The sequence below is a fragment of the Bactrocera tryoni genome, chromosome 2 (genome assembly GCF_016617805.1).
Source record: "Bactrocera tryoni isolate S06 chromosome 2, CSIRO_BtryS06_freeze2, whole genome shotgun sequence".
Taxonomy (NCBI): Eukaryota; Metazoa; Arthropoda; class Insecta; order Diptera; family Tephritidae; genus Bactrocera; species Bactrocera tryoni.
The window spans coordinates 44,437,647-44,509,735 of record NC_052500.1 but is presented as its reverse complement, the minus strand read 5'-3'; the positions used below and the strand labels follow the sequence as shown (position 1 = coordinate 44,509,735).

The 72,089-nt window shown below is 36.6% G+C and overlaps 3 protein-coding genes across 3 annotated transcripts; 2 read left to right on the top strand and 1 right to left on the bottom strand.

Annotated features, from left to right (window-relative positions):
* Positions 1 to 20,809: 20,809 nt before the first annotated feature.
* Positions 20,810 to 21,913, top strand: LOC120768341. The gene is made up of 2 exons (XM_040094994.1): positions 20,810 to 21,083; positions 21,139 to 21,913. Exons 1-2 carry the CDS (start codon positions 20,949 to 20,951, stop codon positions 21,826 to 21,828), a joined length of 825 nt encoding a protein of 274 aa, XP_039950928.1. The 5' UTR covers positions 20,810 to 20,948; the 3' UTR covers positions 21,829 to 21,913.
* On the bottom strand, positions 21,902 to 23,265 carry LOC120768340 (putative nuclease HARBI1). The gene is made up of 3 exons (XM_040094993.1): positions 23,038 to 23,265; positions 22,554 to 22,980; positions 21,902 to 22,473 (listed from the first exon to the last, which is right to left on the bottom strand). Exons 1-3 carry the CDS (start codon positions 23,145 to 23,147, stop codon positions 21,958 to 21,960), a joined length of 1,053 nt encoding a protein of 350 aa, XP_039950927.1. The 5' UTR covers positions 23,148 to 23,265; the 3' UTR covers positions 21,902 to 21,957.
* A 3,182-nt stretch (positions 23,266 to 26,447) lies between these two features.
* On the top strand, positions 26,448 to 30,978 carry LOC120768716. Its single transcript, XM_040095487.1, has 2 exons — positions 26,448 to 27,492; positions 30,923 to 30,978. The coding sequence occupies exons 1-2, from the start codon at positions 26,448 to 26,450 to the stop codon at positions 30,976 to 30,978; spliced, it is 1,101 nt and encodes a 366-aa protein (XP_039951421.1).
* The last annotated feature ends 41,111 nt before the right edge of the window (positions 30,979 to 72,089 follow it).

The window sequence follows — 72,089 nt, the reverse complement described above, 5'->3', positions numbered from 1 at the left end:
GCCGACGTTTGCTTGCAACACCCAGACTTCACTTCCGCTCCCAAGCTTTTGCTAACGCAGCACACGCGCCAACGTTCTGACAGCGATCAGAAGGGAGTTCTAGGAATCCGATCACCAGGCAAGACAGGTGACCGGATCAGTTAAGGCTAGTTTAAGCTTACATTTAAGTTTGATAATTGTAATTATTTCAGTCCGTTTTTAGACTCGAATAAAGACGGCCAGAGCTCGTGCTCTGACCAAAATAAAAATAATTTTTTTTTGATATTTCCCGCGTAGGGGAAATTAACTCATGTAAATGCATGACTATGTTTATGTACATACATACATATGTATATGCATATGTATGTATGTATGTATGTTTGAAAATAGATATTTATTTTTAATTGTGTTTAATCTTGTATGTAGATAGCGCGCCAGATAACTTGCGGTCGAAGTTCAAACTGTAGCGCGAGTTAATTTATTTACTCGTTATGAATAAAATAAATATAATTTTAAGTCAACCAATGAGATTGGTACTGACTGATCCTTTATTCGTTTAATAATTCACAGTATACACATGTACTTAAGTATTGAATATATTAAACTTAAACTGTACCTTTACAAGTGGTATACAGAACTTGTTACTCGGCAGTCGATAATGATAAAGTGACTTCGAGGCTATTGTTCCAGTTGCTTATATAGGCTATGCTCTTCGCTGCTCATACTATTGAGATGCTAGTTGTTTACTAGTAAATAACTATTTGGGTTGTTATTGTTTGTTGTACTGATAGTGCGCTTCTATTGTTCTAAGATAAAGTTGTTTTGATGATTTTTCTTTAATGTTTACTGAAAGATAAGGTTGTGGTTAAAGGTTAAAGTATTAACTCTCCCCTCTCTTGTGAAGAATAGATCTCCTGATCTATACTTGAGTCTTGAGTAGATGAGTCATTCCTACACGTTCTATGGTAGCGTTGTAGTTTCTTAGATATACAGTTGTTTGATAAATTATATATAGTTTGAATATTACAAATATACTTAATCCTAGGACTACAAGTACTCCTATAGTTATGAACATATTCTTGATTGGGTGTTCTTCAAATGGTATTAAAATTTGTTTAATTTTTTAATGTTGTCAAATTGATATTCGTTTTCTGATTTCAATATTTCAAGAATGTGAATTCTTTCGTTTCCATTAGCTATAATATAATCTTTAATTTCTTGTTCCTGGTTGTGGAATACTTCTGAGTCAATAATAATTGTTTCATTAAATTGTATTAAATTCGATCCTTCAATTGATTTTCCGTTTAAAATATGTTTTCCTTGTAATACGACACTACCATGTCCTAAATCTATAATAGGTGCGTTATTTTCTTGGATAACATTACAAAGGGCTTCGTAACCTTTGATCATTGGTATTGTACAATTGTCATTAGGTTCTTGTTTACAAATATATTTCTTAAATTACTTTTGCATTTAGAGGCTAATATTATTTTATCTCCACATTTACTTACGATTTTATTCATATCCAAAATGCCTTGACGATAGGATAATGGAGTAACTTTGTATGTTGTGCACTTCTTTTCAATGACTGGATATTTATAAATTACAATGAAAGTGTCGTCTAATCTACCTACATGCGTGTCTGCATATTCGAGTATGTCAATAACCGGTATACTAGTTTGTCCCTTTCCTAATATCCTTTCAATCTCGTCCGTATTTATTGCTGCTGAATAAAAATTTCCGTTATTCGCGAAATTAATTGTCATAGTTAAGTCAAATAACTCCTTGTATAATTCCTGCAATACAACTTTTTGTTTAATTGTCTTAATATTAAATGTTTTCATCATTATTTCAAAGTTGGAATTAATTTGTCTTTGTTTGTTATTATTTTCAATTATGTCGTTGAGTATTGTTTTAATTTCAATCAGGTCGACGTGGTCTGGGACTCCTGTGATAAATTTCAAAATCGATCCTAAGAAATCAAGAGATCTTGGGCGTCTGGCTCGTCCATTATTCAGTAGTTGTTTTCTGAGGATTTCTATTCTGTTGAACAATGCTGTTTCTGTTGCGTCTTCACTAGGCATCTCTCCTTTATGTTCGGCGATTTTGTAGTATGGTTTAAGTATTTTGCTTAAGTTCGTCATATGGAATAGGTACTCATGTTCTTGATACAAAAATGATGGGTCAGTCTCGGTTAACACGTACTTGCGATCTTGTAAGTCGGTTATTTCCTGAGCTAAGGATGTTGCTAGGATTAATGTTAGCGTTATCATCATCATTGTTTCTGAGGTTGTCCTTGTGTACGATCTTCCCCTCCGTTGTTAAAATTGTGTCCTCACGATTCTCTTGTACGGTTTTCTTCAAATAGCGTGGATTTGTTTTATTTCGTCGGTTTTGTTTCACATAAACTGTTTGTCCTGTTTTATATTCCTTTTGTGTTCGTTTTTTATTGTGGTATGATAGCATATACTCCTGCTTATTTTCGATCAGTTCTTTTATTCCTTCAGTCTTGCTCCTTTCAAAAAATAATTCGATAGGTTTCCTTTTTGTGACGGAATGTATTGTCGTATTGTATTCCTTGATTGTCGTTGAATAGTTCTTCAGTCGCAGTTGATTTATTTTGTTTAATGCGCATTCTAGTAATTTCCAGAATGGTTGTATGCAGCCGTTCAACTTGAGCGTTCGATGTTGAATGGTTTGCTGCGGTCATTGAATGTTCAATATATAGCCGTTGGAATAGAGCTTTTGCTGCTATGCTATTAAATATAGTCTCGTTATCAGTCATTAGTTTATTACAAAATGGGAATATTTGTATGAGTACTTCCTCTAATATTTTGTAGAATTCTCTTTTGTCGTTTAATTTTCTCAAATATGCGTATTTTGAGAATCTATCTATACATGAGAGATACATTGTTTTATCGATTTCAAATATGTCCATTTTTTATATTTGGCCAATAGCAAGTTTCTAGTATCTCTAATGTATTATTTTTTGCGTTTCTATGTGCTCTTTCATGCGTATGTTTAATTATATTTTCTCTATCCTCTTCACTCGTAATGTCCTTTAATAGATTTTGACAAAAAACCGTTTTCTTTATATTAAATGAAGAGTTTATAATATCATGAATTTCATACCAGGTTTCTAGTGTAGTGTGAAATGCGGTCGTGATATTGGGTTTGATAATTTTCGTTAGTGTATCTATCAAGTCTTGTGATGTGATGTAATTAACATAAAATCTCTCGTGGTTTGCAAAAATTGTTGCTCTTTCTAATGCATTTTGTTCACATTTTTTTATCACAATTTGTGTTTTAAATTGGTTCAGTGGAGCGCTGACATCTTTAATTCTGATTGACGAGGATGATTCCTGCGAGTGTATTGAGTCGTTCGTTGTTACGTTTACTTGACGGCTGAGTGCGTCGGCTACTACATTTAAATCTCCTTTAATATATGTAATTTTTGCTCCGTATTCTTCTATACAATTTTTCCATCGTTTTAGTTTTGAATTTGGGTTGTCCTCTGATATTGAAAAAATTAGGGATTGATGATCGGTGTAAATAGTAGTATTACTAGTGAGACCATACAGATAATTCCTAAGTTTCTTCAGTGCCCAAACGATTGCCAACATTTCTTTTTCGTTTGTTGAGTAATTCTGTTCAGTTCGCGTTAATGTACGTGAAATGAATGCTATAGGTTTCTTGCCTTGTGACAATACAGCTCCAATTGCATGATTGCTTGCGTCTGTAGTCAAATAAAATCCTTTTCCAAAATCTGGTTGGGATAATTCTATTTGTTCTTTTAGTTTATTTTTTAGTGTTTCAACTGCTTTAAGTGCTTCGTCATCTAATTTTACATGTACTGAGCTACTTTTATTCTTTGAAATATTACCATTCTCTCCTCGTAGGTAGAGTGTTAATGGTTTCGTTATGGATGCAAATCCTTTTATAAATTTTCTATAATATGAGGTCATTCCCAAGAAAGATCTTAAGTCTTTCAAATTTGTAGGGGTTTTGTAACTATCTATAGCTTCTATTTTTCCTGGATCTACTGTAATTCTACCGTTTTTAATTATATGTCCTAAAAATTCTGTCTGTCTTTGAAAAAATTTTGACTTTTCATCCGAGATTTTCATATTGGCTGCGTGTAAAGTATTATATTGGTGATATCTTTCATATGTTGTTCAGGGTTAGCTGAATATATTAGGACATCATCTATATACACGTATGCGCATACTCCTATGAATGGTCTGAGGAAGTCGTCAACGCATCTTTGAAAGATCGACGGTGCGTTTTTCAGTCCAAATGGTAGTCGTAGAAATTCATATTTGGCATTATTTATTGAAAATGCTGTTTTTTTCCCTGTCTTCTTTTTTTATTTTAATTTGATGAAATCCTGATTCTAAATCTAGCGTCGTGAAGTATTGTGCTTCTCCTAGGTTTTGGAGCATCATGGTGATGTCCGGAATGGGATATCTATCAGCGATTGTTTACGCATTTAACTTCTGGAAGTCAATAACCATGCGTCTTTTTGGGTTGCCTTGCTCGTCATTCCCTTTTTTAGAAACTGTCCATATGGTTGAATTGTACGGGCTTTTGCTTGGCTGTATTATTTCATTATCTAATAATTTTTTTATTTCAGTTTCTACAAATGCTCTATCCGCTTGGGGGTATGGATACTGTCTGACCCAAATAGGATTATTGGTTTCTGTTCTGATTTCTGCCTCTACTGTAGTTACGTAGGGTAATGTTTTCACTCTGGTCATTTCTTTTCATTAATTCAGTTATTTCTTTTTTTATACATTTCTTCTCCTATCATATAATTTATTCTTGTTAATTTATTCTTTTTCACAATTAATACATTTCTTTCGGTATCTATCATTGCTTTCATTTGCTTTAAACCTCTAATTCCTATCAAGAAATCGAAATCTTGTAAGGTATCGAGTTCTAAAAATTCCATACTGAATCCTATTATATTCACTTTTAATTAATGATTTACCGTGTAAAGTAGCGGCTTGTTTTTTACCTTCTACTTCTATCCTTTTTGTGTGAGGGAATTTTGGATTAACATAATTTTCTTCTGCACCACTATCAATTAAAAATATACACTGAGTTACCTTCTTCTGTGGTCCTTACAAGCGTTGGTAACCCATGCCTTAGAATAAAAAATATTCTTCCTGTTCGTATTCTGTATTTGATTGTTGATCGTGTGTAATTTGGTTGATCCGTTGATTCTTCGGTTGTGTATTCGTTTGTATCCCAATGCACCTGCTACCTTCTTAAATGGATTTTGATAATCCTGTCGAGGCTGCGGATTTCGTGGTGGTTGTTGCTGATTCTTGTTGTAACCTTGTCTCGTTGGTCTACGGAATATGGTAGATGAATTGATATCCATTGGTTCAACTGGGGGTTGTTGTTGATAAGAATAATTATTCTGATGATGATTGCTGAAATTATGATTCTGATGATGGTTGTATCGTGGAATGTACTCGAGGTTCTGATGGCGTGAATCATGTTGCATTGTACGGGCGATACTGTAGGCATCTGCTAATGTTGTGCAGGCTCGTGCATAGATGGCATTCTTGATAGCTACACTTCTCAGTCCAGTGACGAATGTTCTGATTGCTTTAGCTTGGATTTCTTGTGTCAATACTTGGATTATTCGTTCTTCCTTGTGTGTCATCTCAATCTTGGATAGCACTACATTCAATGCGTGGTTCAGATTGTCATAATATACATGCAGTGGTAGTTCTTTTTGTTGTATTTTCATCATATCTTCCTCCAGAACGTGTATTGGTCGTTTGTCGGCATAGGAATCGTCTAGCCTATCGATGATGTCTTGGAAGTTTCTCTTTACGTTGTGGTTGATCAGGATCTGTGTTGCTTTGCCAGTAATTTTTCCTCTGATCATTATTAATGCTTGGGCATATATATTATGTCCTTCGAATTGTCGTATGTCTTCCATTAATGTGGTTGCTACTTTCCTCCAATTCCTGTATTCGTTGTAATCACCATTAAGTTGTGTTAGTGTTTTAAACATATTCAGATCCACTTCTTCTGGTCTGGTGTAAGAACATATTTGTTCTGTTCGTTGTGGAATGGTTGCACTTCTTCCTAATTGTAGTTCGGATAACTGTCGTTGCAGATCGGCGACTACGTGGGTTAATGCAATTAAATTTGCTTGTTCTGTCATCTTGCTGGTTTATTTGTTGATTTATTTTACTAAAAATCGGTCTCCAGTTGTATTAGGTTTTTTATGTGAATCCCTTTTGATTGACGTTGTTTGGGATGATGCACTGGTAAACTTCTTGGATGGTTTAAATGAATCCTTTTTTTGTTTCCAGGGACTAGGTTCTTCCCTTTCAGACAGACTGACTAAGGATATTATTGATGATCCTTTTTTGTTGCTGCCCCACGTTGGGCGCCTGTTAATTTATTTACTCGTTATGAATAAAATAAATATAATTTTAAGTCAGCCAATGAGATTGGTACTGACTGATCCTTTATTCGTTTAATAATTCACAGTATACACATGTACTTAAGTATTGAATATATTAAACTTAAACTGTACCTTTACAAGTGGTATACAGAACTTGTTACTCGGCAGTCGATAATGATAAAGTGACTTCGAGGCTATTGTTCCAGTTGCTTATATAGTTATGCTTATCGCTGCTCATACTATTGAGATGCTAGTTGTTTACTAGTAAATAACTATTTGGGTTGTTATTGTTTGTTGTACTGATAGTGCGCTTCTATTGTTCTAAGATAAAGTTGTTTTGATGATTTTTCTTTAATGTTTACTGAAAGATAAGGTTGTGGTTAAAGGTTAAAGTATTAACTCGCGCGAGATAGGTGTTGCAAACGGAAAAACTTGGTGATCGAAAAAAAGAGAATGTTGATGTGCGGCGCAGTATCGAATCGAAAAGTAAAAGTGCGGCTTGTATAGGTCGAATGTTGATAGCGAATGGTTTGTAACGAAGTGAGCCTGCTTTCCCGATGCCAATCCTTTTTGGATTGGCGTACAGATGTGTTGAGTTGTGCAGTAGTGTCATCAGCCGTGGTGAATTACACTGTATCATTAGGATGCGCCAGTTTTACCGGGTAGAGGAGGTGGATGCTTAACTCATTTAAACAAATTGTTTTTCGGCTTTGCTGATAAGTATGCATGTTCAATGATATTTGAACACACACATGTTGTTTGATTTGTAAGATCAAACGTTAAAACTTAAATAAGATTCTTTAGATCCTTACCACTGGTGGGGGGAAAATAAAGACCTTATTCAAGCTGAGAAATATTTCATTATAATTTTATTTTTAAACTAGCTGACCCCGCAGCCGTTGTCCTGCGTGAAATTATGTGTTTTGAAATGAAAAGAAAGTTAAATTTATCATTTCATTTTTTTTTTTCAATGTAACGCAGCCTGATAAACAACATTTTTTGGTTTCTGTTCCGGTGTACAGAAAAGATGGTTTTCCAACTCGTGAGCACGCCACGTATATCGTGTCGTGTGAAAAACATAGCATTTTCAAATGTATGCCACACACTATGCGACTATCCTTGTGTCTTGTTGATTGTCATCTCAAATGCAATTTTCTCTGGAAACGGAATACGTTTGAACTGAAATGGCAAATCGTTAGAACTTAAAGGAATTCGAAGAATCAAGCATTCTGCCCTCTTGTATTCGATAGCGCAGATTGCGAAGCATCATAACGACAGATCCAAGTTTGAGACGCAAATGATGCGGTGGCATACCAAGCCTCTCCAAAGAGTTTACAAATTCCACTGGATAATTCACGGTCTCCCGGAATTTAACTTTGAATCTTCCAGTTTAAGTCAACAACATCTTAAGGAATCGTAGTTACGATTTTTTGGCCAATGTTCGGATAAACATTCGTGATGAGTTCATCTTTCGTGAATTAATAAACGGCGGATGGAATTGATATCGAACTACCGGAAGTATCAACCGGAATTGACCCATTTCCAATTTTTTGCGAAGACGATGTAAAATGTCTTCGGCAATGTCATTTTTGTTCGTATCCCATAATTGATCATAGCGAAAAGTGTGCGAACTTCATTTGCATTTGAAGTAGCTATCGCATCGTCCATCGTTTGACTCCAGTGATTATCATGTTCCAGCAATTGTAATTGCTGGCTTACTACTTCTCCAAACACCGTACCTTTCACAGTACGCAATGACACAAATGAAGTTGAACCGCGTACATTAATCAATATCAACCGAAGGTAGAAGCAATCGTCTTTTGCGGGTGCATTGTGTAAATTTGCCCTAATGCATTAGTTGAGAACACACCTGGATGTCCATCTACTGGTTGGCCTTGCTTTCTGTGTAACTATTTCTCGACGATGCATTCCATATATAATGCCAAGGCATTTCCGAATAGAACAATATTCTCGCAAACGGATTACTGACGAAAGTTGGGAAAAACTCGTAAATGTTAATTTTGTTGCTGGCGGTGTTTTCACTGGCTGTACTGTATTCTCGGGGTTGAAAAACACTCTTTGGCCATTCCCCAAATTAACTGCAAGACGCACAGCAGTCGGAAAACGTGCATGAATTGCAAAAATAAATATCCTGCAAAGCGCTTTACTACAGTTCACCTATCGACCCTATCGTTCAAGACCAATAACCGCCATGTTGCTTCCTTTGGTGACGTACTTACAAACGTATTTTATCGATTACACCAAATTGCAATACTCAACATTGATATGAGAAATGATTTCATCAATTTGATCTGGTGTATCCACCATCCCTATCCAAAGAAGAATGTGTGCGTGCGGCAAACCTCTTTTTTGCTACTCAACAGAATACATCCAGCATCTAACAGCATCATATACTTATACCATACATTGCTTCAAGATAAAGTCCATTAAACATTGCAGCTGTGTTGCAAAAGTGACGAAAAGAGGGCCGACCTAGCGCGACCTCGTCGTGGCTTCGTAACAAATTTCAATATGCAATTGATCACATTATGTGAAACACACATAAGGTTTTCACTAAATAATTTTCAATAATTTTTCTTTCACAAATAATTCACAAATCAAAATATTGAAAAACAAAACAAACAAAAATTGAAAAAAAAAATTGTGTGGAAAAAAGTTACTTTTTGGAATTATCCAATTTTCCGACTTTTCCTCATGAAAAGTGTAATGTACATATGTATTTTCATTTCTAAACCTTTCTCAATCCACAGCGAACAACCTCTGAAATTTTCATTAAAATTGGTGTAGCCGTTCTCTTAGCGTTACTAACAAACAAACATTTATTCGTTTGTATGGGAAAAAGAAAAGGGCTGTCTTTAGGGGGTTTCCGGCAATTATTCGAATTTTTCTTGCCGTAAAAGCCATCCTTGAACTTCAACGAACATTTTAAAAAAATAATTGGCAAAATTGGTCGAGGCGTTGTTGAGTTATGCGCTTAACAACACATTTTGCGATTCATTTTTATATACTATGTATGTATATGTCCATGAGATTTTCATTGCTTATATACTATTTTAGAAAACTATCTTAAATAACTAAATATATGTGTAAGTGTGTACGTTTGTATGTATTGCGCACTACATGGGGTCCCTGCCGACCATGAGTGGGTAAAAACCAGTGAATCAGTAGGTAAACATTTTTTAATTCCTTCTTTTAAAATTTCAAACAAAACTTTTTAATTTTTCAATTTTTTATTTTATTTTATACATATTCACATAAAATTTATTACAATTTATATAAATAAAAATATATCGAATTTAAAAAAATAATTAATATCTGAAAAAAAAAATTATTAAAGAGAAACATTATTGATACCTGAAAATAAATAATAATAACATCTGAAAGAAAAGATAAATATTATTTGATCATTTAAAACATAAAACAAACATTTGTTTTCACATATTATATTGGATTGTGCAGGCCGCCTTAAAGGCATAAAATAAATACATACATATGTATATATATATGTATTTATTTTTGCGTATCATATTGGACTGCGCAGTCAAATTTCAAAGTACACACACTTATTTTCACATACTTCCTTAACAATTTATATTTGCTGCTTCTGATGATATTGCTACTGCTGCTATATAGAATTCAGTTCTGATTTCCAATGCTATAAAAACAAATTAAGTAATTACTTGCATATTATTTAAAAAAAATCACATAAAAATCATTCACTTACCTTCTTGTTGTACGAGCCTCCTTTACGATGGTACGATCACGAATGACATGCGTCTTTCAATCGTTTTTTATTACCCTTTTTGGGATTTTCTTTTGGCACTATTGACAATTACGTTTTCTCCTTCGCACTCATTCAAATAAATCAAGAAATGAAAGGAACTTTTTTTCATTGCAAAAAATAACCCGAAAATGTGCGTTGGTGTTAGTGCATAGAGAAAAAATGTGTAGTTGTATTGAAATATTTGACACGAGTGGGTAGCCGTGGTTGTTTTTAACTATATAATTTAATACATGTGTTCGTGTGTCTTTAATGTTATCTGATCTGTAACTTTATGACTTATCTTTACCCATGCATTTCTATTATTATTTGATGCGCATTGCATGTAAATGCATGATTATGTTTATGTACATATGTATGTATGTATATTAATATACATATAAATAGTTATTTATATTTAGTAGAATTTCGGCTACGCTGGCTAGGTCATGTTGTCCGAATGGACGAAAACACTCCAGCTCTGAAAGTATTCGACGCTGTACCCGCCGGGTGAAACAGAGGAAGAGAAAGACCTCCACTCCGTTGGAAGAACCAGGTGAAGAAGGACCTGGCTACGATTGGAATATCCAATTGGCACCACGTAGCGAAAAGAAGAAACGACTGGCGCGCTGTTGTTAACTCGGCTATAATCGCGTAAGCGGTGTCTACGCCAATTAAGAAGAAGAATTTCGGCTTTACTGATAAGTAAGCATGTTCAATGGTATTTGAACATATAGCCGGGAAAGAAATGATTATTTAAAAAAATTAGTGGACTGTATATGATATGTATGTATGTATACAATATTTCTTATATTATCTTATTTAATATAACGACATGTTCAATTTTGAACATTCTCCCGGAACGCAAAAGTGACTGCTGGAAAGGTGACAACAGCTTGCGTTCCTGTCATGGTCGACAACAAAGTGACGTTCACGATGACTATGTGCCAGAGAGCTGCATTGGGTGTGTTCGAACCTGTTCGAACCTGTTCGATCACCCTCATTAAAAAACGAGCACGAGCGAGCGCCACACTCGGCAGCAATGAGTTCGATCGAGTGGCACACCCGGCAGCTGCTTTCTGTGTGTTCGAGTCTGTTTGATCATACTCTCTTCAAAACGATCACAAGCGAGTGTCCACACTCGACACCCGCAGCTAACCCGAAATGTGTTCAACTATTGCCACGGATACTCGTACAGAACACGGGTGTAGAAGAAGTGTATCACATTTTTCTGAGCAAAAATATGAGAAATTATTAAGGTTGTATACACTCTAACAGTCAATATTATTGAAATACAGCATTTAAACTATATGTATGCATGTATCAAAGGAATGATGCATTTTAAAATTAAAAATATATTTGCATGACCATAACATAAGACCCAGTTAAGAATCAGAGAAGAATAATGTTAGTTGCTTTTTTACATGCATACGTGTGTTTCCAAGCAGTGTGACTAGACTGCAACTGCATTTTGTGTTTCGGGAAAAACCAATTAATAAAGAGAGTGGCTAGTGTAGATATACATTCATACTTACTTAAATAATCATTGCGCTTGCTATGACACTATACATATATTAACAGGTCAGTTAAGTGAAGAAAGTAGGCAAAACCCATTTGCGCCACTTCAAATTCTGCAAATTTCTTGGAATTGTGGCGAAACTGCAACTGCACACTCATTTGGGTTGGCCTGAACAGCTAATTTAGAGTGCAGCTGCAGTTTCATTATAATAGTTTTTGTAGTTTTTTACTATATGATCGCACATAATATTCAAGCTGTATGTAGGCATACCTACTTCCTCCACTTAACCTACCTGCTAATGTAGAAAGTATCATAGCGAGCGCAAGGAGTATGTATGTATGTAAATCCTCCACATCGACGTGTTCGCCATACGATGCACCTATCTTTATGAAGAATTTCACAAGTTTTATAAAGCCTGAGCCTTGCACAACCGAAAATGGTCGGCAGTCTTCAACAACCCAGGATATAAATTTTTTTACAGCTTCATTCTTGTCTTCCACCGTGACGGTTCTTAATTCTTGCGATGTTTTAATCTTTCTGCAGCATGGGTGACGAATTAGGTTAGACGTCTGACCATTGTAATATTTCAATATTTTTAAGTAAGTGCGGCAGTAAAAAAAACCATATAAAACCAAACCAACAAAAAATATTCCATACGAAACTTCGGCCTTTGCGCTTACCAGACAAGCTGTAACTGCCATTCGCAATTTTGCAACCAATAGAATCTTCTTTTTCGGCCATTATTTTCAATAAATATCATGTAATACGTATCATATAAAATTCTTAACACTCACAAAGCAAATTAATCAACTGTACTGACGATTACACATAAACAAAAAATGCTTTGCACACTCGAGCTTAAACTCGGACCCTCGAACATATTGATCCGCAAAACACCCGAACCCAAACAAACACGTATGAACGACAATCGAGTGTTGTGATCAACACGTTCGTCTGCGCACAGTCGCTAACGAGCAATCCTTCTGCTCGTTGAAAGAAAGCGATACAAGCCGGTTTTGGGTAAGTGTTCGAGTGTGCACGGAAATTGTGTCCGTTGCAGATCTCTGCTATGCGCCTTCTTGTGTTGTATTAGTGATAGCTTTCTCGTAACTATTTGTTGATATTCGAATCCTGTCGGGATTTCTTCTTTTACATCGGACGACGATCAAAGGTATACGATTTTAAGGTTATTTATTTGCATCTTTGTATACTCTTCTGCACTGATTCCGTCCTTCGGTGATTGTTGTACTTGTTTTGTCGCGGGACATCCCATCCTTTTATTCAGTGGCTTTAAATTCTACGTCTTCATTTGGCTCTTCGTCAGGTAGATCAGAGTCCAGTGTTGAATTGGCAACCGATATAAAATCCTTTGAGGCATTGGATACGGTCGGATATATTTTATCAAGTTGTGTATTGATAACTTTGGAATAGCTAGTTTCATCTTCCGTCTTATATGATTCAGCATTATTTTCCAAAATGTGGTCGATATCTTCAGCTTCGTCCTCATCTTCAAACGATTTCGTCTGGACTTCACTTTCTCACATTTCTCCAAAATGTGAGCCTGCCAGAAGAGACATGAAATTCTGAGATTCCTCAGTTTTTGAAAGTTTATGAAGTTCTTCAACTTCAACTTCATTTTCGTTTTTGCTTTCTTCGTTTACTTCTGCTGTTTCTTCCTCAGCAGAAGACAGATATATGCATGATAGATAAAAGATTGGAACTTTTGGAAATCCGAGTCAAAACGGTACAAAATTTCAGGTTCTTTTTCTATTGTAAAATTTTCAAACAGGACATCACGCTGAAGAGAACTATAACTAATTTCGGGCTCTCCTTCTTGTAATCTCGCTTTACAAAGTTTGAGATTTTGGAAATACTCCGGCGCGCCGTTATTTCAAAATACAAATTTCCAATTTCAAGAAAAATGTTTGAAAAGTATTTTGTGTGAAAATTGTGCATTTGAAGAAACACAATTTTTAAAAGTTTGACATCATCACTTTTTATTGCAGTGATTTTGTGAAGATCATCCATTACTTTTCTGAGGAGTTGAATTTTGCTCTTGAATATGAAGATTCCAAAACTCAAATCAAATGTATCTGATTTGTATTTATTTGTCATGTCAGATTTTGTTGGACAAAGTGTTGGACGTATGCAACACCGTTTCGGATAAATCCGCTTGGGCATCCAGAAATTTGTTCCTGTTTATACCGATGATTTTTTCCGCAACACTTTTCGTATCTGTGTAACTGCTGGTATTCTCCAAAGAAATCTTTGGCGGTATATTGATTTGGTCGCCTAGTTGACCTTGCTGTGCCTCGACTCACAGCCGCTGAATATTTCTTGGATAGCAGTTAGATCACTGCGTTTAGTCTCTGCTAAAACGGCTTATGTGATCAGTTTAATATGCGGGAATATACACCTGTCTTACAATTTAATTTTGCCTATATATGTATTAATAACAGGGCTTACTTTATTTTATTTGCCTTTATAATATCAGGGCTTTTTAAATTTGGCTAAGCTCTTTTTTTTAGGCTCGATAGGACCAAATGTTTAAACTCAACAAAGATTTTATCAAACCTTACCACTGGTGGGGGGAAATGAAAAGACCTTCACTGAGCTGAGAATTATTTCATTCTGATTTTTATTTGGTATTTTCATTGCTTATTTACTATTTTAGACAACTATCTTAAATAACTAAATATATGTGTATGTGTATATGTTTGTATGCATTGCACACTACATGGGGTTGTTTTTTACTATACAATTTAATACATGTGTGTGTGTCTTTAATGTTGTCTGATCTGTAACTTTATCCATCCATTTTTATTATTATTTGATGCGCATTACATTTATGTACATACGCATGTACATATGTATATTAATATATAAATAGATATTTATATTTAGTAGAATTTCGACTTTACTGATAAGTAAGCATGTTCAATGGTATTTGAACACATGAATTGCATTGTATAGTTAAAAACAACCCCATGTGGTGTACAGTACATACCCATATATTTAATTAGATAAGTAAGACTTCAAAAATAGTATATAAGGCTTACAAATATCAAAATAAAATTAGAATGAAAGATTTCTCACTAAAGAAAAGACTTTCTCATTTACCCCCACCAGTGGCAAGGTTGATAAAATCTTTATTGAGTTAAAACAGAATGTCCGCATTGTCATGCTCTCAAATTCAAAAATGAGCCATCTGGGATGTGTTGCGCGTCAGGAAAAGTGCAACCACCTGAAATTAAAACACCAACTGAACCATTGAACGGTTTACTTATCGGCACGGATCCAGACTCTAACGTATTCCTAAGTCAATTCGAACATTAAATTCATGTTTTCAAATGACATCGTTTGGAGCAACAGAAGTAGTTCGAAATACTAATGCTAATGGTCAACAATACAATTCTACATTCAAAATCAGAGACCAGGTTTATCATAAAATGGGCTCATTGCTGCCAATGCCAAACGAACCACATAAATTTTTACAAATCTACTTCATGGGCGGCGAGGGTTTCGGAAGCGCATTTGCTAATTGCGTGAATGCGCATTGTGACTATAATAACATGGATTCATTTTTTGCTAGGCGCATCGTTAACGACTTGGACGCTTTATTGAACGGGCACAATGAAATATTCAAATCGAACATGCACAAATTACAGCGCGATAATAACGCTATTGTCATTAATCCTGATAAAACACCAGCTGGAGAACATATTCGTAGATTCAATGGACCTGTTGTACAGAAAATATTCTTCAAAATGCTTCTTCCTAATTAAAATTTTTTTCCTCAATACATTTCTTAATTCTAATCTCTTAACTATGTACATATCAGAGAACTGCAACGAGTAATAAAATTTTGTGTATACATACTTAAGTACTGATCCGTTACTCTACTGATTCTGTCAGTTCGGTTCATGTACACTAGGGTGGGTCGATTCCGGACTTTTTTCGATTCGGGATTTCTAATAGTGCGGAAAAAATGTCTTAGTACTTCCTGATTCCAATGCAACTTTTTGTTTTGAGATCGGATTGCATCTTCAACCCCAACTCCGGCCTTGAAATTTCGGGAATTAGCCTAAAATCGTGAAATTGTCTACCTAGCGCCTGAAATACGCATCTCATGGCAAAATGTATAAGACAAAAGTTATTTGTCACGTCATTTGCTACCGAAATGGTTGTGATCATGGCCGTAGGACGAACCGTTCCCGAGATACGAGCGAAAATGCGGCGCGCAACAGATCAGAGGAGAGAAACAAAAGCACTAAAATGTGGCAGGAGTGGTGGAATTCCTCACCCAAAGGGCGCTGGACCCATCGACTCATACCGGACATCCACACGTGGATACACAGACGACATGGGGACCTAGACTTTTATCTGACCCAAATTCTTATTGGTCACGGGTGCTTTAGAAGCTACCTTTTCAGATTCCACAATGACATTAGTCCGTACTGTCCGACGTGTACAGAGTATATAGAAGACTCTGAACATGTACTATTTCACGTTTCACTATCCCACGTTTCTCAAATACAAGGGAAAAACTAAAAACCACACTCGGTGGTAGTTTTACGGTCGAGAAACGACACACATGTGTCAGTCGACAGATAAATGGAAAGCTGTTAGCGAAGCGTCAGCATTCATAATGACAAAACTAAGACATTTTCAACAGACAAGGCGTCCGTCAGTCCGCGTAATAGAGGAGACATAATTGTCCTGTCCCTCCCACGAAGTAATACCTAATCGGTGGTTTCGTCGGAGAGTCTTGAGTTGGGAGTAGGTTAGGTTTAGCGGATTAAAGTTCCGCACCTCGGCTTTCGATGCTTCCCCCTAAAAAAAAAAAAAAATGCATAAAAACTTCAATTTTAAAAATAAAATTGAACTGGACATATATACTTATGTTTATTACACTATTTCTCTTCGTTCTCGCTCTCTGGGTTTAGTTTTTTCCTTTTTTCGGCGTTATTGCTGTGTGTGCTGGATTTCTCTCTCGTGCTTTATGTTCCTTGTTGTTTTTTTCTTTATTTTCATTAAATCGCGCCCGCTGTTAGTTTTTAGAGAGTTTTGTGTTAGTTGTGTTTCACTTATTTAGTTGCGTCCGTTTGTTTCGCGGCCGTTTATTATAATTTATTTGCACTGTATGAGTATCTTGTGCTCTGTATCTTTCTTTTGCCTTTCAAAGAGGCTCGAAGGACCATTTGTTTATTTGTATTCCTTTTGTTCACCCTGATGTCGGTGATATACTCACTTGCACTTGCACCTGGAATATTCAAATCGCAAATGTTTTTTAAATAAAAAAAGGAGTATTTTACTTTCAAATGAATATTTTTTTTGTATTTCTTTATTCTTTTTTTTTTCAATGCTTATTTTGTATTCACACAAAATGTTCTTCTTTTTTGTACAAAATTTTATTAGCACTTTGGTTTCACTTAACAATGTTATGCATGTTTCACTAATGTTATGCAGCGTTGCTTCGACGGACGTACTAATGGCAAAAACCTTCGAGGTCACAGGTAAAAACGAAAAAAAAGCAACCATTCCGATCTGACCAATCCTTTTGTATCGGTTGTAGGTGGTGAAAAAAGCGAAGTGTTGGTGTGTAATGTGGTTGGCATGATGTGTAGCTGTATTGGGTTGTGTGACACAACATACCAAGTGTGAAGTGTAAACTGCTATCTTCCGAATGAGATTCCTGCCCAGCGGCAGTGGCGGCGGAAGGTAATAATGGTGATTCGCGTGCACAGCTCTTTTGTGAAAGATTTGATGTGCTATCACTATTGGATGGACTTAGTGTATGCAGGACATTTGCTCATTTGCACGTCGTCGACAACGTCTGCGCTGACCTTTTGGGTTGCGAGAGAGGAGAGATAACCTTAAAGTGTTTTCTTCTTATTATGAAATTCTGAAATTATTTTACCTCAATTGTGGCGCTTCCAGCGCGGGTATATCCAATATTTCCAACGTACTCGCATCCGTATTCGGTACATTTAGGTAAATATACATATATTAAACCTATAAACTGCTTTTGCGCGATCTCTTGCAGATCTTCCTGCGTTAGGACCTGCCGTTGCATGCCCTCGGCTGTGTCGTTCTCTGATGGCGCTGTGCCCAGCGCAACAAATGCATCAGTCTTCACTGTAGCTAATAGCAATTGGTTCTCATTTAGATTAAGGCGTACGGCAATCGAATGTAACAAAGCGGCATTCGCTTCCCTTGACGGCGCATTTACCAGATGTGGCCCATCCAATTGCATTTTCGCCACATTAACTATGTATACATTCCATGTGACGCCACCCGGTTTGTAAATCTCAAATTCTTGTCCTTCCTTTTTGGTTTCTAGCAAAAATTTCAATGGTCCGTCTGTTTGTTAATGCAATTTGCTGAGCGTTGGATCGCTGATGTGCTCCAACGATTGATAAATCTGTTCGCCCATATCATTGTAAACAACTAGACGACAACGTGATAGCGGTGCAAATTTCTCCACATTCAACATCTAATAGGCGGACTCCAGCACTGGACTCCAGAAATTCTGGATTGTAGAAACTGACGCGCGGTTTGATCAGCTTTGTACGGACAAGTCGAAGACGACAACACCGTGACGTGCACTGCTGCGCGGTACACGTGTCTTCTCTTTCTGATGCAATTTCGGTAAGAGCTGATTGATATGTTCGGAGAATTCGTTGCTTTTAGTCGCGTGTTCATTGCTTTGTGCATTTATTTGACGGTACATCAGCATATATGCATTGGTACTTGAGCTGTAAACGCTGGAGTAGTAGGCGCTACTGGAACCGCCACCAAATGACTTCTCAATATCCTCCTCAGTAATCTATAAAAATGGGGTTATGTATATATTAGCAAACAAGTAAGAAAGTGCTAAGCGCAGCAAAATATATTAATTTCGATATTTATATCCTACACTATATATGTATGTATATATAAGCGATCAGTGAGAACAGTTGAGTCGATTTAGCCATGGCCGCGAACTCACTTTTCTTTCTTTTAGTGAGTTTTGTGTTAGTTGTGTTTTACTTATTTAGTTGTGTCCGTTTTTTTCGCGCCCGTTTATTATAATTTATTTGCACTGTTAATATCTATGTACATATATGAGTATCTTGTACTCTGTATTTTAATTTTTTTTTTGGGACAATTTTTTTTCTTTAGGTGCCTTTCAAAGAGGCTCGAAGGACCATTTGTTTAGTTGTATTCCTTTTGTTCACCTTGATGGGTGATATATTCACTTGCACTTGCACTTGCACCTGGAATGTTTAATTCGCAAATTTTTTTTGAAATAAAGAGAGGAAGTATTTCACTTTCTAATTAATATTTTTTTTTTGTGTTATCTTATTCTTGTTTTTCAATGCTTATTTTGTATTCACACAAAATGTTCTTCTTCTGTGCTCAAAATTTTATTAGCACTTTGGTTTCACTTAACAATTTTAAACTTATGTTATGCAGCGTTGCTTCGACGGACGTACCAATGACAAAAACCTTCGAGGTCTCGGGTAAAAACTAAAAATAAGCAACCATTCCGATCTGACCAATCCTTTTGTACCGAAAAAAGCGAAGTGTTGGTGTGTAATGTGGTTGGTATGATGTGTTGCTGTGGTTGTGTGGATGATATGTTGTGTTGTATTGGGTTGTGTGACCTTTTGGTATGTTGTGTGTGGGTTTTGAGCGATGAGTGCTGCTTCTTTATTTTACAAAATATATTCACGTAAATTGGCATTGATTATTCTCCGAAAAAATTCAGATCAAAATTCAGTTCTTATATGGAATTATTTTTATTTGTGAAAGGTACAACCGCAGTTAACATTTTTTCTTGAATCGAGTGGATTCTATGCTGTTACTATAAATTGCTAAGCTGAAAATTAAGATTCAAAATTGTTATATACTTACCACTTACTTTTCGCACCCACTCCGGAAAGAATACTTTTTTTTCTTGTGTTGCCAAATGTTTTCTTTTACTTCGAAAAATGTTCACAGTGGGTTCTTAAGATTAAAAAATATCCCTGGTCGGATACCAGAGGAGAAGTAACAGTGTATGTGTGTAAAATATCGAAAAAAATTAAATGTGAAAATCAATGAACTCCCTGGTCGGATTCCAATGGAGGTTGCAATGAAAAGTTTAAAAAAATTATAAAAAAGAAACTCGAAAAGAGAAATTGGAGATCGGTCTCTGTGGAACAATACCTTGAGCTGCGCGCCGAAGATCTGGTCGATGGCTCCAACGGAAATATGATTTTAGCTGCGCGCCGAAGATACGAAAAAGGAACGTCCGCCGATGTTGACAGATCGTAATTCGTGGTCGAAAGAGGTCGTCCGCTTCCGGGACGAAGGTGATGGGTTAGTAGCTGCGTGTATTGGTGTGTGTGTGGCGTATTCTACTGCTTCCAATGGATGAGTGGTGTGTGAGGAAACTACTGCCCTGCCAACCATGAGCGGGTAAAAAACCAGATAATCAGTGGGTAAGAAAGTGGGTAATCCATAGGGTAATCATGTGTACTTTAAGATAGGCCGAGCGACAATTTTACCCAGTCACGTACGTATACATGTGATCATACATCTTTGTTGCGCTCATTTAACAGTGTCATATAAAAAAGTATATCTGTCCTGCTCTAATACCCCCAATCGACGGCTGATGTAGGGTTGCATTTTCTCTTTTTAAATAGCTGATGCATGGTTGCATTTTAAACAGCAGATGCAGGGTTGCATTTTAAACAGCAGATGCAGGGTTGCATTTTTTGATTCCTACTTTTAAAATTTCTTAAAGTTTCAAACTAAACTTTTTAATTTTCAAAATTTTTATTTTATTTAATTTTTTATATGTTTACAAAAAATTTATTACAATTTCTATAAATAAAAATATATTTAATTTACAAAAATATTTAATCAGGGGTGTTGTGGAATCTGATAGTTGTCGGAATCAGAATTGAAACCGATCAAAAAACGTAGTAGGTGTCATGAATTCAGATATTATTGGTTTGATGTTCGAAACAGAATTTGTATCGGTTTTGGGTGTCATCGAAACCAATTTTATCGGTTTTGCTATCAGAAATAAAACAAGAAGATAATCGCCAACAGATTTGAATTTTCAGTTTATATTTCTGTGTGTTGTTAGACGGTTGACAAAATGTAAGTTAAGAAATTTATTTATTTTATTGTTACGAAGTAATTAACTTTATTTTTGTAGGGGAAAACATAAGAACAGAACGCAAAATACGATTATAATTGAATTTATGGAAAAAAATCCTGATATCTTAAGAGGATTTACGAAACGTAATAAGCCGACGATAGATTCGTTATGGCAGGCATTAACTGAATCCCTTAATGCTGCAGGTCCTCCACACAAAGACGTAAACGGGTGGAAAAAGGTAAGTAATTTTCAGTGAAAATTAAACTGCAATTAAATTAAACTTATTTCTATAGGTTATAACTGAGTGGAAAAGCGAAATCAAAAGGAAATTAGCTCACAACAAAATTGAGAGTCGAGCAACAGGAGGTGGCCCATTTTCAAAATATCAGCTCACTCCAAACGAAGAAACCATTGTGCGTCTTTGTGGCATTTCGCAAACTATAGAAGGCATATTAGGCGTTTCTCTTGGTACCCAACCCGTTAATGAGAATTTAAATATACCAATTGCAGGGGTGAATGTAGATTTGTCTTCCTCATCGCCAGATGAACAAAATATAAACTTGAGTTGTAATGCATCCAATAGACAAAAAGATACCGACGATATACCCTCCACGTCACAAAGGCAACACGAAATAAATGCTAGTGTACCTAAAAGGCAAAAATTAGAAAGTACAGCAGATCGCTTAAAAAGATTTTTGGATGAGGAAGATAAAAAAAATGGAGATATATTGAAAAAATTTGATCAAATAATAGAACTGCAATCTAAAAATGCTAGCAGCTTGAGGCGTATATACCAAGCAATAGAGAGTAATAATAAAACTGTTGGAAGAGCTATTACTGAATTGAAAGATGAGTTTGTAAGTATAAGTACTCAATTACTTAAAGCTATTGTGGAAAAAAATGAGATTAAAAAAGAACAACTAAATCTCGAAGTTCTCAAGTTTGAATACAAAAGACAACGAAATAACGAAAAAAAAGATTAATTATTAAGTATATTATTTAATTAAAGATCCTGGTTGTGAAATATACTTAAAGTACCTGAATTTATAAGGCTGATTTTAGTTTAGTCATGAAGACTGTTATATTTAAAATTAAGAAATAAATTCATTGAGTTACAAAGTATTTGCTATTTCGTCTCTTATTCTCCGGCCTTCGCTCTGCATTGAACCATTATCAGAGTGGAAAAAATTGTCATCGTCAGTCTCATTTGCAAGAATTACTACTTCCTGATTATATTCAATGTTGTAACGTCTGCAGATGTTGTGTAAGGCACAACAGACGTTTACAATTTTAACCACTTTTTCAGGGCGGTAATGTAATGTGGACATTAAACATCGGAAACGGCTCTTTAAAACTCCGATTGTCCTTTCCACAATATTCCGTGCAGCCGTATGTGCTATGTTAAACTTATACTCCATTGAGTTAAACTGTGGATCTCTATAAGGTGTTAACAAAAATGGTTCAATTCCGTAGCCGCAATCGCCCAGCAACCTCAATGAACGCTGCCCACTCTCATACTGTGTACGGAAATATTGTTTAGCGTGACTCATACCCCAGATGAATGCATCATGACTTGAACCGGGATACCGCGCATCAACTGCACGTATTTGCATATCGTTGTCACAAATCTTTTGAAAAAATAAATACATATACATATACAAGTAGGTTTACAAATATGTTTGAATATTAATTTATTGTTTATACTTACTATCATCGCATTTATGCTAAAATATCCCTTTCTGTTAAAATATAAATGCTCATTATCAGGTGGTTTTATTATTTTTATATGTGTTCCATCTATACAACCGACTATTCCGGGTATTTTGTACTTTCCAAAAAAGTGATTTCTTGAAATCAATTTTTCGCTATCATCCATAGAAAGTTTTACCCACTGACCGCAAATGTAATTCTCTAAGAGGCACATCACTTTTGTTAAAATCTGCGACACCGTGCTTCTTGCCAAACTGATACAAGAATCACGGCCTACTCCCCGTTGGTAAGCCCCTTCTGCTAAAAAACGCAGTGTTGCTGCCAATTGAATTATCGGTGGAATAGTCGTGGGCTGCAAATGTGGTTCTATTATATTTAACACCATAATAAATGCGTCTTTATTCAGCCGATAATGTGATATGAATCTGTAAAGTAAGCGCGTAAAGTAACACACAAGTAAATACAAGATAAATTCTACTTACGATTCTCCTGGAGCATCAAGTGGGTTACTATGATCCCTTAATATTTTACGTTTAATTCTTTCATTTCTTTCTTCCTCTAATAAAAGGAAAGCTAATATTGCCGAACTCATTTCAAATTTTATTCAAATTGCATTCACAATATTTGTCACATAAGTAAACAGCTGATTCGAATATTGGTTTTGCATATGTTCGAAAAGACGAAAATCCAATCAGATTCTGTGACACCATTTTAAATCAGAATTGGTTTGCAATTCTGACAGCTAAGCAATTCTGTCTTGGATTTCACAACACCCCTGAATATCTGAAAAAAGATTAATTAAAGAAAAGAATTATTAAAACCTGAAAATAAAAGAGTGGAGAAATATTATAAAAGACAAATACCTGAAAATAAAATAAAGATTATTAATACCTGAAAATAAATAATAATTACATTGAAGAGAGATTAATTGTATAAAATGATAATAATATCTGAAAAAAAGATTATTATTATCTGAAAGAATAAAATATATTAAATACAAATAGAATTTACTCTGAAAGCAAGGATTAATTAAATAAAAATAGTGATAAAATCTGAAAAGAAAGAATAATTAAATAAAAATCATAATAATATCTAAAATAAAAGAATAATATTATCTGATTATTTAAAATATAAAGCAAACATTTGTTTTCACATATTATATTGGATTGTGCAGGCCGCTTTAAACGCATAAAATACATACTAATGTACATATGTAATTATTGTTGCGTATTATATTGAACTGCGCAATCCAATTTCAAACAACACACGCTTTTTCTCACATACTTACTTAACAATTTAAATTTGCTGCTTCTGATGATATTGCTGCAGCTGCTAATTCCAATGCTGTAAAAACAAATGAAGTAATTATTTGCAAATTATTTAAAAAAAAACATTCACTTACCTTCTTGTTGTACGAGCCTCCTTTACGACAGTACGATCACGAATGACATGCGTCTTTCAATCGTTTTTTTATTACCCTTTTTGGGATTTTCTTTTGGCACTATTGACAATTACGTTTTCTCCTTCGCACTCATTCAAATAAATCAAGAAATGAAAGGAACTTTTTTTCATTGCAAAAAATAACCCGAAAATGTGCTTTGGTGTTAGTGCATAGAGAAAAAATGTGTGGTTGTATTGGAATATTTGTCACAAGCGGGTAGCCGTGGTTGGCAGGGTGTCTTCAAGTGTGGTGTATGTGCCAGTGTTGCTTGTGAGTGGTGTGGTGTAGTGGGGCATGAGGGCGGGAAGCTTAACTCATTTAGCCATCCCAGCCCCCCTAGGCGAAGCTGCTGCAACGTTGCCACAACGTTGCTGAGTCCGGAAGTACGTCGATGGTGCGGCCTTTGATGACGCCTTGTCGATTCTGTATTTCGCTGACGCCATAGACGGGACTCAGGGAGAGGCGCCGGTCTTCGCCGCCGTGCCACACGGCTGGTTTGCTGTATGATTGTGCCGGGGCTGCGAGGGGCAGGTGGCTGACCGACCTCACGTCTCGGGGTGCAGTGGAGCAGCGTGTGATGCTGCCTGCCACAAAAACCCCTGAATCACATTCATGAGTTGCGTGCGTGTGTGCCAGACAATTCTGGCAATGCCCATGTGCCTGTGCTATCTGCTGGCGTTGTATTGGTAACAACCCCTTGAAGAGCCCACAGTATTGCAGTCGGTGTGGGCAGCGACAAACGCGGCATTGTATGCAATGGGGCTCCGCTGGTGATGACGGTGTCGCATGGTACTACGAGCTGTAGTTCACGGTGTTGTTGCGGTGGTTGATCGGGGCGCCGCTGTTGGGACAACCCCAGGACGGAGTACACTGATGGCCAATCGCATTGTTGGCGTTGAAGTTTGACTATTTTCTAAATGCATATTTGCCTGTATGGAGAAAAGGTCGAGTTTAGTTGCAACTCAATAGTATATATTATGAAAAATTAGTCTGTTTGTAACCATTCATTTGGTTTGTCGAGGTCGTACTAATCAACATATTATTTATGATTTATCATATTTGCGGTTTATTTCGGGTTTGGTATTAGACAGATGTTTCAATTTCTGCGTGTCGGTATTATTGTACAAATTGTTTATCACGTGCATTTTCGTTATTATCTGCGGTTGGTAAGAAGCATAGTTTAACGAGCGGGTAGAGTTCTGTTTTGAGTACGGAGGTCAACAAAGACTTTGGCGCCTTTTCTAGACTCTTTCATCTGTACCTTTTATGAAGGTCCTTTATATACTCCTCCTTCAATCGGTGGCTGAAATCATGATGGAGAATTTTAATCCTTTCCCATATATTTCCACGCCTGGCTCAGGTATGGTCAGAATGGGTGCTCCTTTGAGAAATTGCCTTGTTGTAAGAGCTGTTAGATCTGAGGGATTTTGCGAGAGTGTCGTTAGTGGCCGTGAATTAAGAACGTCTTTAATACGAAATAATAATGTTGTATATTCTTCAAAATTAAATTTGTATTTTTCTAAAATGGGATTTAAAACTTTTTACTGCTGATTCCCATAAACCACTCATATGAGGGAGCGTACTTTCGTACAATCTCAGGTGAAACTTGTTTGATAAAGTACACAAACTGTTTTTCAGTGGCTCTTTGAGCTCCTGTAAATATTTTGCCATTGTCACTTATGAGTTTTGACGGAGAACCACGAAGCGTGCAAATGCCACGAGGAAAGCCTCTTTTGTCAGATTGGTACATAGCTCGAGGTGTACTGCTTTTGTCGTGTGGGAGACCTTAGCATGGACGCCTTTATTTGAAAAAATCGACACCTGTGGTAGTAAAGGGCAGCGCAAAGTTGCAGCGTTCCGGTGGAAGTGCTACCATAATCTGCGTTCGCATATTTCGCTTATGCATAGTGTAGATTTTGCACGAAAAATGCATTTCTTTATTGTTGGCTTGAATGTTGGGATATAAAATTCTTGACGGGCTATATGCTACATTAGGCGACGTTCTGCGTGCTGTAATAGTACGTGGACATAGTTGAGATATATGTATGTCGATGTAAACAAATAACTTTGTTAATTTGGATATCATTTTTGAAATGACGACATTACTTTGTAATTTTGTAATAAATGACAAACTACTGTGTATGCAAAGTACTTTGTAAATAAATTTCAACGTAATCGAAGTATGCTGTTTTCATGTTTCTCTTCATTATATCCTTCGGTGTGAGAGCGAGGTAAAAGCATTTCGTTTTGCCGAGTGTCCTTCTGCGCGTCACGATAAAATCAACGAGTGTTGTAAAGGCAAGAAAGGGACAAAGAATGTGCACAAGGCTTTGTTCTGGTAGATATACTAAGAGTGATGAAGCGCTTTTGGTACTGATTCATTGGTGAGGTGAGGAAATCGGTCGCGCAGTTGTTCGCTACGCTTCGCCAGAAATATATTGACTTAGAGAAATGGAAACCGGCTTGCTCATGAACGGCGCTCCTAATGCAGCACCAAATTGTACGGACATCAATACAGACGATGCTACCGCACATGGACCGACATCAGAAGTGGAATGGACTCCCCCATCTTCAGTAAATGCGAATGAGCAGCTGCGCCAAATATTGGAAATGCAAAATCGACAATTTATTGAACTTTTAAAAGCGGTGCAGCCTTCAAAATCCGCAGGACAAGGAAGTATTACATTGCCAAAGTTTAACCCTGACGTTTTCGGTGTAGATGCGATTTCCTGGTGTTCGACTGTAGACGTGATCATGGCAGACAATCCATTGGAAGGCAGTGCACTTATTGTAGCCCTCAGTAAGTCAATGGGAGGTTGCGCTTCGCAATGGCTGTCACAAATAAGCTTTGCGGGAATTACTTGGCAACAATTTAGGGACTTGTTTGTACAGCGCTTTGAGGGTGTTGAAACATCAGCTGCAATATTGATGAACATCCTTAATGGTCACCCAAATGACAATGAATGCATCTCAGTATATGCAAGCCGGCTAGTGACTTCTCTTATGCATAAATGGAAATCACAGACTATCGAAGAAATAGCTATCGCAGTGGTCCTCGCACATTCAGCTCGTTTTGACAACAATTTACAGCGTTTGTTGTTTAAAACGAATATAAGAACTCGAAATGAACTTCAGCAAGAACTCAGAGCTTTTGCATTCGGTAAAAGAAAGTTTGTTTCCGAAAATCCACCAGAGTCGAAAAAGTATAAACCGTCGCCTAACCTTAAATGCCATTTTTGCGGTAAAGTGGGCCATAAAATCGCCGATTGTCGGATGAAGAGAGATAAAACCAAATCAGCAATGAAAGCGGGAAAGTTCTCAGACAGCACATCAACTGAAAGAGGTCGGTCGCCACTTATTTGCTTCCGGTGTGGAGAAGTTGGGCATATTGCATCGAAGTGCAGCAATCAATCTTCAAGCAACAGTAAATCCGGATTTGAAAAGAGAGTGAATGTGTGCGAAATTATCGAGCCTAAGGGAGTACTGAGTCAATCTGGTGAGTTATACCAATTCTGTTTTGATTCCGGGGCGGAATGTTCGCTTCTCAAAGAAACGATGTCGGGAAAATTTTCAGGGAAACGTATAAGTAATACTGTATTTTTAAGAAGTATCGGAAATACTTCTATATGTAGTTATTTACAAATTTTATCAAACATTGAAATTGTTGTAAATTCCCTCGAAGTCTTGTTTCATGTTGTACTAGATAAATATTTAAAGCACGATGTTATATTGGCCGTGAAATTCTGAGTCAGAATTTTGGTGTCCTTATTACGGCTAACAAATTTGATATTTTTAAAGAAAAGGCAGCCAATGTGTGCTGCAACAGCTATTTGCTCTTGATACCGACCTGGTCGAAAACGATAAAGCACAGTTAGAGTCTTTGTTGAGTGGATATACCGAGTTTTTTATAGAAGGGATTCCGCAAAATCGTTTCGCCACTGGCCATTTGGAGATACGGTTAATTGATCAAAATAAAACTGTACAAAGGCGACCGTATAGGCTTAGTTCAGAAGAGAAAGAGATTGTTAGGAATAAAATAGCAGAGTTAATGAAATACAACATTATTCGCCCTAGTTGTTCTCCGTTTGCTAGCCCTATGTTACTTGTAAAGAAGAAGAACGGGTCTGATCGCCTTTGTGTTGATTACCGCGAATTGAATTCGAACACGGTGTCGGATAAGTATCCTTTACCACTTATATCGGACCAAATTGCTAGGCTGCGTGGAGCAAATTATTTTTCTTGTTTGGATATGGCGAGCGGATTTCACCAAATCCCTGTTCATCCAAACTCGATTGAACTCACTGCTTTCGTCACGCCAGAGGGGCAATATGAATTTTTGACCATGCCGTTTGGACTCAAAAATGCTCCATCGGTTTTCCAACGGGCGGTAATGAGGGCATTGGGGGACCTTGCGTACTCATATGTCATATATGGATGACATTATGATTATTTCGTCAACAAAAGAAGAAGCGTTTGAAAGGTTGGAGGTGGTCTTGAATGTTTTGACAAAGGCCGGGTTTTCGTTTAATGTTAATAAATGTTCTTTTCTAAAATCGAGTGTTGAATATCTTGGATATGAAATTAAAGCCGGAGTAATTCGACCTAATCCGCGTAAAATTCAAGCCTTGACAGCTCTACCACCACCTAATTCTGTTCACCAGTTGAGACAATTTATAGGGTTGGCTTCGTATTTTTGCCAATTTGTAGCTAAGTTTTCACAAGTAATGAAACCACTGTACTTCCTTGTTTCTAGTAAAAACAATTTTACTTGGAAGGCAGAGCATGAACAGATACAACAGAAAATAGTTTCCGTCTTGACAAATAAACCAGTTTTGACAATTTTTGATCCGCAGTATCCAATCGAATTGCATACAGATGCTAGTGAGGATGGATACGGTGCCATTCTTTTGCATAAAATTAACAACAAGCCACATGTTATTGAATATTATAGTAAACGAACGTCTTCTGCGGAGTCCAGATATCATTCATATGAGCTGGAGACTTTGGCCGTTGTCAACTCGATTAAACATTTTCGACATTATCTGCAAGGGCACCAATTCGTTGTAATCACGGATTGCAATTCTCTCAAAGCTTCACGGACTAAAAACGATTTAACACCTAGGGTCCATAGATGGTGGGCTTATCTGCAATCTTTTGATTTTGCGGTTGAGTATGCAGAGGGTAAACGAATGGCACATGCAGATTTCTTTTCTCGTAACCCATTGCCCTCTGATAGTCCACCGGTTGTAAGAATTCCTGAGAAGCGGGTCAACCTGGCAGAAATTTCAGAAAACTGGCTCCTTGCAGAGCAACAACGGGATCCAGAGATAGCTACTATTGTTAGTAAATTAAGAAATAATGAACTAAGCAGAGATGAGGCAAATACTTATGAACTGCGCGCAGGGACATTGCATAGAAAAATACAAAGAAATGGCAAAACAAAATGTTTACCGGTCGTTCCTAGGCTTTTCAAATAGTCTGTAATTAATCATGTGCATGAGTCCATTATGCATTTGGGGTCAGAAAAGACACTCGATAAGGTTTATGAATATTACTGGTTCGATAATATGTCTAAGTACGTAAAAAAATTTGTTGATAATTGTATTACCTGCAAGCTATCCAAATCACATTCGGGCAAAATACAAGCCGAACTGCACCCCATTCCTAAAGTTAACATTCCATGGCATACCGTTCACATCGATATCACTGGGAAGTTAACTGGTAAGAATGACCTTAAAGAATATATTATCGTCCAAATCGATGCATTTACTAAATTTGTGTATTTATATCACACTCTAAACCTTGATACAGAAAACTGTGTTAGGTCTCTCAAGTCATCAATTTCATTATTTGGCGTGCCGAATCGTGTAATTGCTGACCATGGTAGGTGTTTCGCCAGCAAAGGGTCCCGGGATTTCTGTATGTCGCAAAAAATTAATTTACATTTGATTGCTACAGGCGCTAGTCGTGCTAATGGACAAGTAGAGCGAGTAATGAGCACGCTGAAAAATCTGTTAACAGCAGTTGAAACAAGCCAACGTTCTTGGCAGGATGCTTTGGGAGAAATTCAATTGGCTCTGAATTCCACGGTTAATCGGACTACTAAGGCTAGTCCATTAGAATTATTAATAGGTAAAGAGGCACGGCCGTTCGGTTTACTCTCATTTAATATAGAAGAAAACAAAGTTGATGTTGATTTATTGAGAGATCAAGCAACTAAAAATATACAGAAAAACGCTTGTTATGATAAGAGAAAATTTGATAAAGGTAAAGCAAAAGTTGTTAGATATAAGGTTGGTGATTACGTTTTACTTAAAAATGAAGAAAGACATCAAAAAAAGTTAGACCCTAAGTACCGAGGGCCGTTTTTAGTGACAGAGGTTTTGGAGGGAGACAGGTACATATTGAAATCGTTGAATAGTAAAAGGTCGTACAAATACTCACATGAGCACTTGCGAAGGCTTCCGGAAGAACAAATTGCTAATGAAATAAACATGAGCTGCAATGAAAATGCAAGTGAGTCTGTTAAAAATAAAGATAAAAACGTTGAAAGAGACGTTAATGGCGATAAAAACGTTGAAAGAGGCGTTAATGACGATAAAGACGTTGAAAGAGACGTTAATGACGATAAAGACGTTGAAAAAGACGTTAATGGCGATAAAGGCGTTGAAAGAGACGTCGTTGTCAATGAAGACGTTGAAAAAGACGTAAATAAATAAATAAATAAATAAATAATAATTATAATATTATATTATGTGAGCTATTTGATAAAGCCCTGATGTAAGGAAGTTTCCCTTATTTACAGGACCCTGTCACTGAAGGCTACCTTGTGGAAATTATTTCTTAAGTTATGTCGTATTGACATATTTCATTTATATAAAAAAAAAAATAAAAAATAAAAAAAGGATATTATTTTGTTGTTCTAGTATTACACCCGAGGACGTGTGTTAGTCAGGAAGGCCGTGTCGATGTAAACAAATAACTTTGTTAATTTGGATATCATTTTTGAAATGACGAATGACCCCGTAATTTTGTAATAAATGACAAACTACTGTGTATGCAAAGTACTTTGTAAATAAATTTCAATGTAATCGAAGTATGCTGTTTTCATGTTTCTCTTCATTATATCCTTCGGTGTGAGAGCGAGGTAAAAGCATTTCGTTTTGCCGAGTGTCCTTCTGCGCGTCACGATAAAATCAACGAGTGTTGTAAAGGCAAGAAAGGGACAAAGAATGTGCACAAGGCTTTGTTCTGGTAGATATACTAAGAGTGATGAAGCGCTTTTGGTACTGATTCATTGGTGAGGTGAGGAAATCGGTCGCGCAGTTGTTCGCTACGCTTCGCCAGAAATATATTGACTTAGAGAAATGGAAACCGGCTTGCCCATGAACGGCGCTCCTAATGCAGCACCAAATTGTACGGACATCAATACAGACGATGCTACCGCACATGGACCGACATGTACATAATGTGGCTAATTGCAATCTCTCTGGTGTAACTATGGGATGACTTCGTTATCCGTTAGGCTTGAATTGACAAGCTGACCATTTGCATGAAGTAGACCTTTCTATGAATGATATCTTTTTATCACTCGGCTTCGATTCTCTTAGTACTGATATCTCTCGACTGAAGAACCGCGCTTAATTAGATGCGATAAGAGCGACCTTTGCTTTTTATAAGTCTAGGTGCGCCACTGTATTGCCTTGGGGGTATACTATGGGTACTCCCTTAATTCTAATTTTGAGTCCCTCTACGAATTTGAGCAGGTAAGCGATTACTCCGAGGGCTCGGGGGTAAGATGAAAATCTCTCAAGGATGTCAGTATCATCCAATGTTATGTGAAAGGAGTCGATCTTTCAACTTTCTGGGGCGATTGTGGCCAAGCATCGGGAGATTCTGTTAACCATCCACCAGAGGGTGGTTGTGGCAAAGTGCAGAGGTTTACACCCTCTCGTACATAGATCAGTAGGATTGTCAGCACTGGCTACGTGTTGCCAAGTAGCTGATCCCACTAGGTCAAGAATTTGAGACGTTCGATTGAAAATATACGTCTTCCATGCATATTGTGGTTTTTCCAACCAGGCTAATACAATCTTGGAATCAGACCAGAGATATAATTTATATTTTGCCATGTTCATATGCGTTTGTACTATGGATGCTAGTTTGGCAAGCAGTAGTGAACCACATAGTTCTAGGCGTGGTAGACTTATTGTTTTTAGTGGAGCCACTTTTGCTTTGGCAACTAGTAAGTGGCTTGTGGTCGAATTGTCGCTTTGTGTGCGAACATATATGTATGTATATATAGTGGCGCAATATATCTTTTTCAGAGGCGTCATAAAAGCCGTTTAGTTCGACTTTGTGCTCTGGGAAATAATTTACCCATCTTGGGATTTGTATTTGTGAGATATCGTTTAGATTGCTCGTGAACTGGTACCACTTTTCTAAACGAAGTGGTTTTACTGGCTCGTCCCAGTCAGTCCCATCTAGCACTAATTCTTGTATCAGGATTTTGGCTTGTATCATAATTAGCGAAAGCCATCCTGCGGGGTCGAAAAGTTTTGCCACAAAAGATAGAATTTGGGGTTTTGTAATGGCGGATAATGCGGATATGGACTCAGTCGTGTATGAAAACTGGTCCGATATCGTATTCCATTGGATGCCCAGAGTTTTTGCTGTACTTTTCTTTTCGAATATAAGAAATTAGTGTCCAACTAATTTTCGTTTGGTATGTTTTTTAATGTATTTGGGTGGTTTGCCGTAATCTTGTTTAGTGGTAACCCTGCGGATTTGAGGGCTTGTATTACCTGTGATAATGATTCGTATGTTTGTGGAAGACTGTGACTTCCAAACAGAATATCGTCTGCATACGTTTGTGTGCGAAAGGAAATTCTGACTTTGTTTCTTCTGCTAGATCGTGGAGTGTACGAATGGCTAGGTATGGGGCACAACTTACGCCAAAGGTAACTGTTTTTAGCTTAAAGTTACATAGTGGACTATTGTGAGATTTTCGGAAATTAATACGGTGAAAATCTTGATCATCTTTATGTACGACTACTTGTCGATAAATTTTTTCAACATCCCTATTGAAAACGTATTTTTATATACGCCAATTTAATATAAGGAGCATTAAGTCTGGTAGGAGTGTGGGTCCCGTGAATAGAATGTCATTTAGGGAATTGCCCGAGCTGGTGGATCTTGATGCATTGAAGACAACTCTCACTTCTGTTGGTTTTTTGTCTGGCTTTACTACTGCATGATGTGGCAAGTATAATGAGTAGTATTTGCCTTTAATGATTTACTTCCTCCATGGGGTCTAAATGTTTGTTAGTTGCGGTAAGACTATAGCTTCTGCTTGTATTCTTATGTACGCTTGGAGAGAAATTAGGGTAATGTGGCAGATTCTGTTAGAGTTTTGAACTACTCTTCGGCCCATTCCCGTAATTTCAAAGTTGGCTTGTCTTGTGACTATTTTGGGCCCTAGACGGCATGAAAGATCGTTGTGATCCTTGGTCTATTAGGGCCCTGAATTTAAACAGTTCTCCTCGATGTTCGATGGAGACGACTGCCGTGGGTAGTAGTACCCTCCTTTGATTTTCGCTGTGTAGCGTTTGAGTTTTTAATGCCTTTGAGTAGCGTGGTGCTTCTTGGCAATTTTGTGGATTTGGCACTTCAGGATTTGTTGTTGCTCTTAGACCCGTGGCTCTTTTGATATTTGTGCTGTTTGAGAGTAAGCTGGAAAATTTATTTATACGAAGCATCGAATGGTGTCGTTTAGACGCACTTAAATTTGCTTCGATAGTATTAAATTTTTTGAATCTCTCGCAAGATTTGAGCTTATGCCCTCCTGTACATAGTTCGCATGATCTATATTTATTCTGTTCAGATGAGTACGATTGCGTTTTGAAGAAGCTTCTCTTTAAATTGTTGTTGCTGTTGGCGTAGGGCTTGTGGAAGCTTCTATTGAGGTAGTGCTGTATACCTTTTGGTTTAGTTATTTTTTTCTTTACCCTTTCGGCGATTTCATACTGGGAAGTGAGAAAATCTTTCATTTGTTGCCACGTTGGGCACCTTTTCGTGATGAGAGCAATTGCTCCCACAATAATAATGAATTTTCTGGTAATGCTGCTGTGCATATATTTACCAGTATAGGATCCCCGTTGTCTGTGGGAATATTTTGGGTCGATAAAATCGGCAAACAGTTGGAAGCAGTGGATTGAAGTTTGATAAATTCTTCCTTTTGAATTTTTGGGAAGTTCATCAATATCGTTATTTGCTTATCGATCAAAATTCGTTAATTTTCATATCTTGATTTCAGAGTTTCCCAAGTCATATTAAATTTGTCGCCATTTAATGCGAACTGTTTTACTATGACGCCAGCTTGACCTTTGGAGCTTGGAGAGGTATCCAAAAATTGTCCAGATTTTCTTTTTTGATTGCTAGTCTCGATTCAGAATTATCTTGAATCATTTTTGGAACTTTCAGTAGTTGTGAAGATTTAGATTCTTTAGAATCTGCGTTCATTTAGAAAAGATTAATTAACGAAATAATTTCTCTCAGTGTAAACTGATTGACTTTAAATGAAATTTCTGATCGCAAAGCGAAGTCTCTTGTAAATAAGAAAATTGTAAAGTGTTGTTTTGTTTTATTTTATTTTGTTTACGGATTAAATTAAATAACGCGTTTCGTTTTAATTAATCTCGAAAATAGTATATTACCGAATGTATTTATTATGTATTTAATTATTAAAATATACAATATTTATTTTATTAATTTGTTTTGTGTTTGTATGTCTTATAGGGTATATCTATAGACGAATCCGTTTGTATGTAATTGCAACTGAGCGCTATGCACTTTGTACATATGTACGCAATCTGCTTGTTTTTGCTTACCAAAGAATAAGGATCCCGAAAATGTACCAATTTGGACTTTGAATATGTAAAATAAATTGTTTTTTATTTATTAGTTCATTTAAATAAATATATATTTTATTACTTTATACTTTTTCTACCGAACCGTTCTATATTTTACGAATGCGTTTTTTTTTTAAATATTTTGAGGTACCCTCGTAGGGTATAATTAACGTTCTGTATATACTATACTTATGTATGAGTGCATATGCAAGCGTGCATATATTGTTTCTCAGTGGAGGAGCGCGAGTTAAATAATAATAATATTGTGTTTTTTACTTTATCTATTTGTTGAGTTTAATATCTCCACCGTCACGTTTGATGGTAATACTAAGACTAAAGAACATTAGGTTTGCTTCTCTTCTTCTTTATTGGCGTAGACACCGCTTACGCGATTATAGCCGAGTTAACAACAGTGCGCTAGTCGTTTCTTCTTTTCGCCACGTGGCGCCAATTGGATATTCCAAGCGAAGCCAGGTCCTACTCTACTTGATCCTTCAAAATGAGTGGAGGTCTTCCTCTTCCTCTGCTTCCCCCGGCGGGTACTGCGTCGAATACTTTCAGAGCTGGAGTGTTTTCGTCCATTCGGACAACATGACCTAGCCAGCGTAGCCGCTGTCTTTTAATTCGCTGAACTATGTCAATGTCGTCATATATCTCATACAACTCATCGTTCCATCGAATGCGATATTCGCCGTGGCCAACGCGCAAAGGACCATAAATCTTTCGCAGAAATTTTCTCTCGAAAACTGGCAATGTCGATTCATCAGTTGTTGTCATCGTCCAGGGCTCTGCACCATATAGCAGGACGGGAATTATGAGTGACTTATAGAGTTTGGTTTTATCTTATCAAGCTCTTCATACTCACGCATTTCGGCCTCTTTCTTTTTCTGTCTGCAAATGCGTCTCGCTTCCCTCTTCAACTCTCGGTATCTATCCCATCCCGCACGTGTTGTGGTCGATCGTAACGTTGCGAGGTAAGCAGTCGGTTTTCTCTCCGCTGCGACACGGTACTCCTCGTCGTACCAGCAGTTCTTTTGCATTTACCGAAAACCAATGGTTTCGGTTGCAGCTGTACGTAAGGAGTTTGAAATGCCGTCCCACAGTTCCCTTATACCGGGTTGTTGACGAGTGCTCTCAGAGAGCAGGAGTGCAAGCCGAGTAGAAAATCGTTCTGCTGTCTGTTGTGATTGCAGCTTCTCGACGTCGAACCTTCCTTAAGTTTGTTGGCGTGCGTTTTTTGCTGCACAGAGGCGGGTGCGAATCTTGGCTGCAACAAGATAGTGGTCCGAGTCGATGTTATGACCTCGTGTCTTCCGTCTATCACAACATGATCGATCTGGTTGGTGGTTTTTCGATCCGGAGACAGCCAGGTAGCTTGATGTATTTTCTTGTACTGGAATCTAGTACTACCTAATAACCATATTTCGGGCCCCGGTGAAGTCGATCAGCCTCAACCCATTTGGGGATGTTTCGCCGTAAAGGCTGAATTTACCGATCGTAGTGCCAAATATACCTTCTTTGCCCACCCTGGCGTTAAAGTCGCCAAGCACGCGACGGAGTCTCTCTCCCACCACGAATCCCACACCAAACTTGCGCACCTTTATATGGCCGCTGTAGTAAATGCCACAAGGACCTACTCGTCTCTGTCCTTGTCCCGACCATCGCATTTCTTGGACGGCGGTGATGTCAGCCTTTATTTTCACGAGTAGATCAACCAGCTGGGGGGGTCTCTCATCCGAGGCTTGTTGCTTCCTTTCATTGGGGCTGTTTTTTTTACGTGGCGGGTCCCAAACCCAACGCACAACCCTGCGGAGGGGATGTTTCGCCTTTTCACTTTAGCCCGCCTTCAAACGGATGTTCTTAAAGAAAAGACCGGAAGTCGTATGTAAAAGAATCGTTTCTGGACACTCCCAAGTGAATGGCGATCAGAGAACTTTCCTCACTTGCGTGAACTTCTACACATGACTCCATTCTCCGGTTTGCTTACAACTAGTTATAGTCGTACTGTCGACAGAACATTCATGTTGTTCTATTGTGTTCTTATTTTAAGCTGATAAATATATTTGGGTAAGTTCTTATCTGTTAGTGATAATTACAATACATTATTATGTGCATATGTCATGATACATGTTTTTATGTTTACAACTGATAAGGAGTTGTTGATATATTTGGGTTCATGAGTATAATAAGGAATGTTATCTTCCTTAACTCTCCCATCTGTTAAAATGAAATGTCCTTATTTCAAAGGCGCTGTGTTTGGAGTCGCTGTACTTTCATTTCATATCGTAACTGCTCGAAAGCTCGGCGTTTTTTGGCTTCTTGTTTAATCTGGTAACATTCACATGCCTTTACTGAGGCGTGTATAAATAATCCTAATACTATTACTAAAAGAATAGCATAGCTTAAAAATTGTTGTATATTAGAAAATGTATAGTACGATTTGGATTCTAATATATTCATAATTTTGATTTGTTCATTTTGATGACCATTTTTTATTTCTTTAAACAGAATTAATTCTGTGCCTGTTGGTTCTTCCATATATGGTTTCCGTCAATTATAATATTTCCGTGATCTAATATTAATAATGGCACATTGTTTTCTTGAACATTATTACAATATGCTTTGTCCTTATTTAGTAAAGGAATGGTACAATTATCTTGCAATTCTTGTTTACAAATTTTTATTCCTACATTATTTTTACACTTAGATACTCTTATAAACTTGTATTCACATTTTGCTATTTTTCTTTCAATTTTTAATTTTCCATGTTTGTACGCTAACGGAATTAAATTGTATAATTTACATTTATTATTAATGATAGGATATTTATATACTTGTGATTATCGCGATACAAACGTGGGTATCCGAATATTCTAATATATTTATGACAGGAACATTAAAAATTTAGCAAATCAAATCTATTCGTGAATATTGTTCAAGTCTAAAGTTCTAGAGTAAAAATTTCCATTTCTAGCTAAATTAATTGTAGTTGTAATTCTTCTTCTTCTTCTCTACACATGACTCCATCCTCCAATATAAATATCTATTTATATATTAATATACATACATACATAATATACATACATAATGCATTTACATGCAATGCACATCTAATAATAATAAAAATGCATGGGGACATAAGTCATAAATTTACAGATGAGATAAGATTAAACACACACACACACATGTATTAAATTGTACACTTGAAAACAACCCCATGTAGCATAAAGCATCTCAAGCGGCAGAAACAATATGCTGCAATACATACAAACATACACATCTACACATATATTTAATTATTTAAGATAGTTTTAAAAATTGTATATAAGCCAGGAAAATATCAAAATAAAATTAGAATGAATAAATTCTACCTCGATATAAGACTTTTCATTTCCCCCACCAGTGGAAAGGATTGACAAATTCTTTTTTGAGGTCAATGTTTGATGATAGATACAAATCAAACACTTTGTAAACTTCTATGATTACAAATTATTCTACAACAGATTTCGGATCTAATTTTTCAAACTGAGAATTAATCTTTCTTTGTTTGTTATAGTTTTCGATTAAGTAATTTAAGCTTGTTTTTATTTCTATTAAATCGTCATGTCTGGTGTCCCTGTGACGAATTTTATATTTGAACCTAAAAAGTTTAGTTAACGTCGTGCCCTGTAGTTTGTGGGTATTAATTGTGATTTTAAAGCCTCTATTTTACTAACAAGAATAGCCTTTTCTTCATTCGGATTTGCATTATACCTGTTCCTCATAATATTTTCGAATGCTGTAAGTATAGTCGTTCAATTGGGTACATGGTACAAAAATTTTGTGTCTTCAAATAAATACACTATGTCTGTCTCAGTCAAAACAAATTTTCTATTACTGAGATCACGAAATCTGCAAAAGAGCAGTAAATTGAAAATAATATTATAATACCGCCGTTCATGCTGTAGCCTGTCTTTCTAATGCTGTCCATATGGATAATTTTTCCTCTCTCAGTTATAATGGTTGCACCGCGATCTTTTTTTACACTATGTTTGTTATATTTATTGGCACCTTTATTCCGTCTGTATGTTTTGGAATAAATTATATCACCTCACCTATATGTAACTGTCTTTCTATTTTTATTGTGATAATTTAATACTCTTCCTTGATTTTTGAGTAAAATATCTTCTATTTCCGGATAATTTTCCCGACTGAAGAATACGTCTTCCGGTTTGTATCCTGTAGTCGCCAAGAGCTGTTTTGTTTTCGTTGACTAAGCTTGTCGAAATTTTGATTAACGTACTGTGAACCCGTTCAACTTGACGTTCGATCTTGAATGGTGCATTGGAGTCAATTCATGTGTAATTTGAACGAACGAACGAACTACGAACACATTTTCGTTATCAGTCATAAGATGTTTGGCGTTGTAGTACACTTGAGATAATATTTCCTCTATGTACTCATGACAATTTAGTTTGTTTTCCAGTTTTCGTAAGTAACAATATTTTGAGTACTTATCAATTAAGCTGATGTATAGTATATATTATTATTCATTTGAAATATATCAATTTGTATGTATTCCCCTACTTTTGTTGGAATTGGAGTTTTTCCTATATTTTGTTTGTTTGTATGTCTTTCATACTTGTGTTGTAAACAAATTTCACATTTTATTGTTTCTGTTCTACACATATCCATTACGTTGGGCCAAAAATGTGTAAGTAAAATTTCTTGTGTATTATTTTTATACTTACATAATTGCGGGGAGCACGTCTGTGTGTCTTTACTAGTTCCTTTTGTTGGTCTACGTTTATAACATCTATCAATAGATTTAGTGATATTATAAATGAACAAGTTGGAAAATTAGCAATAATATCATCTTTGACATGAAATGATATTTCCTCGTCTATTTTTAAAGCATTCGTAAAAGTTGGTCTTGCAACTTCTTTTAATTTTTCTATTAAGTTATTCTTGTCTTTGTAGTGGATTGTATGACGTACTCTATTTAGAAAAATTGTTTTCGTTAACACGCTTACATTTGGTGGGTCATAAATAGGTACAATTTGATTTTTAAATGAATTCAATGGTTGTTTTAGCCTTTTGAAATGTTCTACATGTGAATTTTCTGCCGAATGTTGAGAACAATCAGTAGTCGCATTCATTTTTTGCCTTGATAAAGCGTCTGCTACAACATTTTGGTGTCCTGGTTTATAAACAAGTTTTGCACCATATTCTTCAATTAAATTTTTCCACCTTTTTAATTTCGTATTCGGATTCTTGTCTGATTTGAATATATGAGGGGATGGTCTGTGTAAATAGTTAAATTCGCTACACCATATAGATAGTTTCGTAACTTTTGAAGTGACCAAACTATGGCTAATAGTTCTTTTTCATTTGTGCTATAATTCTGTTCAGTATCATTTAATGTTCTTGAAATGTAGGCAATTGCTTGTTCAGTTTGAGATAGGATTGTCCCACTAGCAAAATTACTTGCATCAGTAGTTAAATCAAATGGTTTCGAGAAATCTGCTTGAAAGGGTTCTGTTTGTTCCCGAAGTGCTATTTTTTGCAGTACATCCAATGCTGCCTCGTCTAAATTTATGTCTACTTTGGTGCTCTGATTTTTTCTTATCATTCCTTGATCTCCTCTTAAATCAATAGTTAAGGGTTTAGTGATAGATGCAAAATTCCTAATAAATTTTCTATAATAACTAGCTAATCCTCAAAATGACCTTAGTTCTTTAAGAGGTTTTGGAACTGGGAAATTTTGTATTGTTTCAATCTTGTTTGGATCCACAGTAGTCCTATTATGTTTAATAATGTGGCCAAGATACTCGACTGAGTCTTGAAAAAATTTGACTTTTCGTCTGAAATTTTCGTATTGGCTTTATGTAGTGCATTTATTATAGTTGAAACGTGTTCAATATGTACTTTGGATGAATTAGAGAATATTCAAATATCGTCTATATATACATATGCAAATTTACCAATATATTCTCGTAAGATATCGTCTACGCATCGTTGAAAGATTGAGGGTGCGTTTTACAACCCAAACGGCATCCTAACAAATTCATACTTTGCTCCTCTTTGAAGTTGGTTGCCTTGTCGTGGCGAAGGGGCTTAAGTAAGAGTAAAGTGTGCATCCCAAAGGAAACGCTCGCTAATCCTACGAATTAAGAGAGACACCTCATAATTCCCACAATAGTGGTATGGATGAATAAATCCTAGGTTTTACGCCCATCTCCTATTGTGGTAGTGTGAGGATACCCGCACCAACACCACCCTAAGCCAAGGTATCGAGGTACCCGTGCCGAAGGCTGAATGGTCAGCGGGGGGTAATAAATAGCTGATTGCGAACGGTCCCCTCCGATGCCCAGGCGAGGTCGGAGGTATAAAAGCGTTCTCTCTGCATACTGGCTCTGCGGACGAGTGACTAACCCTTTCCGGCTTACTCGTGGGACCAAAAATGAACTTAAACAAAAACTCTACAACAACAACAACCAAATTGACGACAACAGCGACGACCAAGGACATGGATTACAGGAATCCCATTACGGAATCCGAAGAGGACGAATTACTCGCCTCCAGCCAGGAGACGAGTAAGAGTACTGCCAGAAATACCAACCAAAGTATACCGGTAGATACTGCAGTGAAAACAGCAAATTTAAGGGAGGAAGCGTCCACCTCCAAAGCTGACATGAGCACCAACCAAAGTGCACTGGCGGCTAAAGGAGAAAATAAAAAGAAGCGCAAGAAATCCCAGAATCAGCTGAGGCCGGTTTTTCCTTACCAGAAAAGGAAGCCATCAGAACCTCTAGAAGAGAGCAAACTGGAGAGCAATTCACAAAAACGGAATCGCTCTGTCACAGAAATACAAAAAACTGTGCTCAAAAAACGTAGGCGGAGTGATGGTAAACACAGCAGCACAACAACGACAAGGCATTTCTGCGACGTAGCCAGGGATAGCCTGCAAGTGGCCATCATAGATGGAAATTCCTCCTCCCCGAGCACCATACAGGAAAGGTGGGTGGAGATCGACGTCAGATTGTCGAGTATGGTGCTAAGGTTTGTACTCGACAATCCTGCGGGTCCTCACCCGGAGTTTGACTCCTCTGAGACCCTCAGGGGCTACAGGGTCATCAAGTGCGCGGACCAGGCCTCGCTAGATTTCCTGACGGGTAGTGTTGCCAAAATCAGCAACGCCTTTGAAGGCCTCCAATTGAGGCTTGTACTCGCCAGGGACATTCCGAAGAGACCTCGTGCTCGCATTTGGCTACCCCCTCTAGAGGAGCCAGGCGAAAAACTCCTGAGGTGCATCAAGCTGCAAAAACAAATCTATACTTGGAATAGATGAGTGGCAGCTGATCAAGGAGGAAAAACCAAATAAAGCAAGTAGACCAATACTGGTGGCCATGTGCGATAAGTCCATTGAAGCTCTCAAGAAGACTGACTACAAAATGAGCTTCGGAATTCACAAGGCCAGACTAAAAATCTTCCAAGGCGACAAAGCGGCTGACGAAGACGACACGGAAGAGGTTGATGACGCCAGCCAGTTGCTAAGGAATGTGAGCATCGAAGAAACCCGAGATGCCCAATAACTTCAGATGCGTATAGATAAACCTGCAGCACTCGAAGAGTGGTAAAGGTGGAACAAAAGCAAAAGCCCTTCTTATTGGTCTCGGCCTACTTGGCTCACGACGAAGATATACCACCGGACCCGCTCACCAGACTAGTAGAGGAGAACAGGAAGGAAGATGTCCTAATAGGGTGTGATGCAAGCGCAAGGCACACCGTATGGGGTAGCTCCAGTATAAACACCAGAGGTGAGTTACTCTTGCAGTATATTCTGAATAGTAATCTAAGTATACGCAACAAGGGCGATAAGCCAACCTTTATTTTCCCAAGCTCTGATAGGCTTCCGGGGTGGGAGGAAGTACTGGACCTCACGCTATCAACAGACACAGACAGTCTCGTTGTGGATAACTGGAGGGTATCCGATGAGCCTTCCATGTCGAATCACTCCTGGATACTCTTCAGCATCCGCGAGAAATAAAGTGCTCCTCTCACATATCGGAACCCTAGAAGAACAGCGTGGGAAAAATTTACCAGTATAGCAACAAAATGCCTTGAAAAGGGAGGCAATAAGAGTATTAGAAATCCTCAGGATACTTCTGTATCTAGAGAAGTAGAGAAGTTGGAAAAAATCTTAACCACAACTTTCAATAAATCCACTCCGCTAACAGTTCTGAAAAAGAGAAAGTCTCTAACTTGGTGGAACAGTGAACTCAAGAATTTGAGAACACAACAAGCTTTCAATGAGAGTTTTAGAACCAAAATCTGGCAGCCATATAAAGATATTATGAAAAGATACAAAAAAGCAGTCAGGAAAACTAAAAACACTCATGGCGATCTTACTGCACATCGATAGAAAGTTGCAGAGAAACCGCTAGGCTGAGCAAAATGATATCCAAAGATTATATTAATACTGCCTACATTAGGGCGGAGGGAAGAGATTGGACCTCCTCGGCAAAAGAGTCTCTGGAGGTGCTAATTACAACGCACTTCCCCGGGAGTCAGCAAATACCTTCAACGAGGGTTCAACCAGAACCACCGTTAAACGCAGCTGATTATCGAAGCCAAATAGTAGACAAAAGCAAAATCAAATATGCCATAAATAGTTTTGCACCATTTAAAGCGGCAGGTCCTGACGGGATTATGCACATAATGCTGCAAAAACTGGTAGAACTAATGGTTTAAAGGCTTGAAAATATATACAAAGCTGGCTTTCAACTATCTTAAATCCCAAGAATTTGGAAAAGAAGTAAAGTTGTGTTCCTTCCGAAACCAGGCAGAAGAACACACGAGAATGCCAAGGATTTTAGACCTATAAGCCTTACCTCCTTTATGCTGAAGGTACTAGAAAGGCTGATAGATCTACACGTAAGAACAATAATGGCGGAGAAGTTATCGAAGTCCCAAAATGCGAACATAAAGGGCCGATCAACCGAAACTGCCCTTCACAAACCCCCCCCACAAACAATACACCATGGCTGCTTTTCTAGACATAGAGAACGCCTTCAATAACATAGAAGTAAATGCTATAATTAATTCACTGGCACATGGTGGCATAGATGACACTGTGTGCAGATGAATACTATCGATGCTTGAGAATAGGAAGATTATAGCTTCAAACGGCGCTGCAACACAAACAAGCTATGTGAGTAGAGGGACGCCTCAAGGAGGGGTCCCCTCTCCGCTCCTATGGGTTGTAGCGCTGAACGAAATACTCCTCCAACTAAACGGTGGAGGAGTGAAAGCAGTAGCGTATGCAGACGATATAGTGTTGTTGGCATCAGGTATGTTTCCTTCAACAGTCAGCGAGATTATGGAAAGAGCACTTCGAAGGTTAAACCTATGGGCTAAAAACAATGGACTAGGAGGTAACCCGAACAAAACAGAACTGATGCTATTCACAAGCATAACCAAAATCCCTCAGTTTCAACTTCCGGTACCAAACGGCACGACACTCACTCTATCCCCCACAGCTAAATACTTGGGGGTGAAGATTGACACCAAACTGTCCTGGAAAATAAACATAGAAAAAAGAATAAATAAAGCATACATGGCCTACTATACTTATAAGAGAATCGTCAGCAAGAATTGGGCCTCAAACCAAGTACATATAATCATGTGGATGTAAACGGCTGTCATAAGACCTATACTTACATATGGAGCTCTGGGGGCCTATTCTGTAACTCGATTCGAAATACAATTTACTCGAATTCGGATTTTTTATATTCTGTAACTCGATTTTCGGATTTTCAAGCCAATCTACATATATAAATAAAAATGAATCGTCAAAATGTATGTACGCTCATAACTCAATAACGCCTGGACCAATTTGGCCAATTCTTTTTCTTAAATGTTCGTTGAAGTTCAAAGATGGTTTTTACGGCGAGAAAAATTCCAATAATTTCCGGAAAACCCCTAAACCAGCCCTTTTCTTTTCCCCATACAAACGTTACAATAAAAATGAATGTTTGTTTGTTAGTAACACTAAGAGAACGGTTGATCCAATCTTGAAATTGAAAGGTTGTTTGTTGTGCATCGGGAAAGGTTTAGAAACACCTTACCTTATACTTTTATTGAGGAGAAGTCGGATAATTGGACAATTCCAAAAAGTAACATTTTCCATACACATTTTTTTTTAAATTTTGTTTGTTTTGTTTTTCAATATTTTGATTTGTAAATTATTTGAATTGTTAAATTTTGATCGCTTGCTTTTTTATTCCGGCTATCCAAAGGAAAAATTATTGAAAATTATTCAGTGGAAACTTTATGTGTGTTTCGCACAATGTGATCAATTGCATATTGAAATTTGTTACGAAGCCACGAAGAGGTCGCCGTAATATCGGTCGGCATTCTTTTTGCCATCAACGTATGGCAGCCCAAGCAAGGCAAGACAAGAAGTACTCCCAAAATGCGATGACATACATACGTGCGGAATTATGGATCGCGGTCAACCAGTTAGCGATCGTAACGATATCACAGCACGACTTTTTAAACAATAGCTGCGATGTTTGATGGTTTTTATCTTGAAGCAACCTATGGTATATATGGTGCTGTTAGATGCTGAATGTATTCTGTAGAGTAGCAAAAAAATGTTTGCCGCAAGCACACATTCTTCTTTGGATGCGGATGGTGATTACACCAGATCACATTGATGAAATCACTTCAGCGGAAATTCATGATTCAGAGATAGATCCAGAATTATACGAAGTGGTGAAAACCAATATGGTTCATGGACCTTGCAAACCTTACAATCCCACTTTGGTTTGTATGTTTGACAATAAATGCACGAAACACTACTCATGTGCTTTTCTTTTGGAAACGGAAATGGGAATGATGGATATTCACTGCATCGGCGTCGCTCTCCAGACGACAATGGCAGAACATTAAGCATTTAGAGGCGTGAATATCGACGTTAACAACATATCGAAGCTGACAACACATGGATCGTACCATATTCGCCACTTTTGTCTAATTCACATTCAAAACACATGTCAATGTTGAATATTGCAGATTGGTGAAATCGATCAAATACGTTTGTAAGTACGTCTCCAAAGAATGCAACATAGCGGTTATTGGCCTTGAACGATATGAGATCAGCAGTATCGAATGGGTGTGAACTTTGTAGGAAATTTACTTTGCAATTCATGAAAGTTTGTCGACTGTTGTGCGTCTCGCGGTTCAACTTCATTTAAGTCATTGCGTATTGTGAATGGTACAGTGTGTGCAACTTTTTGAGAAACATGCCAGCAGTTGCATTTGCTGAAATATGATAATCACTGGAAACAGACGAAGGACAATGCGATAGTTACTTCGCATGTGAAAAGGTAAATTCTAAGATAGTCGGGCACTTTCTCATTATACACAGGATGGTCGCTTTATTTATATATAAAATGAATAATTAAATTGTATTTCATCAAAGTTTATTTGATAAAAGGATAATATTAGCACGGGAGGCTGCGTTCACTTTGGCGGTTGAAAATGAAGTGTTGTTTTTGATGTGCCGGTGATGCCACTCAGATAGGAAGTAATATTTCGCATAGGGTTACCTTACAGTCGGCTATCCTGGCAATGTATAGCGCCCTCGCTATGCTCGTCGCTTTCATCATCGGCTTCATCGCTGTTGTCTTCAAAATTGGGAGGAAGTTGACACCATGACTTCATCTTATCGGATGCGTAGATTGAAGTATAGTGACGTGACGGTCGGTCTGCTCCTGGCAAGTCTTCAAGTAAATAACGATCTATTTATTTATTTATTTATTTATAATAATTCATATAACAAAAAGAGTTTTATTATATAAATACATAAACGCAGCACTGGCTACGAGGCCTTCAGCCGTCTTGTAATTATAACTAGGTGAAAAATTCTATTTGCTAAGGGTTAGTAAAGATGTAAGTTGCTTAAATATATTTTAACAAATCGCTGGTTTTAAAGAATCTATATACAATCATCACGTTTTTTTCTGAAGATTCACTAAGTAGTTTTATGAGATCAATGTTGCCAGAGTTGTGGGCTGTTGGGTGAAGCATCGGACAGAGTGTGAGTAAGTGTTTGATAGAAGCGGTGTCATCGCAAAGGGGGCAAATGGATGGGCTTTTACCCGATAGTAAGTGGGCGTGTGTTATGATAGTGTCCAATCCTTAATCGAGTATATGCCTTCATTGCGCTAGTTGGAACGGTTGATGAGTAGATTATACGATTTCTGGCTGGGTTTGTGACCACGTAGTGATGTTTAAATGTTTTCCATTCGCTTGCGTTTTTTTGATGCCTTTTGTGCTTAATAAGGTTAAGAATGTCTTGCTTGGATGAGACGTAGTATGTTAAGGCAGGAGTCCTGGCTACATTTTTCGCAGCGAGGTCTGCAAAGTGGTTGCCTGTAAGCATGGCCAGGGATGGCCAGGGATCGACATTACTTGGATTTTCTGAGGGGCACCAATGACCGCGTCCCTGATAACTTCTATTATGGGATTGCGATTGGAAGGAGACGTTATTGCAGACATACACGATTTGCTATCTGTACAGATGAGGAACTTTTCTTTAGTCTTTTTTGCGTAATTAACTGCATGAAGGATAGCAGATCCTTCAGCGGTAAATACAGGGCTCGTTGAGGGAAGCAGCCAACTGCAAATAATTTCTCCTGTGGCAGTGACAACTGCTAACGAAGTGGAATCGATGGACTTGGAGCCATCCGTAAACAATAACTTCCAGCCATTATTTGTGTAATTAGATTCCAGTTCAGCAAAGGTTTGTTGAAAGACTTCGTTTGGTGTGTTTTGCTTGGACAAAAACATAAGCTTATTCTGTAGTATTTTATCATTGATCAGACAGAGAGGATGTCAAGTGGTGAATTTGCGTGTTGCGTTAGGTAAAATATTATTTTCTGCAGCGAAACTTAAGCATCTCGAAATAGCCGATTGTATTCTTGGAATTTTTCTTTTTTTCGGGGCATGCGTGATAGTTGTATTTAGGGCACGATTCCGATTACTTTGGCGGCGGGGTAAAAAAACGAATTTCCATATAAATGGGGTATGTGCGGATAGGGTAGCTTCTCCAGAGGAGGAATATCCGAAAATAATGTAAAAATAACTAATATTTTTTGAAATATTCACGTTTAAAAATTCAAAAATTTGCACTAAGAAAACATGTTATTTCTCAATGTTTCTCTAAATTTTTTCACATTTTTCTCTTGTTATATTTAAATATACACTTTAAAGATTGAAATAAGTTCACATTTCACTTTTATTTTGTAATATTTTACCTATATTTATTAATTTAAAAATCATTTAGAACACTCATCGTTGCATAGGCTAGATTGTTTACAATTATGAGGAAAACGAGCGTTGCCACATCTCAAACACCAAATTTGTAGGATTCTTAACGATTTTTCCTTGTTTATATACATATGTATATATACATATATACTATACATATATATGTATATGTATAATATGCGATTAATGTTTAATAAAAATAAATAAGTAAACATCTATAATAATATTGTAAAATTTATATCATATCGGGGTGACTGAAGTACTTTCGCGTAGTACTCATTTCTGCGTTGGCGGCCTTCGGCCACGCTCTAAAAAAATAACCCTGGCCGAGCGAATACCCGGGGTGACTGAAGTACTTTCGCGTAGTACTCCTTTATGCATTGGCGGCCTTCGGCCACGCTCTAAAAAAATAACCCTGGCCGAGCGAATACCCGGGGTGACTGAAGTACTTTCGCGTAGTACTCCTTTATGCATTGGCGGCCTTCGGCCACGCTCTAAAAAAATAACCCTGGCCGAGCGAATACCCGGGGTGACTGAAGTACTTTCGCGTAGTACTCCTTTATGCATTGGCGGCCTTCGGCCGCGCTCTAAAAAAATAACCCTGGCCGAGCGAATACCCGGGGTGACTGAAATACTATCGCGTAGTACTCCTTTCTGCGTAGGCGGCCTTCGGCCGCGCTCTAAAAAAATAACCCTGGTCGAGCGAATATCCGGGGTGACTGAAGTACTTTCGTGTAGTACTGCTTTCTGCGTTAAAATAAAAAAAAAAATATTTAGTTTCGTTATAAAGTGGTTATATTTTTTGGTTATCTTGCACTAATATTCAAACAAAGTTTGAGTTTTCATGACAAAATGGTTAAATATTATTATATAATATTATTATATAATATTCGTATATAATATTACATATTTGTTTATTAAATTAAATAAAGAACATATCCATATGAATGGATAGAGGAATTTTTGGGAAAAAAGGCATTTCAGCGAATTTCCTTATTATCACATGGCAGCGCTCCATTTCGTCGTAATTTTAGCACACGCATGATGTTCACTACGAGTGTAAAATGTAATTTTTAAAATAAAGATTTCTTCGGTAAAAAAACTGTTAAAAGTGTAAAATGTGGATTTATTTAAGAGTTTATAGTTTAAGTTAATTAATTTGAAGTGAAAAATGTGAGTAAAGTGTATTTAATGCAGTAAAATAGCTTGTTGAAATGCTCAAATTTTGAGAATTTTTGAACTTTAAGGTCGAATATCTCGTAAACTAAGCGTTTACGGTACCTATAACCCTATATATTTTTTAATCAGGAGGACTTCCTCTTTCCAACGGTACCTTCAAATCGCGGCGCCAAAGAAATCGGAATTGTGCCGTATTTAGTAATGGGTTGGTGTTCTCAGCCGTTTTCGCAAGAATTTGAAGCGAAGAATCTATAATTTTATTTTGAATTGTTGGTAAACCAGATTCAGCCATTATCGTTTTTATTGGCGAGGTTGGAAAGGCCCGGAGACTTCGCCGTATTGCGCAATGGTAAAGTGCATTTAAAAGGTTGATACTGCTTTTGGAGCAATTGCCATAGATGGGGAGCCCATAATCTATTTTTGAAGTTAGCAAAGCTCTGACAACATTGACTAGTGTGTTCGGATGAATAAATGAATGCTTAGACGAGAGATATTTAACAATATTTAATCGTGACATTAACGAGTTTCTGACATATTTACAGTGAGCATTAAAATTATAATTAGAGTCAAAAATTAATCCTAGTATTTTCAGCTGTGTTTTACATTCGATGTTAGTTTGGTTGTGGGTTAGTGAAATACCTTTGCAATTTTGCTTCCACATCAAGCGGTTAGCCACGATCTTTTTCAAAATTTTGCCCATACATGGAAGGAGGGAAATCGGCCTATAGTTAGCAAGTTCATCGGAGGATTTGTGTGGTTTAAGTATTGGTATAACACAGGACGTTTTCCAAAATTGGGGGTAGACACCAGTATTGAAAATTTTGTTATAAAGCTTTACCAATGGAGCTTGAGACTTTTTGGCATATGTCTGATAATTGGATAAGAAATTTTATCTTGTCCCGGGGACTTACCCTTAACGGTAGATGCAACGAACTCGAATTCGGACAGTGAAATGCTGGTTTCTATTTGTTTAGCAGAAAAGGAAAGTGGGGAGACAGAGTAGGAAGTGTCGGACAGTGTGGTGGTTTTAGAGGTTTGAAACTGTGTGCTGAATGAAATATCTGAGCTTGTTTCAGAATAGTGGTTTGCAAATAACTCGGAAATATCGGATGGATTGGTTACCAAACCTGTTGGCCCCTTTACGCATTGAATGGTTAGATTTCTAGGCACTCCAGAAAGTTTTTTTAAAGCGTTCCATATTAACTTAGGACTAGACGAAGGATTTATTTTGCTTGTGTACGCTTGGCCTGTTTCGCGGAACGACGGAAAAGAGCATTGGCTTTCCTGAGAGATATTAAGTTGACTAGTGATCGAACGCCTTTGTATTCATACCAAGCTGTCTGTTTTTTTGCCCGCAATTCAGCGATTTCTTTATTCCACCAAGGAACACTCTTTGAACTTGCTGTTGGCTTTGTATGAGGCATGCTAACATTCGCTGCTGAACGGATAATTTTTGTTAACCTCGCACTTTCTTGGTTAGGGTTGTCAGATATTGGGGTATTATTGCCATTTATCTCGCAATGTGTCTGAAACTTCTCCCAATCAGCGTAATCAGTTTTGAATACCTTATTTATATTGTGGTTTTTAGTTGTTGAACCTAGGTGCAATTTTAGTACAATGGGGAAGTGATCGCTTCCATGCAGGTGGTCGAGTATACTCCATTCGCACTCTGTGGCAAGTGTGTCGGTGCACATTGTAAGATCTACATGGGAAAAAGTGGAGTGAGTGGAAAAGTGTGTCGCGGATCCGTTATTCAAACATATTAAGTTAGAGGAAAGTAAAGCGTCTTCAATGCATTTGCCCCTCTTGTTGGCTATTGGAGAGCCCCATAGTGGACTCCATGCATTAAAATCACCAGCGAAAATTAAAGGAGTAGAAGCTTGGTTGATTAATTGCAGGATGTCTGTACTGGTAAAATGTTCATCTGGTGCAACATAGGTGCAGATAATGGTGATTTTTTTAACTAATATAATTTCGATCGACATAGCCAGCAAGTTGGATTGAATGGCATTAATTTTGTATGGAATATCTCTTCTTATGAGAATCGCAATACCTCTTTTACCTGTGCTAATATGTGGAAGATTGTGAAACATGCCAATGTACTGCTTAGGAGTAAAAGCCGACAAGTTGAAAGAGATGTGAGTTTCATTTAAGATTATAATAGCTGGGGCATGATCTTGTATTAATAATTGAAGCTCATTGTAATTATTAGTGTAGCCGTTTAAATTCCATTGCAATAATGGAATCATAAGATCTATGTAGGAAAAAAAAGAAAAAGGGAAACAGAAGAGAGCTAGAATATCAACTCGTATGAGCAGTCAGTTGAAGCTGAGTGTCACCAATTGAGTACTAGTTCAAAAGAGAGTAAAAGCTAAGCGTATTTATTCAGAGTCAATTTCTATTTGTTCAGTATGTTGAGTAGAGTATTGATTATCGTTGGAATTGCTTGTTGTTGGAAAGAGAGTTTCGTGATTAGGTGGATTAGACTGCACGGTAGTGTTGGTAGTAGTGTTGTTGAAGTCAGTATATTTATTAAGCGAGTTTAAGGAGTTGTTTAAGTTAGAAATGAGAGAGGCTGTTGTTGGACTGAGAAGTATGGGATTTAAGAAAGAGGCTTGTTGGGTACAGTTGCCGCTGATATTTTTAGCTGAATGTAAGACGTTGTTATAGTCTGAACTGATCGATGCAGGCTTGTTGATGGAAATATGTTTGTTGTTGGCGTTTGATGAGTGATTTTTTCTAGTTAAAGAGTTTATTGATGAGTTGGGTGCAGAGGTGACCTCTGCGTTTTGTTTTGATGTACTAGGCAAGTCATTGTCGGCAATTCTATGAGTATTTTTAGATTTTGTGGAATTGTTGATGGCTGAAATTTTTGTTGGTGTGGTGGATACAGAGGATACCTCTTTTGTAGGTTGAGGCACATGTGCAAAGCTAGCAGTGAGGGAAGGGAGGGGAGTATTTTCTTTATACTTTTTAAGGGCTTCGTGCATACTGCAATTTTCTAGTGTCTTTATTTTTAAAATTTCTTTACATTTCTTCACACATAACTCGGATGCAGTCATTATCGTGTGGAGAAGGGAAATTGCAAATTTCGCATGTTGGGGAACCTTTACAATGTTTTTGCGTATGACCCAATTTTTGGCATGACCTGCAGCGCATTGGATTAGGCACGTACGGTCGCACAGAGGTCATCCTCCATGCGATGTTTATTTTATTTGGAAGGGAATGAATGTTGAATGATATTAGCATAACACCAGTAGGCTTCATAACACCTTCAACTTTGCGAGTGAACTTATAAACCGCGGCAACTTCGTAAGAACTCAGTCCTTCTATTATGTATTTCGCTTTCAGGCACATCGTTTAAAACCGGTGCATAAATGGTGCCTTTGTTACAATTAAGATGTTGATGATAGCTAGCGCTAACAGCGCCAATGTTGAAAAGACATTTCGTTTTTATAAACTTTTCTGCTACTTGCTTATTTTTCACTAGCAGTAATAGGCTGCCGTCGCGTAATTCACTAATTTTGTTTATATCTTTGCTCACGGTAAGTAAGGCATTGTGAACACGAAGACAAGAAACCTTCGAAAGGGGTGTAGAATTCTCGTCGGATTTAATCACAATATACTTTGGGTCATCACTTTTTATTGGCGGTAAGTCAGGAAAAACATCTTGCAGTTTTTGATACGATTTTTTACGTTTTGGTTGGGGACTTTGGGCCAGCGCAGCAAACCTGTTGTCCCCGAACTGGAAGCCCGCCGGGGGCATAGTGGAAAAATTATAATACACTGATATAAGTATTGGATTATATTTCTCACTTAAAAAAAGTATTAATCGCGTTACTTAAGTAAGCAGACCGTAGTGCAAAAAAAAGAACACCAAAAGAGAGCTATATGAATAGCTATAAACTCAGAGAAAGACGCTAACTCAACTGCTCAGTACGAGGTTTAGTCGGTGACAGAAATAACGATCTTTACCAAGCACTTGCTTAATTATAAAGGGGCCTTTGTAACGTGGCTCCAGCTTTCTCGACGTCCCAGTACTAGAAGGTTCATTTTCGACTAGCACTAAGTCACTAACGTGGAATTCTGTTGGTTTTGAATGATGATCATCGTATCGCTTCTTAGCTTGTTGTCGTTTCTGGTTTACTACTTCACAAGTTGCTTCTCGTAGTTTTTGTACATCTTCTTCGCTTGTTAGATTATTGTCGTGTAATGCTAACAAAACTTTATTTTGGAGGATATCTCTTGGTGAAAAACTAAATAAGAGTTCATGTGGACTTTTACCCGTAGTTTTGTTTTTCATCGTGTTCATTGACCACTGGATGTTGAATAAATGCTCGTCCCACTTTTTGTCTATGTTTGTCGTTGGGGGTAACATTGACAAAAGTGTACGATTAACTCGTTCTGCATGACCATTCGCCCTCGGTGTTCGTACTGCATTTAGTATATGTTTTATATCGTTGTTAATACAGTAGCTTTTTAAAATCTTTAGAGGTAAAGGCTGTACCCCTATCAGTGATGATTCTTTCAGGAACTCCAAAATAACTGGTAACTTCTCGTAACGTTTCTAATACGTGCTTCTTTGCTGTACTCTTTACTGCTTTAATGATCGTATACTTCGTAAAAGCGTCAACTATGACTAATATGTGTTCGTTTCTTTTCGAACTCTTGATAAATGGTCCTAAATGATCCATATGAACAGTTTTAATTGGTATTGGTACGATGTTATCGAAATGGTACTGTCCTTCAATTTTACCACCTTGACGTTTGTTATATGCGCATTCAACACATGCTTTTAAATATGATTTAACGAAGTTACGCATTCGTGGAAACCATATGTACGTTTTCATTTTGTCAATGGTTTTTTCGAAACCCAAGTGACCATTTTTATCGTGACATTCTTCTAACATTTTATGTCTTAACGCTTTCGGAACAACCCATAATTTCTTTTCTTTTTCAATTCTAAATAGTCTATCTTTCTCAATACAAAATTCTTTCAAAATTTGTTTATCTTTGTTTTTAATCTTTTCGACGATCTTTTTTATATTGTCGTCTTGTAACTGCATACTAAACAACCAATCGTCTGATGTAATCGATACCTTATCTACTCGTAGAGTTGCTACATCTGTTTCTTTAGCACTTTCGTTTGGACAGCGACTTAATGCATCGACATGTTCCATGCCTCTACCCTGACGATGTACAATATCGATATCAAATTCTTGTATCCTTAACCACCATCGAGCAATTCGTGGAATAAGCTCTCTCTAACTCATAGCAGTTTTAACAGCGCTACAATCGGTTACAATTTTTACTGTTTTACCGTCGATGTAGTATCGGAATCGTTCAAGGGTTTCAACTACAGCTAAAGTTTCAAGTTCGTAACTATGGAAACTTCTTTCAGTATCGCTCGTCGATCAACTATAATACGCGACTGGTTTTAATCCATCGCTTTCGTTCTGTAACAATACACCCGCTAAACTAGCTGAACTAGCGTCTGTATGAATTTCGTGATTTCCATCTACCCGATTTGCAACTAGTAGAGGTTTTGACGTCAGTTTCTGCTTTAATTCATTAAAGGCTTTGTCTTGGTCGTAATTCCAATTAAAGATTTCATTTTTACGTAACAGTTTTCGAATAGGTTCGGATATTATTGCGTAACCTGGAATGAATTTTCGAAAATATCCACTCAACCCTAGAAATCTTCTAACTTCTGTAACATTTGTTGGTCGTTCATAATTCTGTATTGCGTTCGTTTTAACTTGGCCTAGAGTTAATCCATTCGGTGATATTTGATGTCCAAGGAAATTTATTGTCGTTTTCAAAAACTCACGTTTTGAAATATTCAATGTCAAATTAGCTTCTTTTAAAACTTTTAAGACTGTCGTAAGTTTGCGAAACATTTCTTCGTAGGTATTACTGCAGATAAGTATGTCGTCCATATAATGAATCATATTATCTTTCGTTGCTTTTTCTTGGATTTTAGACATTAAAGTTTGAAATACTATTGGAGCGTTCTTCAGTCCAAATGGCATTCTTTTGAATTCGTATAAACCGTCGGTAGTAACAAAAGATGTATACTTACGGCTTTCTGGTTCGATTTCAATTTGATAGTACCCACTATTCAAATCAAGCGTTGTGAAGTATTTATAACGTGCTGCTTCCTGAAGACACTCAATACTTGGAAGTGGAAATTTGTTTAACGTCGATAATCAATGCACAATCTATCGTTACCGTTTTTCTTTTTAACAATCACAACTGGACTTGCATATTGTGATTCTGAACGTTGTATTATATCGTTTTTTAATAAATCGTTTATCATTTCAGAGACAATTTGTTTTTTTGGTTCTGGTACACGATATGGAGATTGAGACACAATTTCATTTGAATTTAATTCAATTTTCATTTTCACCAAACTAGTTTTTCCGAGTTCATTTAAGTCGTTTGCAAAAACATTTCTATTATCGTTTATAATTTTCATTAACGTTGTTTTTACACATTTATCGTTTATTTCACATATAATTTCACTTTCATTAACGTAACGTTTTATTCCTTCAACTTTAATATCTTGTTCGTGTTCGCGTTCGCGTTCTATTTTTATTTTTCCGTTTTGAATATTTAACCGCAAATTATTTATAAAGTTTTCTTGCCCTAATAAAATGTCACTAGGTAATAATTGATCGTCCACCAAATACAAGGTAACTGGTATAGTAATGCCATCGATTGTTAAAATTGTTTTCACTGATTTTCTTGCATGTCGACTACCACCATATAGTTTTGATTTGTATATCACACTTTATGTATTTGCAATTAAGCTTCTCACATAACGATTTCCGTATCATGCTACACTGAGCTCCCGTATCAATAAATGCTTTTAATTTCTGACCGTTTAATAATGCGTCAACTTTAAAGAGTTCATCGTTTACACAAAATGTATTTCGTATTTTAGCTTCGAATTTACACTGAGAATCATACCTTGAATGCACTTTATTACATTTTTCACATCTTTGTTTACGTTGAGGTTTTTGACAATTTTTCGATATGTGTCCGAATTCATCGCAATTATAGCACTTTACACTTTTTGCTTCAAACTTCTTATTAGAATTTTCATTTTTGTTAACACATTTTCTAGAATTCCGCGCATTTCGTCCATTTGTCTTTGTAACGATTTTTGTGTTCCGTCATCACACTGTTCACTATCATCACCCGTAACTTGTTCGTTTTCGTCCTCTTCGACTTCGATTTCATCCGACCCGATCGTTTCACTCAAACGACTTATGAGTGTTGCCTTCGTACCTGACGTTGAGCAATTTCGTTCTGACAACTGCCGTTTTAGTTGCACTACACTCAATGATGCAATAGCTCTCATTTTTATAAACTCAAAAATTTATGTACTTCGTTATATGTATATTATGTACTCCGCTTTTGCATATACACACGCGCCGTTAAATCGAATGTTCAAGATGATGCACCGTTGGCCGTTATATCGAATGATCGAGATGATGCTCACTTTTTTTTACACGTTTAAATTATAGGTTAAGTTATATTTTAAAAAATTTCCGTTTTTTTTATAATACACTTTAAGTTTATGAAATCTGCAGGTGAACGTTTTGCAGTATTTCACACGTATGTACGTAAATGCGTTTCACTAAGAACCGTATGTTCTTTTCGTTATACAAATATGGTAGAAATAATGTCGTTTGAAAATGTACAGATTAACGTTTAGCACATTTTCCGTTTATTAATTTCCACACATATTTGATCACTAAATCATCGCGAAACCGTTTTCAAAATTGTGTACAGGTAAACGTATTAGTACACATCCGACGTTTTGTCCGCGTGAAGTAATCCTACTTCTGATTTGAAAAAGGTAAATTCTAAGATAGTCGGGCACTTTCTCATTGTACACAGGATGGTCGCTTTATTTATATATAAAATGAATAATTAAATTGTATTTCACAAAGTTTATTTGATAAAAGGATAATATTAGGACGGGAGGCTGCGTTCACTTTGGCGGTTGAAAATGAAGTGTTGCTTTTGATGTGCCGGTGATGCCACTCAGATAGGAAGTAATATTTCGCATAGGGTTACCTTACACATACCACTGAAGTTCGCATACTTTTCGCGAAGATCATTTCGACATATCAGCCCTCAAACTCGCGATAATTATGGGATACGAATAAATGACATTGCCGACGACATTTTACATTGTATTCGCTTAGAATTGGAAATGGGCAAATTTCGGTTGATACTTCCAGTTTTTCCTTTTGTCAATTCACTTTAAAGGAAGATGAACTCATCTCGAATGTTTATCCGAACATTGGTCACTGGAAGATTCAAAGTCAAATTCTGGGAGGTTTGCGCTCATATAAATCGATTGATCGCCTTGACAAGGAAGACGAAACCGTAGATTATCCAGTGAAATTTCCAAATTGCGTTTCACAGTTGGATCTGTCATTACTACGTTTCACAATCTTCATGCGCCGAAACTGTGTAATGGAACCCGACTGATTATGACGCAGTTATCGAATACAAGGGACAGCCATTTCAGTTCAAACGTATTCAATTTCCAGGGAAAATTGCCTTTGCGTTGACAATCAACAGGACACAAGGAAATCGCGAAATGCTATGTTTTTCACACGACCAGATATACATACGTGGCGTGTTGACGAGTTGGAAACCCATCTTCTCTGTATATTTACGCACCAGAGCAGAAATCAAAAAATTATGTTCTTTAAGTTTCGCTACATTAAAAAAAATTTAGAAAAATCGAAAATAAATCATATTCGACACAATATAATTTCAACTTTTTTTCATTTCAAAGCACATAATTTCACGCAGGGCAACGGCTGCGGGGTCAGCTAGTTTTCGAATAAAATATTTGTTAGCTTTTGAGTTGTAGAAAGCAAAAACGAAAATTGTACGTATTTGTTCTGGCACAGGGTGGCACAACTTTTGCATAATGATAAAGTAGATCCGAATTTCGAATAGAATACATTTTCGAATCGAGTTACAGAATAGGCCCCCTGGTAAGGTGGCCAGCGCTAAACAAAAAATACAACATTAAAAAATTAAATGGAATACAAAAAGCAGCATGTGCGGGGGTTACTGGTGCAATCAGGTCATGTCCGACTGATGCGCTCAATGTGGTCCTGCATCAACTACCCATGGACATTTTTATTCACAAAACAGCAGCTATTGCAGCGATAAGAATAAAAGAATTGGGAGTTTGGAAGCAGCAGAACTACGGACATAGTGTAATCTTAAACAAGCTCACCATTAATAAATCAGACTACATTCTCCCCAAGCTAGATTTCAATAGACACTTCCAGGTTAAGATACCATTTAGACGAGAATGGAGAAAAGGTTCAATAGGAAAAGAGGATACCATCTCAGTTTATATCGACGGGTCCAAAATGGACTGCGGAGTAGGCACGGGGGTATTCTCCGCTGATATAGGCATATCTCTCTCTATACGTCTACCGAACTCGGCTAGCAGAACCAAGCAGAAGTACTAGGCATAGAAAAAACTTGCGAAGTTTTATTAGAAAACCACGAGAATATACAAGTTAAAAAATAAAACATTGTATTCGACTGTGGGGACACACCAAATCTGGCAACACCAATTCGGTGTTGTAAAATACCCCTTTTCGGACATCTCCTGTGAATTACCCAAGCTGAATTACGGAATGTCGGGTAAAGCTCATTTTTTCGTGACATTCATTTTCGGAAGGCTTCGCTTGTACAGTTCGAGTGCTACAGAACAGCTAACGCCATTTTTTCTTCAATTGTGCCTTTCAAAATTTAATTTGAAATTATAAATAAAATTTAATTATTATATTATCAATTATATAAATAAAGTTTGTTAAAAAATAACTGGCGCACCATTAACTCTAGTATTGTAGCATTAATATTAATTAAATTTGTTACTAAAAATTATTATTATTAACAAACTAATTAAATTATTAATTATTATTGAAATCAATTGGAAATTGATAAAAAAAAAAATTCAAACGTTACAATTTTTGTAAACAGCCAACTGGTTATAATTAAACTCGAAAATTGCATGATTTCAACAAAAATTAGGGCATTATTTCCGAAATTTGCATAAAATTTGTTAATGCTTTTAAACAATTTACTCATTTTCTGAACCGTAATTAAATTGAGATTTGTTATTACTTTTAAACCATTTACTCATTTTCTGAACCGTAATTAAATTGACATTTGCGTGATTATTTTATGGCCAATGCAAACAACCTAGTCAGGCATTCAAAACTTAGCGCTTCCACAACACAAAACAGAATTATGGTTGAAAACGTTGACCGAGCTGCACTTGCAGCCACGATTAGTGAAATTATAGCGCAGCAGTTACCAGAATTATTAAGGCGACAGAATTCACCGGAGGAATTCGCCAATGTAGCCGATCATGTGAGCGCCCCAGAACATGTCAGGAATCTAGGTGACTTAGATAGGGTATCAGACATAGTGAAAACAATACGTGAGTTTTCAGGTGACCCATCAGAATTCAGATCATGGAAAAAGGGAGTAGATCGTATCCTAGAAGCATATAGTGCTTATCAAGGTACACCAAAATACTATGGTATCTTGCACACCATACGAAATAAGATAATAGGACATGCCGATATGGCAATGGAATCCTATAATACCCCACTTAATTGGTTAGCCATTTCCAAATGTCTGTTATTACATTATGCGGACAAACGCGACATAAATACTTTAGAATACCAAACGACTATGTTAGTCCAAGACTCTAATCAATCAGTAGAGTAATTCTACCAGACAGTTTACTAGCACTTATCCCTAATTTTGAATAAAATTGGTTGTATGGGGTTAGGTAGAGAAGCAGGACAACTAATGACAAAAACGTACAGAGACAAAGCTCTAGACACTTGTGACGTACCTCGCCTATTAGGAATTAAAGAACCAGTGGATTTACCTTCAGCACTCCCTTTGTGTTTGAAGTTGGAAAACCAAACATTTCGTGCAAACCACGCAGCAAACAAAGGACAAACAAGCAACTTCAGGAATTCGAATTTCAAACCTATAGCTGCGCAACTTACAATTTACAAATAGACAACAATCAGTCCCATCAAGACCCTACCAATACCAACAAAATGGACAACAACCTCCAGTCCCACCAAGACTTTACCAATATCAACAATATTGACTACAACCACCAATCGCACAACCAAGACAGAACTTTAACAATTTCCAACCTACTGGCGCACCTCGACAACCATTCTCAAATAGACAATACCAATACCAGACCCCACCTAGGCCAAAAACCACTGCTTCGTCCAGAACCTATGGACGTGGACCGCAGTATACAAACGAAAATGGTCAATTACATGAACCGACCTCGCTTCGAAGTTGGCAAAAGACCGTCTGACCCAATAGCAGATGTACAGAAAAGACAGAGGAACTTCAACATACAAACCACTAATAAAGAAGAGGAAATGCTATCCGCTGAAACGTACGCTACAACGGCAGAATACGAACAAGCAATTACAGATTACGAAAACCATAATGATCTCGAAGAAAATTTGAACGAGTATATAGACCAAATAGACGAAGTCGACAACGAAATCCATGATAATAATTATCTAAATTTTTTTAGAATAAAGAGTTCCTCCCTTCCATATGTTGTATGCAAGATGAGGAACGGTCAGATTTTAAAAATTTTAATAGACACAGGATCACATATTAATTATATCCAACCGAAATTCGTGAACAATCCAATTCTAAATAAAAACCATTCAATACCATTTCCGTAGGAGGCAGCACATTAGTTACACATCACAAAATAGCAAATATTTTTAACATTCATGACGTAAAAATAAAATTCTTCGTAAAAATAAAATTCATTCATGACGTAAAAATAAAATTCTCACTAAAATCCTTCGATGCTATCTTAGGCAACGATAGTTTAAAAGAGTTAGGTGCCGTAATTAAGATAAGAGAAGTAAAAATGGAATTACAATTCCTATCAAAGAAAAAAGATTCGAAGCCATAAATACTATAACTCCGAGAAACAAAAAAAAAAACAAAACTTAACAAAACTTAACAAGTTACTCAAATCATTTTCAGACCTATTTGCTGACCCTAATCAAAAACTGACTTACACAAGTAATGTAAGGGCAGCGATACGAACCTCTTCCGACATATCGGTTTACTCAAAGTTTTATCAGTATCCTATGACAATGAAAGACGAAGTGAACAAACAGATAAAAGAATCTCTAGAAGACGGAATAATCCGGCGCTCTAGATCCCCGTATAATTCACCAGTGTGGATCGTACACAAAAAGGCAGATGCCTTAGGTGAAAAAAAATATCGCATGATTACCGATTACCGTAAACTTAACAAAATAACCATTGCAGATAAATATCCCATTCCTGAAATAAACGGAGTACTCGCTCAATTAGGGAACAATAAAATATTCTCCGTATTAGATCTTAAAAGTGGTTTTCACCAAATTCAGTTAAAAAACAGCGACATAGAAAAGACCGCTTTCTCCGTGAATAACGGAAAATACGAGTTTACACGACTCCCATTCGGTCTCAAAAATGCTCCTTCAATTTTTCAACGAGCATTGGATGACATACTTAGAGAACATATTGGGAAAATATGTTTCATTTACATAGATGACATCATAATATTTAGCAAAGATGATGATACCCACCTAAAAAACTTGGCCACAGTTTTTCAAACTCTACACGATTCTAACATGAAATGTCAGCTGGATAAATGCGATTTTATGAAGAACAAAGTAGAATTTCTCGGTTTTGTTGTTTCCGATCAAGGAATAGAAACAAACCCTAACAAAGTCGCAGCGATAATGAACTATTCATGCCCTAGAACTCTGAGGGATTTAAGATCCTTCCTAGGCCTCTCCGGCTATTACTGGAGATTTATACAGAACTACGCTAAATTAGCAAAGCCACTTACATCTCTTTTAAGAGGGGAAGATGGACATGTGTCCAAAAGAATGTCATCTAAAAAATTTATTACGCTAGACGAAGAAGCACTAGAATCCTTTAGAAAATTAAAAAGTAGTCTTGTATCAAAAGACATAATTCTCCGTTACCCAGATTTCAATAAGGAATTCCATTTAACTACTGATGCTTCTAATTTTGCAGTAGGAGCTGTTCTATCACAAGATAACCAGCCTATACCGTTCCTTTCTAGAACACTCTCTAAGGCTGAAAAAAATTATGCGGCTAACGAGAAAGAAATGCTTGCCATTATTTGGGCACTCTAAGCCCTTAAAAATTACCTGTACGGTAAAGACAAGGTTAAGATCTTTACAGATCATCAACCCTTAACACACTCTCTGAGCAGTTGGAATGGAAATGCCAGAATTAAGAGATGGAAAGCCTATCTAGAGGAATATGATTATGAAATATTCTATAAACCAGGGAGAGAGAACGTCGTAGCTGACGCACTCTCCAGAATACCAACAGAACAAATCCACAGCAGCACAGCGCTGAAAGCTCCAGTCACGATTTAATATCTAGCATTGAAGCTCCGATAAATGTATTCAAAAACCAAATATTCTTTTATAAAGCAAACAATCCTGATTACAAATTCACAATTCCGTTCCCCACCTTCCATAGACACGAGATATTCCGACCAGAATACACTTCAGACGAACTAATAGCAGTCCTTAAAAATACCTTAATCCTTCCGTATTTGGTATTTATACAACCGAGGACTTCATGGGAAAAATTCAACTATTTTCCCAAAGTCATTTCAGAAGCTTTAAAACACGCTTCTCACAAACAAAAGTCGAAGATCTGACTACCGAAACCCAACAAGAGGAAGAAATTTTGAAAACCCATAAAAGAGCTCACCGTATCGCATTAGAAAACAAGCAACAACTTTCAGAAAATTTTTATTTAGATTTATCTAGAATCTAGAATGAAGAAAAAAATTGAAAACATAGTTAGACAATGTAAAATCTGTAAAGAAATCAAGTACGATAGACACCCCCCTGATCCTGAGCTTAAAGAAACTCCAATTCCAGAATACCCCGGTCACGTACTACATATTGACATCTACTCAACCTAACGACATCTTGTACTAACGGCAATAGATAAATTTTCCAAACTAGCTCAAGCTCGAATCATTGAATCAAAGGCTACAGAAGATATTAGAACCCCTTTGCGAGATATTGTATTTTATTTCGGAGTCCCTGAGCATATTGTTATGGACAACGAAAAATCTTTCAATTCACAGTCCATTAAATTCATGTTAGAACAACTAGGAATAGAAACTTATATTGCTCCACCATACAGCGTTAACGGACAAATTGAACGATTTCACTCGACATTATCAGAAATAATGAGGTGTCTTAAAAAGGAATCCATTCATCGAGATTTTAAAGAACTTTTAGACAGGGCAATATACGAATACAATTACTCATTTTATCCAGTCACGAAGAAACGACCATTAGAGGTATTTTATGGTAGGAAAGTAACAGATCCAGATCAATATGAAAAGGCTCGACAAGATAACATCGTCAGGCTAAGGATAAAAACAGACGCAGACTTATTAAACCATAACAGAAATCGTAAGAAGATAATTAATTATCAACCAGGACAGGTGGTATATGTAAAAGTAAATACCAGGCTAGTATCGAAGCTTTCCCCAAGATTTAGAAAGGAAGTACTTAGTTAAGGAAAATAAAAACACCACTATTTTAACACAATCAGGAAAAATAATCCATAAAAGCCTTATCAAAACTTAACATTTACAGACCTCAACGGCAAAATTAATACACGTAATAGAGCGTAACCAAATTCAAAATGCGCTGGATCAACTATATGATTACACCGAAAATGAAACGTAGTCCACTATATACCACTCATCAGAACGAATAAATAAACTCACGTCTCAATCAAACGAGGACGAGCAGTACAGGTAGTTTGCATAATCATATTGGATCATTAAAATACAAAATAGTTAATAATAGATACTCAACGCAATGGGCACGGTAAAATATCATAGATATACTTTTAGTAAATGAGGAAGAGTTAATTGAAATAGAGAACACATAAAAAATAATAATAAAAAAACATGGAAAACCGATAGAAGAAATCATGGAGTTTTCTGACGTTTCAATTCTACACAATAAAACTACATATAATTTTATACATTGCTAAAATACCAAATCTAGAAGAAACAGAATATCAAAATACGCTTGTAAAACCATTAATTAAAAATAATTGAATTTTCATTTAAATACAAAAGAAATATTCGTTAACAAAAATTGCGTTAACGTTCTAAGAAATTGTAAAACCGTACATTAACAAATAGTTAAAACAAAATTGTTAATATAAGTAATTCATATTATACTGGCAGAAGAACTCGGCGAAGGTACCATTCTATTAAACAACTACAATGGTAACACAACTTGGAATGGCACAGATCTGCATTTAGAGGGCACCTATACAATACAAACATCTGACGATTCGGTGGTAATCAACAACAAACGGTTCAGCAACTTGGAATCCGCCATAATGAAGCCAAGAATTCTTCTCGTACAATTTATACCTAGCGAAACTGAACGATTGAGGATATTATTCCTAGAGGCTCTAGAGTATTACAGTGGTAACCCTTTCTGGCATTGCTCTGACTCTCGTCTTCGGATTGCACAAATACCGCCGATAAAACTTGCAACAGTCGCAGAAACAAAAGTAGCAGCCATAGCCGCATCACCGAACTGCAATGAATCAACAATCGAGATACAAAGTAACCTGCCCTAATTTGGTAACATTCCGGGGTCGGGTTTAGTATCGCGCCGGTTAATTTTGGTTCACTGTACCTAAACGAAAGAACCAATTTGAAAATTTTAAACACGCATGTATGCTTAAATTATCGAACTTTATTTTAAAACATATTTTATAAAAATCGATTCACAGATTTTTCCACAAATTCACTTTAAAAAATGCTATTTTTTGCAAATTTCTAAATATATGCTAGTGTATTTTCATCTGTTGTGCATTGTACCAAGCCAATTATGGATACATTTTCACGCACATATATTACATACTTATGAATTATAAAAATCACTAGTAATGTTTTTAATTACTTTTGATGGTTAATTTCTTTGTAAATCTTTAAATAAAATACACCTTTATACACCTAATTTGAACTGTCAAATTACCGAGAAAGCACGAACAAAAGGGAATAAATTAAACCCACTTAGCAATAAATGTATGAAGTGAACGCGAAAAGGTGTTCAATGCTAAAATACTGTGGATGGCGTAGCCGGTGTTTGACCGGCCAGAGTTATTTTTTTAAAGCGCGGCCGAAGGCCGCCAATGCAGAAAGGAATGAAATGCTAAAATACTGACTTATAGTTTTAAAGATATTTGCATTTAAAGTTGAAAAATTAATTAATTGTATATTAATTTTTTTAATATTTGTTGTAAATAAAGCTTTGCAATGGTTATTTTTTTTCCGCGCCGCGCTTCAAAAAAAGTAACCATGGCAACCCTTTTCTTATTGTGCAAATGCAGAGAATTGTAACTAAAATAATATAAAATAATAATAAAATAATTAAAATAAAGCTTTATTTACAACAAATATTAAAAGTACTTACAAAAATGTTGGCTGGGTTGCATTGGTTTCAGTTTTGTATCAAATGAGCAAAAACACTGATTTTTGGTCATTTTCAAAGGGCTCCCTACAGGTCTATATGGGCTCTAGGGGGTCGAGGGTGGGTTTATTAAAAAGTTCAATCCTTCCTCTTTCCAATAAGGGGGCGTGCCCCCCCTGTTTTTCTCCATAAACGATACTTAACCGGCGCGATACTAAACATTTCCCACATTCCGTATTCCTGGAAATCGCTTGAGGACAAACATAAATTCGAGGGGGAAGAGTTAAAAAATAAAACATTGTATTCAACTGTAGGGAGACACCAAATCTGGCAACACCAATTCGGTGTTGTAAAATACCCCTTTTCGGACATCTCCTGTGGATTACCCAAGCTGAATCACGGAATGTCGGGTAAAGCTCATTTTTTCGTGCCATTCATTTTCGGAAGGCTTCGCTTGTACAGTTCGAGTGCTACAGAACAGCTAACGCCATTTTTTCTTCAATTGTGCCTTACAAAATTTAATTTGAAATTATAAATAAAATTTAATTATTATATTATCAATTATATAAATAAAGTTTGTTAAAAAATAACTTACATAAGGCAACTATATTTACGGATAGTCAGGCAGCGCTTCTGGCCTTGTCTTCACCCATGACAAATTCCAGTATAGTTCACAACTGCAAGCGAGCACTAAGCTCAATGAAAGACAAGCTCCAACTAGACTTGATCTAGGTTCCCGGCCACAGGAACATTTTCGGTAACGAAAAAGCAGACGAGTTGGCAAAGGCAGGAGCTTTCCTTAATGAATCCGAGGCGGAGTTAATACCAAGCCCTCTAGGATCAATCAAAGGAGAGATCAATAGACAATTTCAACAAGTTGCAAATAACAGGTGGAAATACATTACAAAATGCGTCATAACAATTATGGCCAACATATGACAGGAAGAGAACCTACGACTTATTAAATAGGTCAAGAAAAAGTATCTACAGAGTAACAGCTACCACAACAGGGCACTGGTCATTTGGGGAACATGCGTCCAAAATGGGTATGCCCTACAACGACATCTGCCGAGGCTGCGGAGTAGCAGGGAACAAGGAAATAATTTTCCACTTTCTCTGCGAATACCCAGCTCTAGCACAGATCCGACATAAAACACTTGTAATCCATCATGCACCAAACCTTGAATGGATTTACACTAAAGGTATTTCAGACGTAAGTAGTTTCATCGAAACCTCAAAATGGTTTGAGAGAGCAGGTGAAACGTAATAGCAGATACAGGAGGTTCTACGAATAGTGTATCAAAATGGCACATCAAGTGCTAATTGAGCCCGATAGATAACAGGGCTGTACTCCTACCTACCCTACCTACCTACCATACTTTGCTCCATTGACTACAAAAGCGGTATTTTCTCTATCGGATTCCTTTATTAAAATTTGATGGAATCCTGGTTCTAAATCTATAGTTGAAAATCCTTTTTCTTTTCCTAAATTTCGGATAGTCATTTTTACATGAGGTATTGAGTATCTATCTGTGACTGTCTGAGCATTAATTTTTTGGAAATCAATTACCATTTTCCTTTTTGGCTTACCTTGTTCATCAGTGCCTCTTTTTGGAACACTTTTACTTGGTTTAATAATTCCATTTTTTAATCAGGGGTGTTGTGGAATTCAAGACAGAATTGCTTAGCTGTCAGAATTACAAACTAATTCTGATTTTCAATGGTGTCACAGAATCTGATTGGATTTTCGTCTTTTCGAACATACGCAAAACCAATATTCGAACTTACAAATGAATACATTTGGAACATGCAAATGAATACATTTGGAAGCAATCCTTTTAAAGTTTTAAATAAATTCCGAATTAAAGTGAGATTTTAAAAGATAACATTTATCGAATGAATAAAGACGTATTTGGGTGTTAAATTACGTTTATGTTTGTAAATCTAATATCTTTGAATATCCGGATTATTTCACAAAAACTCAATAATTAAGACATTTCGTGTTTTATACTTATGTTTTCCCCTATAGAAATAAAGATAAATTAATTCGAAATAATAAAGTAACTTGATTTCTTAACTTACATTTCAAATCTGTGAGCGACTATCTTTTTGCTTTGTTTCTGATAACAAAACCGATAAAATTGGTTTCCGTGACACCCAAAACCGATACAAATTCTGTTTCGAATATCAAACCAATAATATCTGAATTCATGACACGTACTACTTTTTTTATCGGTTTCAATTCTGATTCCGACAACTATCAGATTCCACAACACCCCTCTTTAACTCCCTAATTTCTTTATTCGCAAAGTCGTTATCCGCAATGGGATATGGATATTGTTTTGTCCATATCGGATCCTCTGTCTGGGTCCTAATTGTCACCTGAATAGTTGTGGTGAAAGGAAGTGTTTCACTTATTTGAACGTTTTTTAGTTTTCTAATGTCTTCTTTTTGCTCTACGTTATGGGTCACTTCCTTCTGGTACTTTAAACTATAATCAAATAAATACCCTTCTGCTTTAAGAGTTCTAAGTCCCTGTTCTCCTAATATCATATCGAATTCATTTAGCTTATCTATTTCATAATATGTATACTAATTCATATCCATATGTCCCAATCATTTTTTTTTGAATTAGTGACTGAAAAGCCATGTCAAGTTTTTGTTTAATAAGAATAATTTGTATTGACTTACCGATTTCACATTTGTTGCTAATATAATTATTAGTTGATCCTGTGTGCACTAAAATTGTAACGGGTGTGCCGGTTAATCCACATTTTGTTTCGATACAAGGCAACCCATTTACTCGCCTAAAAAAGTACTTCGTGTCTCAAAATGTCCATCGTAGTTTGCTTTTGCGGTTTGGTTGATGCGCAGCATTTTTGGTTGATTGAAGTTTTGCCACGACGCTCCTATCCCTTTTAAATTTATTTGGTTGGTTAGGCGGATTCCTTTGTTGGTTGAAATAATGTGTTGGTCTCTGGTACTGCTGCGAATGGTCCACTTCCATCGGTACTGGTGCAAGTTGTTGTCGCTGTTGATTATAATTTCTAGGGTGATAACTCCTCTGTCTCCTCTTCTGACGTTTGGTCTGTATTGATGATGTTGTCTATCCTCCCTATGTGAATGAACTTGGCCTTCGTTGAAGCGAGGATTATATTTCCTTATATCATCAGGTTACTGGAATCTTTGTTGTTCGTTCCCCCTTGGGAGGTTAGAATGTACCTCGAATTGGCGATTCACATTGTCGTGGTAAATAGCTACTGATTAAGCTGTTTCCTAATCTTTAGGGTTAAGACTATACAATATCCCACGTGTATATTTGCTATTTAACCCTAGGATGAAGATTCTTACTGCTTCCTGATTCGCATGGTCTTTCATGGAACCACTCTTTTGGTTTTCGGACATTTCAATTTTTGATAATGCTAAATTAAGCGCTTTGCTCACTTCACTGTGGAATTTGGCTAAGGCTTTCCTTCCTTGTACGATCTTTTTCATTTCCTCTAAAATGATGTATAGTATCCTTTGGTTCGTAAACGTGTAATCCAATCTATTTATTATGGAATAAAAATTCATCTTCGTTTTGTGGTTTGTAAGAATATCTGCTGCTGCTCCTGTTATTTTTGTGCGCACTATACCAAGTGCACTGTAGTATCTAGGGTGGTCGGTGAATCCTTTTATACCATCCATAAACGTCCATACTTGCGATCTCTAGGATCTGTATTGATCTTTGTTTCTATTGAACCGTGGAAGTGCTTTGAATAATTCCAGGTCAATTTCCATGGGGTCGTTAATGTGCAAGCGTATTGCTTCGTGTTGATCGACCGTCGATATTCCTTTAAACGATTGGCTTGATTCAATCGCTGATAGTCGATTCTGCATCTCAATGCTTTGCTGCTGCAAAGTTTATGTTAGTACATTGATGTGTGCGCGTAGTTGTGCCATTTCTGATATCATCGTAACTGCTTCTGATTTTCTACGACTGCCGTCGATTTTTGTCCTTTTTTCCTTCCGGAAGTTCTTGATGTGCTCCAGTTTTTAGTAGCTGCTCAGAATTCTGCTTTTTTTGTTCCAATTTTTAAGGAACATGTTGTGTCTTTCTTAAAGACCTTGGATTTTGGTTTTTAAGTCTTATAATTATTTCAAAGACTGGCTGGAGAGCAATGTTGATTTACGATCCCGGTTGAGCCCCCAGTTAAATAATAATAATATTGTGTTTATTATTTTATTTATTTGTTGAGTTTAATATCTCCATTTTCACGTTTGATGGCAATACTAAGACTAAAGGACATTAGGTTTGCTTACAACTATTTGTACTATCGACAGAACATTCATATTGTTCTGTTGTGTTCTTATTTTAAGCTGATAAATACATATATTCGGATAAATTCTTATTTGTTTCTGATAATTGCAATACATTATTATGTGTATATGTCATGATACATGTTTTTATGTATGTTTACGACTGATAAGGATTTGTTAATATATTTGGGCTCGTGAGTATAATAAGAAATGTTATTTTCCTTTACTCGCGCATAAACGGAATTGAGAAACGAAGTAATCGTATGTGCACTTCGGTTTGTAAATGCGCACTCTCTGAATATCCCGTAAATATGTATATGTACGTACGTATGTGAGTACTGTCTATTGTCGTGTACTCAGATGTTTTTTATAAATGTATGTATGTTCAATAAGTAAATATGTATATCAAAGCATGCGTATATTAAATTGGTGCATATATGGACATATGTAATTTTTTATTATTTTTCTATATATATATGTACATATACTCGTATATAATTGTTTTTTGTTTTTGCCTTTAGTTTTGCTTACTTATTTAAGCCAATCCTGCTTATTGCTTGATTGAGCATAAGGGATATCACTGGACATATGCATGTGCGAGTAAAATACTTAAATTTTCTTTTCTTTTTATACCCTGAACAGGGTATATTAAGTTTGTCACGAAGTTTGTAACCCCCAGAAGGAATCGTCGGAGACCCTATAAAGTATATATATAAATGATCAGTATGTCGAGCTGAGTCGATTTAGCCATGTCCGTGTGTCTGTCTGTATATATACGAACTAGTTCCTCAGTTTTTAAGATATCGTTTTGAAATTTTGCAAACGTCATTTTCTCTTCAAGAAGCTGCTCATTTGTCGGAACGGCCGATATCGGACCATTATAACATATAGCTGCCATACAAACTGAACGATCGGAATCAAATGCTTGTATGGAAAACTATCACATTTGACTAGATACATATATTCACGAAATTTTGTATATGTTATTTTCAAAGACAACAATGTAATCTCCGAAGAAAATGTTCAGATCGGTCAACTATAGCATATAGCTGCCATGCAAACTGAACGATCGGAATCAAGTTCTTGTATGGACAACTTTCACATTTGACAAGATATTTTCACGAAATTTGGTATATATTATTTCCTAAAGCAACAATGTAATCTCCGAAGAAATTGATCAGATCGGTTGACTATAGCATATAGCTTCCATATAAACTGAACACATAGTTACTAACAGAAATGTACCTGTGAAGGGTATTTAGCTTCGGTGCAACCGAAGTTAACGTTGTTTCTTGTTTATTTTTGGGGATATTTTGTGTTTGTTACACGAAGGTAAGTATTAGTGGGCAATAAACAATCTTTATATATTAGGATATACATATATATACAGTATAAGAATATATATGTATATAAATACATATTTATATATGTACACATATATGTATAATATACATTGTATATACATATGTAAATATATATTCTGTTATGCCAAATATTTCCGTTTTAACCGAAAACTACTTATGAGAATAACTTGCAAAGTTTTTTTTTTGTTTTTGCAAATTAAATAAACCAAAATGAGAATAACTGGATGAGTTATTTTACGCAAATTAAATGAATTTGACGCAAAATTTTTATCGTAATGATATACATACAAGTATATGCAGTAATTAAAAAGAAATGAAAAATTAAATACTAAAAGGAATCGATACGACTCACTTTGATATCCGTCATGGGATTTTGGGGATTACGGTAGGATAATGTAAGAGGTT

What these genes read in the sequence shown, in the direction of transcription:
- LOC120768341 (XM_040094994.1), top strand. Translation starts at nt 20,949, where the DNA reads ATGGAAAAAAATCCTGATATCTTAAGAGGATTTACGAAACGTAATAAG. An exon ending in ACGTAAACGGGTGGAAAAAG is followed by an intron (nt 21,084 to 21,138) that starts GTAAGTAATTTT and finishes TTATTTCTATAG; the next exon opens with GTTATAACTGAGTGGAAAAG.
- LOC120768340 (XM_040094993.1), bottom strand. Translation starts at nt 23,147, where the DNA reads ATGAGTTCGGCAATATTAGCTTTCCTTTTATTAGAGGAAGAAAGAAAT. An exon ending in CTTGATGCTCCAGGAGAATC is followed by an intron (nt 22,981 to 23,037) that starts GTAAGTAGAATT and finishes CTTACTTTACAG; the next exon opens with ATTCATATCACATTATCGGC. An exon ending in TTAGCATAAATGCGATGATA is followed by an intron (nt 22,474 to 22,553) that starts GTAAGTATAAAC and finishes TTTTTTCAAAAG; the next exon opens with ATTTGTGACAACGATATGCA.
- LOC120768716 (XM_040095487.1), top strand. Translation starts at nt 26,448, where the DNA reads ATGGAAACCGGCTTGCTCATGAACGGCGCTCCTAATGCAGCACCAAAT. An exon ending in GGGAGTACTGAGTCAATCTG is followed by an intron (nt 27,493 to 30,922) that starts GTGAGTTATACC and finishes TTGTTGTTCTAG; the next exon opens with TATTACACCCGAGGACGTGT.